The 72089-nt window shown below is 38.6% G+C and overlaps 1 protein-coding gene and 1 long non-coding RNA gene across 2 annotated transcripts; both read right to left on the reverse strand.

Annotated features, from left to right (window-relative positions):
- Positions 1-2119: 2119 nt before the first annotated feature.
- On the reverse strand, positions 2120-7495 carry LOC145764762 (uncharacterized). Its single transcript, XR_014288521.1, has 2 exons — positions 7395-7495; positions 2120-6901 (listed from the first exon to the last, which is right to left on the reverse strand). It is a non-coding gene; the product is annotated as an uncharacterized LOC145764762 (long non-coding RNA).
- Positions 7496-13412: 5917 nt separating this feature from the next.
- LOC145765491 (transcription initiation factor IIB-like) lies at positions 13413-43682 on the reverse strand. Its single transcript, XM_082577320.1, has 6 exons — positions 43584-43682; positions 32385-32500; positions 31761-31892; positions 24795-24902; positions 17065-17236; positions 13413-16756 (listed from the first exon to the last, which is right to left on the reverse strand). The coding sequence occupies exons 2-6, from the start codon at positions 32469-32471 to the stop codon at positions 16623-16625; spliced, it is 633 nt and encodes a 210-aa protein (XP_082433446.1). The 5' UTR covers positions 32472-32500; positions 43584-43682; the 3' UTR covers positions 13413-16622.
- Positions 43683-72089: the final 28407 nt, after the last annotated feature.

Below are 72089 nucleotides of genomic sequence, written 5' to 3' on the forward strand. Positions count from 1 at the left end.
TCACTTGTTTCAAACAATCAAAAATCGACGCCAAGTATGCCAATTTTGCAATCCAGAATATGTCACGAAACTTGGAAGCCCTTAATTGGGTCTCCGTGTTCAGTGTAAAATGCCCCTAATTGTTCGCGAAGTTCAAACACACGGGAAAGAACTTTCCCTCGCGATAGCCACCGTACTTCTGTTGTGACTTCCACTAACACAAATCTAAGCTGTATACCCTTCTTCAGCTGTATACCCTAGTTTTGATCTGGTATACACTTGGGTATACAGTATACCCGGTTGAAGAGCACTGCTCTAGGCAACCCATTAAATCTACTACAAATACCACCTCTGTTTGCTCGAAAAATTTACTCTGGTGACTTTCGAGTTGGACCCTTACTTCTGTCTCTTTTTAAATACACTGAATCTGAGGGTGAACAGTAACGAGGGATTTTGCTGAGGCTATCATTTTTTAAGTAACATATGACCATACCCTTTTTTCGCTAAAAACACTATAAAATGTTTTCTTCCCCGTTTTTGTGAAGATTTTTAATGAGAGGTACAATCTGAAATCATAAACACTAGCTAAAAATGTCACAAAAAACATTTTCAAGATAGAAAGAGATGAAAAACACCTAAATTAATTGCTCTCATAAAACAACTTTCCTACGTCAGTCCAGGACCGGAATGGCGGCCATTTTGAATTTTGACGTCACGGACCGCCGCTTTGAATTTTTGTTTGGTTAATTAAACTTTTGAAATCTACATGGTCTAAGGTACATATGTGCCAATTTTCATGCTTGTGTCACCGAATGAAGTATTTTACGAGAAATCTAAAGTTACGGTATCTGCTTAACTATAAAAATTTGATCCATTGTTACTTCGTGTGGGTAATCCGCATCAAATCTGGATGTGGAGCAAATGTCAAATCATACAGTAGATTCTGGAACAGCATTATAAATTTTATTCCCCCTACGTAAACAAATATAATTGAAAGAGATTTGGATTATAGCTGCCACGAGAATAACACAATTATTTAGATATGATGCAGGGATGATGGAACAAACACACGCGCAAAACATGCAAACACTAACTGCAAGAAAAAAATGAGTGGGGTTGAAGAAAAAGTGACGTGCAGTGTTTTTGCGAGTAAACTGGATGACACCTGATCCCCGGGAAGCAAGAAGCATTAAGTTGATCCTGCACTCATGGATGTAGTGCATTCTCTTACTATTCCACTTGTTTGAGTGTTATTGTAACCGGTTGCTCTATATTTGATATTGATTGGTTTATATTATTTTGTAAGCTTGGAGGTTGTTTGATGTGGTAAATGAAGTTAAAAAATGAGCGTTTATTCAGCGTCCTGTTATCTGCACTCTGCAGTTTATTGAAAGCGCAGTATCAAAGCAGTTTGTGCTCAGTTTACAACTCTTTCCTTCATAGAAGTGAATATTTTCAAAAGTCTTACGAGCTTCTGTAACATCTTCCAATTCAACTGAACGGGAAGTCACATGATTGCAATGATGAGTTTCCAATTTTTTCTTTTCGCGCTTTTTAATAGCCGCTTCCGGGTAATCAAGCAACCAATGATAATTATTTAATTGCTTTGTTTTAAAAGAAACAAACAACTCTTTCCTCTTCATCTTTCCTATAGCTCAGTGGTTCTTAACCTTTACTAACCTGCCGAACCCTTTCGCTAATCTGCAAGCTTTCGTTGAACCTCAAATTTTCGATGAGTTAGAAAAACAAAAATCTACCACATTTAATAGTAATAGCCTACAATACTGTATCAGTGTATCAATGAAACTTCTGTTGTTGTTTTTCTGAGACCAATACAGTAGTGAGATTCGAGGCTTTGTCACGGAAACAGCAATTCTCATGTCATTTTCGCATGCAAGCCGGTTTTGTCTTTTTGCTTTAACATCCACGAGAATAGAAAACGCATGCTCGCATAAATAAGTGGTTACGAATGGCATGAGAACTTCAAAGGCAACTTTTGTAATAAGAGGATATAACTTTCCATAATTATGTAGGCAATAACTTACCATCACGTAAGCCGCTATCAAGTTTCGGCTGGACAATATTTTCTAAAAATAGTCGTTGATTCAGTAGGCCTTGTGTTAATGTTTCAGAGGATCAGTTCAGTTCAGTTGTTTTTTTTATTTCTGACCATCATATCAACACAATACACATCAACATAGCAAAGGTCGAGAAAAAGGTAGAAGCGACAAAACGCGAACGTTAAAACGTGCTTGTGATCGAAGTAAGTTATTGAGTTGAAAAAAATTTGGCACGGTCGCAACACCTTCAGAAAAATTTAAGATATAAAGGGAAAATTAAAAAAATAAAAAATGTTACAAAACAAATAAACATATAGCCTATAGGCTATAACTTTATTAGCCTACATAACTTTAGCTGATATATTGAAGATTTGTATGGACAGTTGCTATGAAGATCGGCCATGGTGCGTTATCAAGAGTGCTGATGGTCGTAAGGGGAACACGTCTTGATGCGTTTAGCTCATAGCAAAGAGCAAGGCAGGCAAAGAAAACCCCACAAAGAAATCCTACCACGGGCAAAGCCATTTCAAGCGCAACGCACCAGGCCTTGCACGACTCACAAAATAGATAGGCTATAACTTGACGACATGAAACAATGACAAAAAAACAAACTAGCAAAAAACAACATCATCATCTTGCGGAAATTCAATTATACCCAGGGAAGTTATGTCTTAAAGATATCAAGCGTGCTTTGATAAAAGTTGCGTTGATAAAGCGATAATTTTAGATTCCAGTCAGCTAAACTCGCCACTTCCACACCGATCCAACGTTAGCTAACGTTGTATTAATGCAAAAATGACAGGCATCGCCAGCTGGGATGTAGTAGTGGTATGTCCCAGTAATATGATAAATTTGGGTTACCGTATGTTTTACACGTTAAACCATATTAAAGTGACAAAAAATATCCAATTTGGCATATTACGTTAAAAAAAAAAAAAAAAAAATAGATAAACAATCAGACAATAGCATGACGATCCAGTCCAAGATATTGAAATAAAACAACTCGCCACCGCTTCACCGAAAGATGGAGATTGGTCAAAAAGGATGGAAAAACTTCTGCAGACTCTGTAGAACTTCTGTGGACAAAAAAACACAAGAACCAGAAGGCCAGTAGGAGTACTTACAATCTTACTATTTTGCTAATAAATCTACACACATTGGCTTATCATTGCTGGGCAAAAAAAAAAAATATATATATATATTTATATATTAGTATGTTTGGTGCATGATGTAATACTTAGATGGGATTATTTCAAGGAAGATTTAGCTTGTTTATTTTTGATTTAAAGCCTTTTACAGTTTTACATTCATTTCTTATAGTAGGGGGAAGCTTGTTCCAAACTGTTGGCCCCATGTACCGTATTGATTGTTTGCAAGTGTTAATTCTGCAATATATCGGAATATAAGGAGAATTACTTCTTGTTGTTAGGCTACTTGATTGTTTACACATAAGTATATCATTGAATGTTGTGGGAAGCAGCTTTTTTGAATATTTAAACATAAAAGTTGCAATCTCTGTAGTTTTCATGTGGTTAATTGATTTTAAATTATTGAGTTCCATTACACCTTTTATGCTTTCTCTGCGGTCAATGTCAAATACAGTACGAATAAAGTTATTGCATGTACGTTGTAGCTTTTGCAATATAGTTTTGTTTTCATGACACCACGTTGAGATGCAATATAATATCTGACTCTCAACTAGAGAATGGTAAATGGAGAGAAGTGCTTGTTTGTTTAGGAAAGGCTTAATTTTTTTTGTCACGCAGAGTGTTGATCTTATTTTTTGAAGCAAGATTTCCATATGAGATTTCCATGACAAATGCTCGTTTACAATTATTCCCAGAAACTTTATTGAGGCAACTTGTTCTATGTTGCTTTTTCGAATATTCAAGGGTGGGTGGTATGATAGTGTCTTGCTTCCTTGACTTGAAAATAATATATGTTTGGTTTTGGTGACATTTAGAGACAATCGATTTGTTGATAGCCATTGATCTATGCATACAAGTTCTTGATTTGCCGTATCATATACCGTAGAAACGGTTTTATTTTTATATATAATGGTGGTGTCATCTGCAAACATAATTGCAGTTCCGTGTTGAAGGCAGTTAGGAAAGTCATTTACATAAATCAGGAATAGAAGAGGGCCTAAGATAGACCCTTGTGGGACACCCAAAGATATGTTGTTAACATTAGAAGATAGTGTGCCATTGAAGACCACTCTTTGTTTTCTATTACTCAGGTAACTCATGAACCAATCATAGGCCACGCCTCTTATTCCGAAATGATATAATTTAGCTAGCAATATTTTATGGTCAATGGTGTCAAATGCTTTAGATAAATCAAGAAAGATTCCTAATGCAGGGTGGTTGTCATTGAGTATACTAGTGATACTATCTATTAGCATTGAAGCAGCATGGCTTGTGGAATGATTTTTTCTGAAACCAAATTGATTGTTATAGAAAAATTTATGTCTAATTAAAAACGAGCATAATCTGTTGTACATGAGTCTTTCTAATATCTTTGAAAAAACAGGTAGTAGGCTGACTGGTCTGTAGTTGTTTGAATCTTTGCAGCTACCCTTTTTAAAGATAGGTATCACCTTCCCCAACTTAAATGAATTTATGAATTTTCCACTCGTTAAAGATAAGTTAAATATATGAGTTAAAGCATGCAGTATGTTGTTTGGGGTTGACTTTACAACTATGGATGGTATTTCATCGATGCCACTGCTAGTTTTTGCTGGCATTGCATGAATAATATTGCTTATTTCATTTAAAGTAGTTTGATAAATATAAATTGTCTCAGAGCATGGAGAATCAAGATATGTTGAAAATATTGTATTTGATTTGGGAATTTTTTTTGTAAGGGAATGGGCAACACAGGAAAAGTGATCATTGAAGTGATTTGCAATAGTTAATCTGTCAGTGACTGTACTATCATTTATTTTGATGCCATGGTTAGTCTTAGACTGGGATTTACCTAATAGATTGTTGATTGTTCGCCAAGTAGCTTTCATATTAAACTTTTGCTTTTCAAATTCGGATTTATAAAATTCCTTCTTTTTTTGCTGAACTGTATGGAAGTATAAGTTTCTTGCAGAGGTGTAGTTCTGTTTGGAGTGAATAGTTTTATTTGATATGTACTTTTTAAACAAACGCTCTTTTCTTCGTAATAGATGTAGTAGTTCTTTATCAAACCAAGAATTATTCTTTTTTAAAGGTGTTTTTTTCAAAGGAAAATGCTTATTAAATTGACTGGTATATTCTCCTATGAATGACTCATAAGCTTCATCAGCATCAGTTTGATTTAAGCAACAAGTGATGTCCATATTTTCCAGAGCATTTGAGAAATTTTGTATGTTTGAGAGATTAAATGATCTGGTATATTGATGACATGTAACTGAGGGTTTTCCAATGTTAGTACAATACATAACTGGGAAGCGGTCTGAGATTTCATTAATTAGAATTCCACAGCGAGTTTCATTACCTGTTTGCACATTGGACCATATTTGATCTAAGACTGTTGCACTGGTGTCAGTTATTCTGGTAGGTTTATTAATTAGTGGGTAAAAAGAATTTGAAAACATCAAGTCTGTAAAATTGCCTACATTGATGTTTTCATAATCCAATAGATTATAATTAAAATCTCCCATTATATAGCATTGTTTTGATGTACCTATGTTATTTATGCACTCACTAAGCAGATCAAGAAAATCCAAATTTGACTTAGCTTCCAATACAGGTGCTCGATAAATGCTACCACAGGTCACTTGTTTACCACCAACAAAAATATCAATAAAAATAGACTCAAATACTTTTTCTTTCATAATGGTTAGGTCATCACGCTTGGTATACATAATATCACTTTTTAAGTATATTCCTACTCCTCCACCGCGACTGTTTTTTCGAGCATTTGATATGAATGTATAGCCCGGTAGGTTTAAGTAAGGACCTTTTGAATTAGGCTGAATCCATGTTTCGACTACAGAAATTAAATCAGGACTGATGTTTATAGACATCAGCAGGGCCTCAAGTTTGGTGAAATTTTTTACATTAACAATAGATCGAGCATTGATGCATAATGAAGAGAACACTGGCCCCAGTGAGCAGTCCATTTTTAGTTTATTGACAGTTGTTGAGTCTACATATGTTTCAGATATGTTAGGCATAAAAAGGTCATCTATGTCATTGTTATTTGTGTAAGATGTGCTAGCAAACATATCATTCAATTGATCAGGCTTGAAGGTAAGATTTGTTGATACACTGTGGCTTTCAACCAGTGTAATTAATTCGGCGTTGGATAGATGGACAAAAGGGGGATTCCAGTCACTGCATAAGGTACATGTCCAATTTTGTATGTCATGATAATTTGCACTTTTTTTACAACATTTGACATGAACTTCAATGGGACAAGTTAAACACTTAATATATTTTTGATTTTTTCTGATTGTTTTTGAACAATAGTTACATTTTGGTTTTATTATCATGTATAAACAAGGAATTGAAAAACAAAAAGGTATAAGATAGGGTTGGTTTAAAGCTAAGCTTAAAAGATAGCTAAGCTAAGGTTTAAGAGAATGCATAAAGTAAAAAGGTTCCCGAGTTTGGTTTTATTGTCATTGGTAAATATCATATGATTTGTTTAGCTTCAAATGATAATTGAAAACTGCATAATGTTATAGCCTAACAAAATAGATTAAGATGCATGGTTAAAAATTTTTGCAATATCTGAAAAATCATCTATCACTTGCCTTTTGTTATTCCAGAAGCACCACACTGTTTCTTTGGATGTCCAGACGTCCTTGAAACCAAAAGCCTCTCTCGCTTGACGAAGTAATGACAGACGTCGTTTGGTCAAGGACTCTGTGATCGATAGTTTAGGACCATCAGAATCAGTTTTTAATTTGCTTTTTGAATAAAAAATTTTGTCCCTTGTCATCCTTCTAACAAATTTAATAATTATTGGTTTGTTGAGTTTTTTAGATGGCAAGGGGTGGCATGCGTCTATGTCACTCACAGTAAGGCAGTTAGTTGGTTTAACTACTTGATTAATCTTATTTACCACATACTTCGAGTAATCTACATTACTTCCCTTGTTTGGGGCGTCAGTACATCCATGAAGTATGAGGCAATTGCTTCGCCCATACTGCTCCAGGTCATCTACAGTAGCTTGCGCTCTGTCCTGTATACGGAGCGTTGGAGTTCCCAAACTTGCTCTTGAAGAGCATAAACTTGTTTGGATAGCTCCGTCAGCTCCAAGTGTTGGGCCTGCTGAAGTCCATCTGTAAAAGATGAAGACACAGCAACAGCAGGGGGTGCAGCAGTGGTTTGGACCATAGCATACTTTTGCTCATACCTTTTTTGACTTTTCATAATCTCTTCCATTCCTTTTAGTAACTCATCCATCTTTGCCTTGTCCTCAGTAGTCATGTTGCAGTTCAATATATTTTTGTTTTTAGCTTTGGATTATTTAGTATGATATTATCAGTAAAAATACAGGAACCTATACAATGTCTGCTACTCCAGCATTCGTCGAACTCTAGGGGTTCGATCGAACCCTGGTTAAGAACCACTGCTATAGCTGGTGAAGTTTGAGGTTGGCTTATAGTGAAATGCTTAAAAAGCAGTTCAGTGTCCAAGTGGTTATCGCCTTCGGCTCTGGAGCTGATAAATCTGAAATTGATTTCAGGTCGGGTCACAGGCCTACCATAGAATGTAAAACGGTAGCCTACTGATTGTATTCTGTTTTGCATAACGTAACGAGGATAAGTCGGGTAATAATGTGATGACATGCTAATTATGATTTAAAATTACATGTCAATCTTGCAGTTATAGATCCTATCCCTGCAATCTTGTCACCAAAAGATCCTAGCAGTTGTTAAGCGACAATACAGTAAAAGTAAATCAACCATAACATTATTAGTAGGCTATTATTATTCAGAAATGCTAACCTAAAAGCATTTAATTATGGAAAAACACAGACAAAAATAATTGGTGTTGATGACTACCATGACATGAAAACTAAGGTCAGTCTTATCCAATAAAATGCAGTGATCATTATTCTCCGTAGGCTTCGACTGTTTGCATTTCATTTTGTGCTCTACCCATTTTATACTCAAATTATCTTCTAAAAATTAAAGTAGATGCATTCAGATTAATCTGCTTGAACTAAAATAGAGACAGGAGCTCCCTTTCAAAATGTAAAAAAATTCTGTAGTAGGCCTAGTTTGTTTTTCACTATGACCTATAGGTCATTGAAGTTCATGATTTGTTTCCAATTATTATTGTTGTTCCTCAAGATGATTCCGAGAATTTTTTTGCTACTCTCTCGCGGCACTAGTAGCCTATTCCACATTCAGAAGCGGATCCAAAATAAAAACATGTCATATTTTCAACAAACCAAACCTTTTAAGAAGGAAGGGAAATGTAAGCCCAGAAGTTAAGGTTCAAAAACGCAAAGACGTCGTTTGGCGCCCAGGTGGTTTCCTCTTGAAAGTTTGCAGTAGTATCACTTACTCTGTTTTAGTGGCTTGCGCTTGCTTCGTGGCCAATACTGTTTTTCTTTAAAACGCACACTTTATTTTTCATCATAACCGTCAAACCAAAGCTAGATATTTGTTGATGCTGGATTGAAAGTTCTGTTTTCAAACTGAAGTAGAGTTTAATAATAATCTAAAAGTAAACTATAACTAATAACTAGGGCAATTTTTTGTCACTAAAGTTACTTTTTTTATAGTTGTACCAATTAACAAAAGAAATGTAGAACCAAAATTTTATGGTTGTGGGGTCAATATTTAAGAAGTTATAAAGTCATCGAAAGTCACTTTTTGTGTTTTTAGGTTACTTTTTATTTGTTAGATCACTTTTTTGCCTAATTCCCCTATTTGTTTATCTTTCATTGCTACTGGATAGATGAATTTACATTTTATGCAATGCCAAGACTTTTATTATATCTTCTACTATGGTACAGTAAGTAGCCTACAGATTTTAGGTATGCACGAGCCCATGCTTGTTCGCAGCCTATCACGTGTATTACCGACCCAACAAAACGATTCTTTTGAGCACAGAAACTATTAATTTCAATAAATAAAAATGTTATTATGTATTTTCAAGTACCATTTTTATTTATTACGACAAATGGAGCACATTTCAAACGAAGGGAAATTTTGAACGCACGACCCCGGATCTACAGTAGAAACAAAGCGAGTGATTCAGAAAGCCTATTTGGAAGCTTAATTTTGTCCGTTTTGCACACTTGTAAATGCTTTCAATCACTGACTCAGGTCCGGTCACCAACAGCGTGAAGTTTCCCTTTCCTAGGTGCTGTTGCCGTGAATTATTCAATCTATTAGGTGTCGCTTACTGGAAAACAGTTTTTGAAATTGGTTGCTCTAGCGCACACCGTAACAGTTGAACCATCCTTGCTTGATGTTAATGTTTGTTCGGACACAAATTCGGACGCTAACTAACTGAGCTATTAGTCCAGTCGTCGAAGGGTTTTACCTTGACTTAATTGGTGTAAAGCTGAAATTTTGTACATTGGTTTTTTTCATTGTGTACAATGACCAAAAAAAAATCCCCGTGAAAATTTTTTGGTGAAAAAAAGTTATCCGCTTTTTTTGAAATTCCGCCATTTTTTTCAAAATGGCGGATATACAAATACTGAATTATTCAATTTTTGTGAAATTATTGTTAGTGTTGGTGCTCATTTAAAAGTAAATTTCATACTGCAAGTATTTCACATTGGCAAAGTATTGATCCGCCGTGATTGCCGGATGAAGTTTACGGATACACGGAAAAGGAGTTCAGGGAAAATGCCTGCAAAGAAATTACGATCTGTGACAAGGAAGTTCAAGCTTCTGAAGCCTCCAGTATACTGCGTCAAAAGGGTGCTGATGGGATTAATGCTGCCAGTAGGCTACTAATAGAGGAGACAACACTGTTGCGACAGCTGGTCGAAAAGTACACATAGACTGTCGTAAACGTTAGGCTATAGGCCTACTAAGCCAATCGATGTAGCCTACAGCTTAAGAAGAACAGAGAGGAAAGTGGGTCCTGCGTCACGAGGAAACGAAGTGTTCGAATTCTTGATGGCAATTTCCACAGTAAGACTCATTGTTTGTTTTGTGGGACTCGAGTTCTCACGGATAGACCTGGCTTTAGTTTTGTTAAAACAGATGTTTTTGCAAGGACTATATTAGAGTGTTGTGAGAGACGTTCTGACGATTGGTCATGCGCCGTGAAAGGTCGTATTGAATACTACGGTAGCGATTTGCATGCTGCAGACTGTTTATACCATCATTCTTGTAGTGTTACTTTTATATATGGATCGTACCCTTGCAATGCGGCGGAGTACCTGAGGCAAAACGTCGAAAATTTGGGCAACCGAAGGATGAGGAACAGACATCTCTAAAGATGTGTTTCCACGTTGAACAGAATGATGAAGAACAGTTAACGATATCAGACCTAAGATCTAAAATGAAGGAGTTTTTAGCAAATGATGATTGCCTTCCTTATGGATCAAAATATCTGAAGACCCAATTATAGAAATAGACAAATAGTGCGGTGAATCTATTTATGTAAATGAAGGTCATGGCCTTCATTGCATTGTCACTATGAGAGAGAAGACATCCGAAATCCTCCGATCTCATTTCCTAAAAACAAGGCATGAGGATGATGAAGAGTCACAAAGGAGAGAAATAATTAAAACTGCGGCAAAGCTCATCAAAAATGGTGTTCAATCTGTTAATGATCACTATCCAAGCACAATCCTGCTCTAATGTAACCCACTTGCCTGAAACTTTGCGAACACTGTTGAGTTCCTTATTAGTAGGAAAAGACACAAAGCAAAAGGTTGCAAGTAGGCCTATTGGCCAAGTTGTCAGACCACGAGCGGTGATTGCACTATTGCAAATTGGTCTTGCTGTTCAAGGACATCATTTGTGCAGGTCGAGATTTCTTGTTGATACTTTGCAGTTTACACAGTATGGGATATTGTTCTTCTTACGCAGAAGTCCTGAGGTTTGAAAAGAATGCAGCTGATTGTGTAGCGTCAGAACCCATTGTTCTAGAGAACATAGACCTACACGAAAGTACAATGTTACTTGCAGCTGATTATGTTGATAATAATATTATCACCCTGGATGGGAAGGGGACTTTCCACGGGATGGGAATGGTTGCTGCCTTGACACTGGGTCAGAAAGCAAACCGTGTGATTCCAAGGCACAACATATCACAACTCAACATCACAAAGAAGACTAGGATTGAAATCGTGCAACTCCGCTTTGCCAATGAAGCGCAGAAGACATCACTGGCTGGTTATGTACCTTTTTCTCAGGATCAAACCCTGAGCACTATTGTGAATGGTGTGGCCGAGGATGACGTTAATGTACAAGAACATAAACAAACAAAAAAATGATCGACTTGATCAGTAAAACATTTCGGGGTAGTCTAAAGGCTGCGAAGTGATCAATGCCCCAGGGGATGCTGATGTTCCGATTGTGAAGGCTAGGCTACTGTTCTTAATGCAGTGTCACACTCGACAACGTTGATTGGAGAAGACACAGCTCTGTTGGTCCTGCTTCTTCATTATGCGCAACAAGCAAACAAAGATCTATATTTTCGTTTCGACAAGGAAAATGCTGACAAAGTGTATCTAAAATGGTGATAGGTGAAGAATTATGTTCCCAATTACTTTTTCTATATGCCTACACTGGATGTGACACAACATCAAGAATCTTTGGTGTGGGTAAGAAAATCTGTGTTTCACAAGCTGGTAAAGGGGGATGCTACTCTGAAAGACTGTGCCAATTACTTCCTTCTTCCAAAGCAGACAGCAGCATCCATTGTGAACAAAGATTGTCAAGCGATGGCTGTGATTTTGGGGGCACTCGGACGGATTCCCTCTCGTCATTGCACTACAGAGTACTAAGAAAAAAAGTAGTCCCTTCCCAATCATTTGTGACACCAGAACGCCTACCACCTACTGAGTCATCGACAAAGTTTCACCGTCTAAGGGTTTACTACCAAATAATGGTCTGGCTAGGACAGAAGAGTGATATGGAAACTTACGGGTGGGGTTGGAAACTGAAAGGCAGTCAGTTTGTGACAACAGGGTCGGACATGAATGCGGCCCCAGATTCCTTCTTATAGATTATCCACTGCAACTGCACAACTGCCTGTAGCACTGCCAGGTGTAGCTGTAGGCAGAATAATCTACCCTGTACCTCAGCATGTGGACAGTGCAACTTGATGCCTGTGACAATACGTACAATGAGTCATTACTGGATGAAGATGATGACCAGGACTTTTTAAGCAACTGAATGTAAATAACTTAATAAGTGGTCTGCGATTCTTGTAGGCCTACTGCCAGTGCTTCACTATTGGTTTTCTTTCATACAAGTCTTTCCATTAAACCAATTAGTTAATTTCATTTTGAATTGTCTTATTGAATTCCTTACTACCTTAAACCTAGGGATAGACGCCAGAATTAGAGGTCTAGCATGAATATTAAGTGAATTATTGTCATTATACTGTTTTGGCGGCCATCTTGAAAATGACAACTTTCCGGTGCTCTGATGCTCCTAGATTTTTAATATATTATTCCTGATGAAATATAGGCTACTAGAAAAAAACTTTGGAAAACCTTTTGTAGCAATTTTTTGGGGTCAAACCATATAATTACCTGACTGTAGGATAAGTGAACAAAATTATCGTTTTTGGAACTATTATACAGTATCGTACCGGCAGGCTATTATATAATATTTTGTTAATGTCACTTTGTTTAAAGTCAAATATAGATGTTATTGAGTACCTACTTGCTGATTAATTGTGACAATGATAATATCATATTTTAAAGAAGCCATAGTATGACGATACTTCGAAAAAATATTCAAATTTTGTTTATCCGCCAATTTGAGAAAAAAAAATGGCGGATTTTCAAAAAAGGCGGATAACTTTTTTTCACCAAAAGATTTTCACGGGGATTTTTTTTTGGTCAATGTACATAATCAACAGAAACAATGTGCAAAGTTTCAGCTTTACACCAATTAAGTCAAGGTTCGGCCCTTTTTTTCGCTTCAACGACTTGACTATATCTAGACAGCCAACATCCATCCAAGCCTGAATAATTCTTTAAAATATTTTGAAAACAAGTAGCCTACCGCCCTACACAATTAAATAGGTTAGGAAATATTATTCGTTCGTCTGTGTCATTTGGGTTATAATGACCGTGTCGCAGTTATTTTATCATTCTACCGTACTTAATTTTCTGTTAGTAACATAATCGGCATGTTACTCTTTCGTTCCGTATGCTTCAATCTCGTTCAAAACCACCACTTGTCGCTGCCAATATTATGGTATTATTATCTTTTTGTAAAGGGCAGCTTTATTTGACAGTCAACAGACAGCAACCTTAAGCCAAAAATAAGGACCGCATAAAGCAACAACACACCGACTTCAACATCATTCGTCATAGCACACTAGGGAACTGTGTTCCGAAAGCAAGTGTATATCGCTATTAACACAGCAAACTCGCAGCATCACGCTAAAACAGGTCATTAATGCCAGGGATGGAGGAACCACGTGGGCCTGGGCCCACCTACTTTATTTTCTGGGTGGGCCTGGCCCACACACTTTTGAAAGCCAAATACTTTAGAAAAGGTAGAGAAAGATTTGACCAAGATAGCCTGCAGTTTTTTGTGATATAGAGAAAGTAATTTTAACTGCAGCAAGGGTAGAGGATGCAGCAACTTTGTCTCGAAAAGGCACTTAAACCAGGCTAGATGGGGATATTGATGTTAATTGTTTCGAAAACGAACTAAAGCTGTTAAAATAGATAAAACATTTACATATTTCTATCAAAACTAATACAGTTTTACCTGAAAATCCGTGTGTTTAATGCTACTGCAAAAAGGTTTTTTTCTTGCCATAGACTGGTGAAAAATTACTTAAAAAGCAGATTAACCCAAGAGCACTTGAACCATAGGATGAACAGTTGAACACATTTACAAAAACTTGATCGATCAGGTTGATCTCATCTCAATTTGCCAAGAATTTATTGCTTTCAATGATCGTATTATTAACTTTTTAGAAAAAAATTTCAAGTGTAATACAGTTACAGTCACCTATATAGTGACAGTTGAAGGAACCTTGTTGTTGTTTGATACCAGTAGGCCTATTATTATATTTGTATATTGGTGGTGCAGCTGTTGTGTATGCACATAATACTGCAGGCTCTTACTCCCGGATAACTTTGCTAACTTTTAAATATGTGTATATACCAGTACCAGTACTTCTGGTATTGAAACTTTGTGGTAAATAGCTGTGCATTGTTGATGCCAGTATTATATTTGCATATTGGTGCTGCGCCTGTTACATATGCGCACAGCCTACTGTATAATGCTGCAGATTATTTATTCCAGGTGGTATTACAACTGTGTGTGTATTGTTTTTTTTTATTTGTGTGTTCATCGCCATATTTTGTACAACACTATAAAGCATAGAAAAATAAAACAGTAACTTTAGCGGGTTTAACATACTGTACTATATTACACACAAAAAATAGATTATAATATAATTAAAATGAACTCAAACGTTTTCGACACGTACGTGTGTCCTCATCAAGAATTAAATTTGCAATATACATAAAATGAAAAATCGGAAGATAAATTTGACTTTGCACTGTAACGACACTCTGGACTGAAAAGCACAAACTGAACAAATAATACGAGAATGATTACGAGTAAATAATGCGATGGGAAACAGATCACATGAGGTGTAGACTACATGCATTGGACAAACAATTAGAACACACACAAAAGGAACGATGAGCCACAGGCGAATAACTGCCGGTTGAGAGATGGATTGTTACGTTTGATTCTTAAGGCTTGCATGATCTTAGTCTGAAAATCAGATCTGCTTCGAGAGATGATTTTAAATTGGCCGATCGAGACATTGTCAAGGTGCACGTTTCACAGGAGGCAATATGCTGTTTAATTGCACTTTTAGTTGTTAGGTTTGGGTTTAAGTGCTCCCCGGCCCTTGTCAACAAATGTCTGGTTGACATACCAATGTATGTGTTGATTCCTGATGAGGACACACGTACGTGTCGAAAATGTTTGAGTTTATTTTAATTGTTATATTTTTTGTGTGTAATAAAGTATGTTAAACCCGCTAAGGTTTCTATGTTTTATTTCTCTATGGTTCAACATAGCAAACTCTCAACCAAAGCTTTATCACTATAAGGCAATTTAACAATTTGATAATTGTTTTGGCCAAATTGAGCCCAAAAATGGAAACTTTTTGCTTGTTGGTACGAAAGGCAATCACGAAAATTCAATGTATAAATGATATAAAGTATTTGGAATGCAGCAATGCTAAGAGGGGTCTGGGGGGCGAAGCCCCCCAGCAGTTGGATTGGCTTTGACTGCTGCGCCTTTGGGCCCACCTACTTTTAAAATGGTTCCTCCATTCCTGGTTAATACCTACATTGTGAAGAAGCCAATAATGATTCGTCTTTATTTACCACTACAGCTCAGTAGTATTGAATAAATATTTTGAAATAATGACCGAAATTTTGATTGTAAGGAGTGCACCAGGAAGCACAACCTTTGTGGCCTGCCCGTGAAGGGTAGGATCTATTTCACAGGCTAAATAGTAAATACAGTACATATAATATTTCAACGCACTATTTTTGAACCTTTCTAGGCAAGTAATCTGTCCGTTTCCAATTACTGTCCAACACCAGAAAGGGAAAAGGAAGGACTCTCTGATCAGGTCGGCATGCCGATTAAACCGGTTCCGGTACGCTTAACTATGACCACCTCGACAACGGAATACCACCGAATTAAAACTGGCACACTCCAAAAGTCCAAAAAATGATATATTCAATAATATCGAACGTAAAAAACAGAGTATACTGCAACACTTGTTTAAATTTCCTAGTTGAATCGCGGTACTCAAAAAAAAGAACAGTTAGTTTGCATTCAGTCAGCGAATGCTGATTCAATTACAACATATGATAAGATTCAAATGGTTTACAGGCAAATTGTTCGTAAGCAATTGTTCAAAAAGCAATTGTTCGTAAGCAATTGTTCGTAAAAGTTGGACTGAAGGAGGAAGATGCAAGGGACAGGGTGAAATGGAGAAAAGGGATTAAAACAATTGCTGCGTGGAAACAATCGGCCACCCCCACTAGTGGGGAACAAACCGACGATGGATTATGATGATGATGAATTCTTCGTAAAGCATTTCTTCGTATACATCAAATTTTAACTGCATGCACGAAAAAATGCTTTAGGAAGAATTATTTTACGAAGAATTAATTTTACGAACAATTGTTTTACGAACAATTGCTTACGAACAATTACTTTACGAACAATTGCTTACGAACAATTTGTCGGACACCGATTCAAATACATCCATACGTTCTTTCACGAATGGCAGCCTATGTCGAAAATATAGTTATTAGTTATACACAGGCCTATTGCATAGGCTTGTCAACAAACGGTTCGCGGAGGTTTAAATTTCCAATAAGTTCACACAAAGCGGTTGCATCCCAGCACAGACTAGCTCACAATCAACATTAAAATGTGGGCAAATGTACCACGGGAATGTGGAAATCGAAATCGTCGGGGAAAAGGGTTTTAGCTTGAGGATACATCAGCTTATAAGTCAGGCTAATGGCCGCTTCTGCCACGCCAGCAATTTCGCTGATTTCTGTAACAGAAATATAGCAAAAACCAGATTGAATGAGGCTATTCACCAAAAATATAGCAATTGGAAACAGTTCAACGACTAAGTAGGCCAAAAATTCGATATTTATCGAAAGCATGTGACACCGTGGAAGCGTTTTTGGAAAGTCACTAAAACTGGCGCGCTTAAAGGTGGATGTAAAGATTGACCCCCTTGCCTTCCCATCCACGTAAACTAATTTTTTTACCACTGGAAATTAGCTTGAATACGACAAAAATCACACATTTGTCATTTTACGCTGAAATAATTGTTTCCTCATAAAAGAGCCTTACCTTTTTGAGATCGCTTTTCATTTGATGCTTGTGAAGCCATGTAAATAGCAGCAGCGGCGACAGAGATGGGGCTCTTCCCGGAGACCAAGTCAGCATCCTCCGCTTCGCGGGCAATGTAAGTGGCGGCACGTTGCACGTAATTCGGCAGGGTTAGATTCGAGCAAAAACGCGACTGAAAACGTATGAAGTTTTGTTAAATGCTACTCTCGGTGATGAGGAAACACTGGAATAAAACTGGACTGCTGCCCATGAAATGGTCTATCAAGCAAGAAACTACACGTTCAGTAAAGTCTGTAATCAGAACAATATTCACATGATCGTTTGTCATTTAGAAACACTGAAAGATTTGTCTACACTAATCAGCTAAATATCTAATCAACATTGGGGATAATATATGTTACAATCATTGTGCAAAGCCTCGCGACGGGCTACTTTGTATCTTGACCGAACGTGCTGTTTTGATTGTAAAATTCTTGTGCGATGTGTTATTATCGGTTATTGACCTGAAGTAACCTTTGATTGCGATTCTTTGTTATGTAACGTACTTCCAGATCATTCTGTAACATGCAAATCTGGAATATTCTTTTGTTTTTGCCAGACGTAGTTTGTAATAACGTCATAAGGATGTTTACCAGTAGATCTTGGATTGCAAAATCTTTATTATGTGACGTATTTCTAGATCATTCTACCCTACGTGCAAATCTGGAAGCGTTTTTAACTTGCTTGTTTACGTGTAGTGCAACTTAACAGAACAATGAGTTCTTATGATGTAACATTGGTATGCATATTATGCATACCAATGTTACATCAATGTTATTATTAATTTTAATTCAATGTTATTGTTATTTACCAATGTTATTGGGTTGGTATGCAGGAAAAACAGAAAACTGATCAAAGATGTGAAAGCGATACCATGCGAACTTCAGCATAGGTTGGTGGTTATCGATTTGGACAAGAAAGGTCAAGAAACCTGTAAATAAAAAAAGGGTGATCAAAAGAAAAGTTTGGAAGTTAGAAGATGCCGACACAAGAGAAAGGTTTAAAAGGAGAGTTGAAAGTCTTGTTCACAACGATGTGACTGATGTATGGGGATCCTTCAAGAATGGAGTTCTGCAAGCTTGCGATGAAGTTTGTGGGAAAACAAAAGGCAGGATGGATCGAGGAGATACGTGGTGGTGGAATGAAGAGGTGAGGGAAGCAATTGGGGAGAAAAAAGTCGCATACAAGGCTTGGTGCAGAAATAGATCAGAAGAAACTAAGCTCAAGTACAAGCAATTGAAAAATCGGGCAAAGAAAATAGTTGCAAAAGCTATGAAGAAAGAAGCTGAGCAGGAATTGACCAAATTAAAAAACAGTCCTAACGAAGTATATAAGTTTATGAAGGTTATGAAGCGGGATGGGAAAAATGTAGATGGTGGACGATGTATTAGAGCAGTGGTTCTCAACCTTTTTGTTTTGGCGGACCCCTTTTGGTACCTTCGAAGCGGTCGCGGACCCCCAAAAAAAATTTATTTGAAATTTTGGTATATCGCTTTTCCTATAATTATAATGGAATCAAATGTTTTATGAGTTTCGAAACGACACACTTTAAAGAATTTGGTGAACTCGCGACACACTTATGACTTATATTGATGACATTAGAGAAATTATGTTATGAGCTTTATGTTGGCACATCAAAAATCAGTAGGCTATATAATCTATAATTATGTTGATTTGATGTTTTTCTATAAATTTTATCAAAAACCAATAGAATTTTGCGACCGTTACAAACAATTTCTTCCTTTTTTCGTTTCTAATCAATATTAATTCGTTATAATCTTTGTCATCGCAAAACTGTGAGTGGTGATAGACTGCTGACCAACGTTTGTATTTCTAAGTTAAGCATTGACCAATAGACTACTGTCTCAAAAAAATTAAGTTGAACATGGCCTTATTAAAAAATTAATTCATTTATGATATTTTTTTAGTTAGAAACCAAACCTTTGAACTTTCAAAGGACATCGCACCGGTTCGTTGGGAAGTACAGTTTGAAAATCACGGTAGCCTAATACACAAATAAAGCACAACCAACCAATTTTTACATTTCGTAATTTATCAATCATGCTGCAAACTCGCAAGCTTTCACGGACCCCCTGAAATCGCTTCACGGACCCCAAGGGGTCCGCGGACCCCCAGTTGAGAACCACTGTATTAGAGGAAGGGATGGAAAACTTGGTTTCAGTGAGAAAGATCGTGGAAGAATTTGGAAAGAACATAGGGAGATGATAATGAACGAGGAAAACGATTGGGATCAAAATGTTGAAGCCGACGTGGTAGCAGGTCCATTAAAGAGAGTTACTCAAGAGGAGGTGACGCAAGCAATGAAGAAAATGAAATCGGGGAAGGCTCCTGGACCATTCTGAAGTCACTGTGGAAATGATACGCGCAAGTGGAGAGACAGGATTGAAAGCAATGCAGGAAATCAGTCAACGTGTGTTAGATGGAAAAGGAATGCCAAATGAATGGAAGATGAGTGTGGTGATACCCATCTTCAAGGGAAAAAGTGATGTAATGGATTGTGGGTCATATAGGGGAATAAAACTGTTGGAGCATGCAATGAAGGTAGTGGAAAGGGTGCTGGAGAATAGAATAAGATCTGTGGTGAAGCTGGACGAGATGCAGTGTGGATTTATGCCTGGGAAGGGAACGACAGATGCTATTTTTATTTTGAGAAGGTTGCAAGAGGAATATCGAGACAAGGGTAAGAACTTGTACATGTGTTTCGTGGACATGGAAAAGGCGTTTGATAGAGTTCCAAGAAGAGTGATGGCATGGGCAATGAGAAAAAAAGACATGCCAGAAGCTCTCGTGCAAGCCGTAATGGGTCTTTACGACGGTGCAAGGACGAGAGTTCGCGTTGGATCTGCCCTCTCAGACGAGTTTTCGGTGAAGGTGGGTGTACACCAGGGTTCTGTCCTCTCTCTTCTAATCTTTGCCATTGTGATTGATGTAATTACCGAATGTGTAAGAGAAGATTCATTAATGGAAATACTGTACGCCGATGATTTGGTTTTATTGAGTGACACAATGGAAGGTCTGAGAGGGAAATTTGAGAAGTGGAAGGAATCGTTTGAATGTAAAGGTATGCGTGTGAACATCAAAAAGACAAAGGTCGTAATAAGCGGAACGGAAGGGGAAATCACAATGAGTAAAATTGACCCATGTGGCGTCTGCGGAAGAAGAGTGATGGCAAATTCTGTTACATGCACGAAATGCAAGAAATGGGTGCATGGAAGATGTGCAAAGATGAAGAGAGTGACATGCAGATCTGGAGATGGTTTTGAATGTGAAAGATGCAAGAAGATTGAGGAAGGAATGATTGGTCCTGTTGAAAAGCTGAATGACGAAGTTGAATCAGTAAATGCCTTTTGCTATCTAGGAGATAGATTGAATGCCAGTGGTGGTTGTGAAGCGGCAGTGACTGTAAGAGTAAGGTTTGGTTGGGTGAAATTTAGAGAGTGTCGAGAGTTGTTATGTGGTAGAAGATTTCCGTTGAAAATGAGAGGAAGAATTTATACTAGTTGTGTGAGATCTGCAATGCTGTACGGAAGTGAGACATGGTGCTTACGGGAAAACGAATTGGCGATTTTAAGAAGAACTGAGAGAGCGATGCTGAGAGCAATGTGTGGTGTAAAGCTGATGGACAAAAGGAATACCGAAGAACTTCTGAGCTCGCTTGGGTTGAATGAGAGTGTTGATAAGTTGGCGAAAGCGAATGGAGTGAGGTGGTATGGGCATGTTTTGAGAAGGGATGAAGATAATGTTTTGAGAAGAGCGCTGGAGTTGCGAGTGGAGGGTCGTAGAAAACAAGGAAGACCAAAGAAAACGTGGAAAAAGCAAGTTGAGGAAGAAAGTAGCAAGGTGGGCTTGACAAGAGAGGACGCGCTAGACAGATCGATGTGGAGGCAGGGTGTGAAGACGATTGGGGCACTTGGAGGTGAATCCGACCACCCTCGGTAACGGGGACATCACCGGATTAAAACTGGACTACTACTACTAACATTATGTAACCTTCTCGAAGTTACTAGACCGAACTACCTGCTATAAATAGGGGTCTGCTACTATTCGGCTAGTCCGATTGGGCTAGTCCGATTCGGCTACAGCCCGATTCGGCTAGTCCGATTTGGCTAGTCCGATTGGGCTAGTTCCCTATTTGGCTACAGTCTTTATCAGTTAGTTCCCTATTCGGAAATTTTTTGAAAATCCAACGATAATCCTTCTGTAATCCGACAAAATCCTTCTGTAAATCCAACGACGCCTTCTGTTTATTTAGAGAATTTTGTATTTTATTCCACAATAGGCTATCGTTTCTTTAGCATTCTTGCATTTTATCCAGTGTTTACCTTTGAGTGCCTTCCCAGACGGCAAAATCTGTCATTTTTACATTGATTCAACGTCTGCAGACGTTAAATCAATGTAAAAATGGCGAATTTTACTGTCTGGGTGAGCCATGTGATAAATTAAAGCCTTTGGTTGCGTCACAATGAATCGCGTGTAATTACCACCCCTTGACGGAGGAGCAAGACTACGCGCGCCGGTATTTAAAAGAGAAAAACTGAGAAAAAAGTGGGAAGCGAGGTAAAGTTGTTTACCATAGAAATGCTTGTCACAAAGCAATAACAAATTCTGGAAAACCTTTTCGAATGCGCTGATTAATGATTTTAATTGGGAAAGAAAGCCAGAAGTAGACATTTTTTTATTCAGGTTAAAGTGAAACCACTCTACGTTGGACTAAAGTTCAAAGTAACTATCAAGTTGCCTTGCAAAGCGGAAGATCAAAGTTCGCAAAACCGGTTGTAAAGTTGATTTTGCCCAAAAATTAGGTCGTTGAAATCAATGCATAATTACTCGTAACTTTCACGTGATATAGGCCCAATTTTTTTTGTAGTCAGAGTGTAAAGATGGAGGTTTGATATTATCGAATTGAATCGCCGGTTAATACTTACCGCCGGTTAATTCTCTAAATTGATGGACCGTGCATTATCGTAAAAACTGTCCGTCCGCGCATTTGCCACTTTGACTATATATGATAATGTATGACTTTGTTTTAGAGCATCAAATTTATGCTATCTCCGTAATTAATAACTCGTATGTAAGTTTTTACATGTATTTTGAACATAGGCGCCTAAGCCGTGGGGGGCTGGCCCCCACGCATATTTCTGCGTGGGGGCAACTTTTTATGCTGTATTGATACATAAAACAATAGATGAACTAGCGATCGGCAGCAGGAAAACATTTTTTGAATGCAAACCGCAACAGCTTCGCAATAAATAATCACTAGAACGAGTAGCGATGCTACAATCCCACACCAGACAACAAAATCTGTCATTTTTACATTGATTTAACGTCTGCAGACGTTGAATCAATGTAAATATGATTGATTTTGCTGCCGGGGACATGGCAAAAATCTACCATTTTGTGTCGATTCAATGTCATCAGATGTTGAATGCACCCAAAAGAAAAACATGATTTGCCACGTAGATGGAGCGTGCGTTTAGCTTTATGAGCTTGCAAACAGACTTGATGTCGCTTTCGAAAGTCGAAACCTCTGCACTGCTGTGAATTGCGCGGTGCCCAGTGAATCGCTCGCTGTGAAAATGAACTTGAAGTCTCGGCCCGAGGTAACCACTAACCAACGCAACAAGGGCTGGTACAAACCGCATTGCGCACACGCCGCATACCGTAATCAACGCAGTAACGGACTCACGCAAACTGAATGGCGCACACACGACCGTTGCCATAAAAACCCGATCAAAGGCGGAATATGTGCATCTTTTGTTTCATCTGCAACGCGAAAACGGGCGTTTTATAGCGAATTGAAAGCAGGTCAGTAATAAGTTGCAATGTTGTAGAGAAAAGGGAGCAATGTCAAGTCAAAAACTTAATTAAACGTCTCCCCGGAACTATTTTTCAAGGGCTATTTTGTGTTTACGGATGTCAGCAACTTTTAAATTTATTCAAGGTGACTGCTGTTGAATTGATGTAAACATGAATGATTTTACTTTTAACAGGTATATTTTCAAGCGTATGATCAAGTTAGTATTTGCATTCCATTTTCAAAACATTGTCATTCCGTTTACAGTGTACCTTTTAGTAAACCTTTTCGTTTTAAAGAGTCGCAGTCTTAGCTTAAAGAGTCGCAGTCCATCAACCGCTAGCTAACGCATGTCATGTGTTTGCTTAACCGAAGTGGTCGAGTTTTGTTTATAATAATTAAGGACTGAAGGAGGAAGATGCAAGGGACAGGGTGAAATGGAGAAAAGGGATTAAAACAATTGCTGCGCGGAAACAATCGGCCACCCCCACTAGTGGGGAACAAACCGACGATGGATTATGATGATGATGATGAATTAACGGTAGGTCGAACGTAGCGATAACTCCGAGTGTGGCAATAAAAGCAATCCTAGTGTGACGGCATAATTACGTCATCCATCTGCGTGACATTTGCTGAATTTACGTTGCTGCTGATGAAACACGCTTTCGCCCCCACGGCCAAAAAAACAGTTAGGCGCTTATGATTTTGAACAATAACACACTCGAACGACTAACAAAACACTTCTGTTTATCTCATTAACCTGTATTGTTAATCATGAAAAATGTTGTTTTGATGTAAAACACATATTTTGAACGAACCCAGACAACAAAAATGACGGATTTTGCCGTCTGGGAAGGCACTCAAAAGTAAACACTGGATAAAATGCAAGAATGCAAAAGAAACGATAGCCTATTGTGGAATAAAATACAAAATTCTCTAAATAAACAGGCGTCGTTGGATTTACAGAAGGATTTTGTCGAATTATCGTTGGATTTTCAAAAAATTGCCGAATAGGAAACTAACTGATAAAGACTGTAGCCAAATAGGGAACTAGCCGAATCGGGCTGTAGCCGTATCGGACTAGCCCAATCGGACTAGCCGAAACAGGCCATTCCGATAAATAGTGGTGTACTTTGCATAAACTATTTTTATGCGTTGATTATGAGAGATTATTATTGTAGTAGTGGCAGTTGGCAATAGACGCAAAGATTATTGTTGATCGAGAGTTGAAGTTATTGAATACGAGTAAAGCAAAGTTGATGCTAATATAATTTCTGATTGAAATTAGAATCGTATGAGAAGCTGCGATTGGATTACGTTAAACTCGATTAATAGTTGTAAGCGTTAAAACCTATTGCTGTTCACTGTTACTATTAGCCTACTTTGATTAGTTGCTGGAAGTGATGAACCATTCGTTAGAGTCCTTCAAGAATTTTCATTATGATTTCACTAGTAGAACTATTCGACATTTGATTGACTGCTTTTCGGTTATAACCCATTAAACTACGTCATTGAACCTTTCCAAGTCTCTTTCCTGGTAAGAGATAGAAAGAAACCATGACAACATATTATATGTAAAAAAACAATCGTGTTTTTGAAATCGGTCTCTCATCCCCAATCAGGACGACTTACATTAGAATTTGTCTATTTCGTCACCTTATTAGAAAAAAGTGACGAATAAGGCAAACAAGTCAAAATTGTAACCACTTCTGTCAGGACCAAAAAATATGACGGATAAGGCGAACTGACGAATTTTACTGTGTAAGATATATGAGGATTAGGCTGCTACAGCATAGTAGATATTCGAATGTTATTGAGTAGTATAAAACTAAAAACTTGAGATAAAATGCGCCAGTTACATCTTAAAATAACTCACCATAAAATCTCCAGGTGTAATTACATCAACATTGGTTTTTAAGTTTTTGACAATCAGCTTGAAAGAGCGACCGATTTTTCTCTTCGAGATTCTTGAAATAGCGGAAATCTAACAAAGGAGACAACAGATATAATTAGCTACAAACTGATCTTTCATCAAGCAAGTGGATGTATAAGAAATAAGAGTGCTTGTGATATTCCATATATTATCCCAACTTTGGGTAAAGTTGGCAAAGATGACTTCTCAATAAACAATCAACCTGCATTGGACCAGCATGGAGGTTTATGGCCGAGCACTCCCATACAATAAGGAAACCCCAACTTCTTTGTTTTCTATTTGTGCGTATGTTCTACTGTAAGTTTTTTTTTCTTCGTTTGAGCTTCTGGGGCTAAGCCGAGGGTCATCTTTTTCTGTCCCAGCTTGACAATGTTTTCAGGACAACAGTAAAAGGCTATGAGAGCAGCAAGTCTCTGGTTTCATCATCCAAGCAATGCAAACCTTCCGATATGTTAGGTGGGGTAAAAATAGTGCAAACGTTAATGATGTGGTCTGCGTTTTCTCTTTAGTACCGCATTTGCAAAAGGACGATGCTACTCTCTACTTGTGCATGGTTGAGCAAAAACCTTTACACCTGTACGAAGACGGTTAAGATGAACTCATGCCTGTTACGGCAGGGATGTGCCAATGGGGCGGGTGTCGGTGATGAAAGAACGGAGTCTGGTGATATTTGACTTTCATTCAGATTTCCATGATGATCCGCCCAATTAGCTGCAGAGATGTTTTGCTTGTCAGCTACGTCAAGCAAAAGCTAAGCTGTTGGCACGAATAAGTATCTTGACAGCAGTAACCAGAGGTGCTCTTTGAAACAGTAGAGTTTAAGTCTAAAGTTGATTTGTCAAAATGTAAAGATTTTGCTTTGGATGCCAAATAGGCTACTTGGATCAATAGCAGTGGGCCATGACCAAGCATAATAAAAACTATGTAACTAGCAATAAATCCTTCATCTTACAGATAGTTTTACTTTTAAAGACATTAATTGAAGTGTGTGGAATACTCTACCAATATGTATGATAATTTACTTATTCTCTACTATACACTACTACAGGGTGCGGACAAAGTCCTTGGACTAAAATTAAATTTTAATTTACTATGTCCTTAAATAGATTTAGTAAGTGTTTGATAGAGCATATTTATTGTATCAAACCTTATCTTTCAGAATGTGTCATCAGTTTATCATAATTTAGCTTTATTTTCAAGTATGAGTGATAAACGTGCAGCTATCATTGAGCTTCATCGAGCAGACAAGACCAATTCAGAGATAATAAAGCTTCCTGAAGCACCGAAATCAACGGTTTATCACACTGTTAGCAGGTTTAAACAACTGAACAGTGCCAAAGGTCGCCCTCGAAGTGGGAGACCACGAACTTCTCGTACCCCATGAGATCCATGAGGAAAATGGCTCGCAAAATGGATGTGAACGAAAAGACGATCAGGAAGATCGTTAAAACCGATCTGGTTGTCCCCCATCAAAACGCAAACTTGCCAACACCTCACAGACCTTCAAAAAGAAAAGAGACTTGCACGAGCTAAAATTCTTCTGAACAAAATGAAGTCAGGTATGGACACGGGAGAGATCATTTTCTCGGATAAAAAAATGTTCAATGTTGAAGCAATGTGTAACCGACAAAATGATTGTATCCTTGCTAAGTGTTCTGCAGACATTCCTGACTCCATGAAAAAAGTTTTCAGGCGCAAGAAACCGTCTTCTGTCATGGTGTGGGCCGCTGTCTCCAAAACCTGGAAATGTCCCCTCAGTTTTGTTTCACAAGGCGCTAAAGTAAACACCAATTCGTACATTAAGACAAGTTTGACTCCTTCCCTTGCAGAGGCTAAGAAACACTTCAAAAGGAAGCCATTCACATTCCAACAAGACGGTGCGCCATCCCACACGTCCAAGAAAACCCAGGAATGGTGTCAGAACCATATTCCTCATTTCTGGAGCAAGAAAGTTTGCCGCCCTCATCACCAGACCTGAATCCAATGGACTTTTGTGTTTGGTCCATATTGGAGGCAGATGCCGGTGCTTCATCCTATGACTCAGTTGAGGCGTCAAAGTGCTCTCTCAAAAAAGCATGGGGCAAAATATCTCAAGAAACCCTACGTAAAGCGGTAGGGAGTTCAGAAGTAGACTTGAGCGTGTTATTCAGGCCAGAGAGGGACATATTGAATAAAACTTTGTACAATTGTTAGTTACTGTCTTGAAGGGTCTGCTACTATTCGGCTAGTCCGATTCGGCAAGTCCAATTCGGCTAGTCCGATTCGGCTAGTTCCCTACTCGGCTATAGTCCTATTCGGCTAGTCCGATTCGGCTACAGTTTTGAATTGTATTTTATTCCACAATATCACTTCTTTTGCATTCCGACAAAGAAAAATAAATTGAAATGAAATTTAGCGCAAAATGTTTGAACTATTAAATTGAAATGTTTGCTCACATAAAATCGACATGTATCCTATGTCACCGTCTGTATGCAAACTTAGAATTAGAATCTTCAACTATTACAAAATTCCAAATCCAACGACGCCTTCTGTTTATTTAGAGAATGTTGTATTTTATTCCACAATATCGTTTCTTTTATAGTTGAAATTATCGAAGCTTTAGATGAGTGGGGTTTAGACCTAACTACTGAGATCTTAAATCATATTTATGACACCGAAAACATCCCTAGTGATATGGTACGTTCCCTATTCATAGCTTTACCAAAGAAAACCGTAGCAACAGAATGCTCACTCCACAGAACAATTAGCCTTGTGAATCATCTAACAAAGATCTTACTCCGAATCATGATGATGAGATGGAGACCAAAACTAAAATTCCAGGTCATGTAACGCCGAAACCCAGGTTTATTCTAAACTGCCACTTAGGTTTTAACTTCATCTTTTATGTCAAACGCTATTTGGCAACTGTCTTTTTTTCGTTGACACGTTTTCGCTGAGACTTTATCTCATTAACCTCTATTGTTAATCATGAAAAATGTTGTTTTGACGTAAAACACTTATTTCGAACGAACCCAGACAACAAAATTTGTCATTTTTAGATTGATTCAACGTCTGCAGACGTAAAAATGATGGAATTTGCCGTCTGGGAAGGCACTCAAAGGTAAACACTGGATAAAATGCAAGAAGGCAAAAGAAACGATATTGTGGAATAAAATACAAAATTCTCTATTAACAGAAGAATCGGACATACATCTCTCTGTTATGATTTTTTATGTAAAAATTCAAACTGTGCTGTTGAAATTCCGATTTTAGTTTTGGTTTGCATACAGATGGTGACGTAGGATACATGTCGCTTTTATGTGAGCAAACATTTCAATTGAATAGTTCAAACATTTTGCGCTAAATTTCATTTCAATTTATTTTTCGTTGTTGGAATGCAAAAGAAACGGTATTGTGGAATAAAATACAAAATACAATTCAAAACTGTAGCCGAATAGGGAACTAGCCAAATCGGGCTGTAGCCGAATAGTGAACTAGCCGAATCGGACTAGCCGAATTGGACTTGCCAAATCGGACTAGCCGAAACGGGCCATTCCGTTCTTGGAAGTACACCGTTAAAATATTTTGCGATTTTATTCACTCTTTACAGAAATATTACACTTTAAAGCAGTCCAAGGACTTTGTCCGTACCCTGTACACTTGCCCAGGGCTTCCCAAACTTTTTTGCTCGTGACCCATTTTAATCTCCTAAACGTTTTCGCGACCCTTCACGGTTAAAATGATAAACAGTGCAAAATATAGCCTACATTTGTGGTATTGATGGAAAGGTTTTCAAATGAAAACTTAAAACAAGCTAACGGTACTCAAAGACTGCTACTTTACAGTTGACACGTAGCCTACTGGAAACAAAACAAAGAACCAAACACATTTATTCAGATGGATGTGACTAGGGGTGTTCAATTTCGATTATTTGAATATTCGAAATTCAATTTATTTTCGATTTTCGATTTCGAATATCACAACTATTCACCAAACTGCAAAATGTGATTTTATTGAAAGAAACGACATGAAAATTCGCTAGAAAACGCGAAAAAAAGCCATGAAAAATTGCGAAAAAATAACACAAAATAACGTCTACAGCTCCAGGCCCATGTTGGTGTTTATGAACACAAGCTGATCGACATGGTCACCCGTCAGTCGGGATCTCAGCTTCGTGACGATCAGGCCAGCTTTTGAAAACGATCGCTCCGCTGGAGCCGAGGTTGCTGGGATCCCAAACACTTCAAGTTCATTTTCACAGCGAGCGATTCACTGCCGCAACATTTCACTGCAGAATGCAGAGGTTTCGACTCGAAAGCGACATTGAGTATGTTTGCAAGCGCATCAAGCTAAACGCACGCTCCGTCTACGTAAGCAAATTATGTTGTTTTTGGGTGCATTCGACATCTGATGACATTGAATCGACGCAAAATGGTAGATTTTTGCTATGTCCCAGGAAGCAAAATTAGTCATTTTTACATTGATTCAACGTCTGCAGACATTAAATCAATGTAAAAATGACAGATTTTGTTGTCTGGTGTTGAATTGTAGCATCGCAACTCGTTCTAGTGATTATTTATCGCGAAGCTGTTGCGGTTTGCATACAAAAAATGTTTTCCTGTTGCCGATCGCTAGTTCATCTATTGTTTTATGTATCAATACAGCATAAAAAGTTGCCCACACACAGAAATATGCGCAGGCCCGTAGCCAGCCGGGGTAGCCAGACCGCAGAGCAGGGGGCACCTTTTTTCAGGGGGCCTCGCCCCCCCTGAAAAAAATTTCTCCCCCCTTGGCATAATCTCAATCTTCTCGGGCAAAAGCTACAATTATAATGATTTTGCATATTTAAATTTGTTCGCCCCCCCCTAAAAAAGTTGTCCCCCTTGCTCTGCGGTCTGGCTACCCCTTGCTCTGCGGTCTGGCTACGGCTCTGCCCCCACGGCTTAGGCGCCTATGGATTCGGTAAAAAATGGATAAAACTGCGACAAAGCTCAGCCTACACTTTCTGCTATTGCACAACCTAGCTATCTTTATTCTTGAGAAATTTGTGAAATTTGGCAATAAAAATGCCAACCTGGCATCCCTGGTGCAGGACTGGCCGTTGGACCCGCGAGAGCGTGTGATAGTCACGTGATCGACGATGCGCATGCGTCGAAGTCTTTTTTCGCTTGCAAAATGCGACAAGACAGATTTCGCGCCACTTGCGTTACTTTCAACCGCGTTCAGCCGAAAGGGCGGCTATAATTTCGAATATGTCCGACACGAATAACGAATTTCGAATATCACCATAATCGAAATCGAATCGAATCGAAAATCGAAGTTGAACACCCCTAGATGTGACATCTTTTTGCTGCAAAGCAAGTCTAGGCGTGGCTCAATGTTAGTTAATGCTGCTTCCAAGGCGGTTTCAAAGCTGTTTACAGTAGTGTTGATGGCTGTTCGTCAACGTTGAAATCGTTGACTCGCATAAAATGTCGTCGTTGGCTTCAGCTCGTGTCCGAGCATTGGTTTTATTTTCCAGTCGGATGTGACTTTGGAGGCCTAGTCAATAGTGGAACAGCCGTGGACAAAAGTCACATTGTGTGGAGAGTTGGGAACGTGGTTGTATCAGCTTTTTTTCTAATGTTTTATTTTTTCTGAACCTTTGCATCCTGTTTTTTTTTCAAAAAAATCTGTACCTTCCATCGTTCTGTTCCTCCAGATTGACCTATCACTGGCAAACTGTTTCCACGATTCTAGATCAATGTTTTCAGGGTCGAGAGAGACATAACTGATCTTTGTAACTGCGTCTTTTGTGAGACGATCCTCTCAACGAGTAACTTACCCAGCATTTGCCTCAGTTTCCTCTGCTGGGAATTTTCAACACAAATACGTCAAAAAAACGACAGGAGTGCGGTTAGGCCTAGTGCTGAATCAGGTAATGGTAGATATTCCGCTTTAACATTAAGCCAAAAAGTGTAAAGGTGTTTTGCATAACGTTTATAAATTTCCACAAAATTTTAATTTCAAGTCAGAATGTTGAATGTTGATGAGTAAATTCTTTCTGAGAGAAGTGCCCGGTAGGCTAGCTGTAGCCTACTTTGTTTTAGCGTGCAAATAGGTTTTGGATTTAATATAATTTAGTATTGTCCAATTCTGGAAGAAAATACTTTTGTTTGTTTGTTTTATCTTTATCCTGCATTGCGAAAAGCAGACTTGAGCGCCATGTATCGGTGTACGCCTTCCGACGTACACCTGACCCACGCTGCAGCTGACGGCAATGTCTGTTTCCGGTTGTCTACTCTACTTATGACTTAAATTTGGTACTACCCATTACTCGAAATCGATCACTGGGTAGAGGCAATTATCGTAAAGTTTCTTGCCCAGATAAACAACAGCAAGTGCGGGTGGCTGGAGTCGAACATGCAGGCTCTCGACTGCGAGCCCAACGCGCTAACCACTCGGCCACTGCTGCCGACAAACTGTTAACAGATTTGACAAACGTTTAATAACCAAGGACTTTAGCATTTGATTTTACATCATTGTTAACCAACTTTGTGTAAAATTGGTACACTCTCTGCGACCCCTGAAGTTCGTAAGGGAACGTTCAAATATTACGTAACGCCTTCAAGGGGGAGGGGGGGGTTTATGCAAAGCGTTACGTTAGCGTCACATCGGGGGGGGGAGGGGGTTCAAGCAAAACGTTACGTAACGCTTTCGAGTACGGAATGGTAGTTTTTTGTGCTAAATTTGTAGTGAAAAAGCGTTACATGGGGGAGGGGGGGATTGAAAAAAGCGTTACGTTGGCGTTACATGGGAGAGGGGGGGGTCAAAAATTCGGAAAAAAAGCGTTACGTAATATTTGAACGTTCCCTAACGTGACACCTTGCGGGGTCGAGATCCCCAGTTTGGGAAGCCCTGCACTAGCCTACACATACAGTATATTCAAACCTCCTTGAAAGTCCTGGGAACACCTTCCTGACGACAAGCAATGTAGAGACATGCAGCGGATATTGCATCATTGGATCGCCCTGTCCAACTTTTCGACTCGTATACTTGCTTGAACAGTTTATTTGATCTGTCCTGAAAAAATAAAAAATATTCATTACTCAGCCCTCATTCCACTATTGAAATGTGGACATCAGAAATGAATTTAAAACAATAATTGCATTTGGTGTTTTCTTGGGTCACAACTACTAATTTAAAAAAATGGTCAATAGACATAAAAAAGTATGAAGTTTTTCTCATGTCTAATTACTAATGCACAAAAAAATCCGAAACCCCTAATATTGAAGCAATAAAATTAATCCTATGTGGGTAATGCATGTATGATATCGCAGCTTCCTGCAATATCTATTAAGCTAAACATTAAGTAGGTTATATATGTCATGACAATTGAACTATACCCTGGTTGAAATATATTTTATTATGTTAAATTCTTAGATTTGGGTTTCAACTACCAGTCCATGTGTTACCGCAGGAGCTAATGCAATTGATTGAAAACTTCACCAAATATTCTAAAGTTGCACACCAGAAAAATGGTTGTCACAAAAGAAAACAACAAATCATTCTTACCACTAAGTTTTTTGGTAAATTAATGCGGTCAGCCATGGACGAAATTTCTCTGAAGGCACGAATTAACACTCTATCACTGTTTGACATTGTCTTTCTATTGGAGAACTGGGCATAAGCTAAACGTAATAAAAACTTAATATGTTAAAGACATCCCAATAATAGTATGGGGAAATCACAAATCTTTGGTTGAATAGCTCGGTATAATACAAAATATATACATGTTTTGATACACTTATTTCAAATCACATTTTCCACTGGTTGACAAAGTAAGTGAAATATATCATTCAGATGATTTGTTTTTACATGGCAGCAAGTTTTCTTCTTTAATCTGATGCAATTTTACATCATATCTCAACATTTTCATGAAACGTTTCGGATCTTAAGCTGATACGTATCAACATTTATGACAAAAGAAATTGTGAATAAAAACAATTAAGAAAAAAGTTAGATAAAATTTGTAAATGTTGGATGAAAACAACATCTAAGTGAACATAAAACTCCAAAAGTTTTTACTCGAAGTCAATCTTTATACCATCGATGACTAGCTATCTCCCACACAGCATTACAATTTTTTCAATAACATCCAGGGCTGGATTTCAGCCGGAGCGGTCCGGAGCGCCGCTCCGGAAGCTCGATCAAAAAATTGACTTCTCCGGAACGGCGTTCCGGAAGCTCAAATATTTTCTACTTTTATTATGCTTTGCCCTGTTCAGTAAAAGTATATCCATAATTCTTGATGAGTCGAACACGTTAAATCGGGTATTCACTCTGATAATATATCTTCGTACCAGTCTTGACGGAAGCGAACCTGTGAATGTATTTGTCTTGTTGAGCTCGCTATTCTTACGGCGAATGGCATCTATGATTCCCTGAAGAGCTGCCTAAAATCATATGGCATGTCTACAACATTTTTATCTTCTTGTTTGATTGGTGTTGTAGCCTATGTGATGGCGCGGCTGTGATGATAGGTCGCAAAAATGGTGTAGCAAAATGGCTTCGTGATTAATTTCCAGGCATTGTAGTGTGGTATTGTGCAACTATAGATTGGAACTATCGGTTCGTCATGCGTAAAATCAGTCAGTAATTTGAATCGATTTCGATCTTTTATGGACAAACGCTATAGCCTTTGCCACGCTTCTCCTAACAATAGCAGGGAATTGGGTGAATGTGCAGCGGCTGTTGAAGTGCAGTTGTTGAAAATCGGAAGGGTAGGCCTACTGGACACACGTTGGGTAGCCTCGAGTTTCCGCACAGTTAGTGCCGTTTGGATTTTCAAATTTTTGGAGTTCAAATTTTTCAAAAAGGGGGCTAATGGCGACACAAGAGATTCTCGGGAACTTGCGAAATATCAAGGACTCTTGTCGAAGATATAACATCCACGGATTTCTTGTTGGACTTGGCTTTGATGTACGAATACTCGCAAGAATTATCCGAAGTAGCCTAAGCCTTGAACTGTAAAACAGAGCATGTAGGTACTACAGACGAAATCGGTTAATAGTATACTGCTTAAACGTATCAATCGTTTATTTGAATCAAAACCTGAAATCCCAAACCAAATCCAATCAAATGTTAAGTAAAAACATCGGTTAAGCGTATACCGCTTAAAAGAATAAGTCGGATAAAAGCATCAGGATTTGCTTCTAGTTTGCATACTTCATTCATTTAATCGTATAATTGTACCCGTTAGCGAAAAGAGAATGTCACTTTTTTGCTTTGCATAATTGTCTGCAATGTTCAAAGGCGAAACAGACGCATGCAATCGAAACAAAGGCAAGTGTCTGTAATCCCAGGCCATAATCTTATGAGCTAGACATCGCACTACAAAGAACCAATTTTCGCACAGCTGGGCTTCATTAAAACAGAAGAGCACACAAAAGGAATAATCACACTTCCCAATAAAGAAGTTTAAATGCTTTTGCTGTCATGTGTCGGCGACTGGTCTTCCAAGGAAAGGACATGGACAAATTATTTCGGCTTGAGAGAGAAGTGTTGGAAAGCATGTCTAAAAGTTTAAACCAGAAAACTTTGGAGCATTTTTTTTAAATTGCTGAAACAATGTAGCCTACTGTTGTGAAATGCAGTGCGTAATTTCATTTGTGCAGTTGGAGAACATTGCAAATTAATTATTTTACCAGACAGCGCAAAAGACTTGACAAAATAACCTTTGCGATTTCAAAACAAACAATGAGTGTGAGCCGTGTTTTTCTACCATACCACAATTTTCGTAGGTCACGTTCCATACTCGAAACTACACAGCTGGTACTGATCTAAAAATAGCACGCTTGAATCAAAAACTTCAACGTCGAAGTTCGCGTTGTTACGTCACAGAGATCGGTGATATGAAAGATTGCCGATTTGCAGTCCGATTGCTGCAGTTTGCAGAAAAATGCTTTGATCGTACATGCTCTCCCAGTCAGCAAAGCTGATCTTTTTTACATTGTTTCAACGTCTGCAGACGATAAATCAATGTAAAAAGGACCAGTTTTGATGGCTGGGACATACAGCATAGTGGCATGTAACACAGAACTAGGAAACTCTTTAAAGTTTAACCAGAATTGTAAACAGTTGTAGGAAGTATCAGTTGTAATGTGCGTTGCAGCCTAGTCAGCACAGACATCTTCTCAACAATTACGCCCATTCACAATAAACCTTTTTTTAGTAAATTGGTTAAACGAATAGGGCGTGTTGATTTGGGAAAAAAAAATTTTTTTTGCAAATTTCTCCAATGACGGGGTCTAAAAATATGTGTTTGGATCTGAAAAACACGAATCTGCTAATATTTTCGCATTTGCAAAACGTTTAGCTTGGTAAATCTGCGTTTCAAAAAATAGCAACAATTGCTATGGGAAAAAGCATTGGTTTTTCACGATAATAAGCATGAAAACAACAGTTTCATTTCTTAACATGAAACAATCTTATTCAGGCAATTTCCAGAGTTTTATCAACATTGTTCTTGCTTAGGACCTACAAGATTTTGTCCATTGTTGTTTTTATTGTATAATGTGAGGCCACCATAGGTTGTAGGCATTCTGAATTCTATATGTAATTTGTGCAGCATTACAGAGATTATACGGTAGTTATTCTGTTAAGCTGGTCAAGGATTAACATTTGTCTAACTTCAATTTAATTTGTTCTAGAACTTGCAATGACAGATAAATATGTTGGCACTTCGGAAACATTATTTATTGTATAGTGTATATACCTGTGGATAACACATCGGAAATTACTACAAGCATGAAAGATGCTAAGAAACTGAAGAGAACATTAAATTTGTTTGTAGCAATTAAAACATTTACACAACAAGTTTCATCAAGTCTTGCTTTGACTCGTTCTTTGACATCAGCCGCCGACTTGCCTCTTGCCCTCTGATATAGCCTTCACGTTTCTCGTGAGTATACACTTTGGCTGCTGCCTCTGTGACTTGCTTCACACACCTTTCTATTGACTGGGTATGGCAGGGCCAATTTGGAACTTGCATGGGCTCATCAATAAACTGCCTTACTTCAGCTGTTGTTAATTTGCAGGTCAAAGGTGGTTCATACACCCCCACAGACCAGTCTATTAACTCCAACAGAGAAGAAGCATCGGGGTTGATTGAAGGTGTCTTTCTGGGACGAACGGAAAGATCACCCAATGTACAGCCATCTCTACCCCTAATGTCAGCAATCTTTTGTACTCCAACTTTCCTCTCTTCAATATCTTTTGAGCACAAGAGTGTTTGAATCACCATTTCACTAAACGCGTACCATGCTGAACGCTTGATTGATGGCATGACAGCGTCCACCACAACTTCCTTCTGCAGCCTTAGCAGTTGCAGCTGAAACATGATATGACGAAGACCTTCTGTCCAAGTGTGCTTTATCTTGATGCTGAACCAGCACGGAAAGTAAACTCCAACAACGTATTCCACTATTAGTCTTAAGTTGTTGAGGGTTTCACCTTTTAAACCATGTTTTGAAACCCATATGCGACACAGTCTGTTTGCTGTTGTCAGCCACCTGGAATGGTTCACGGGACCTATTTCAAGAAGTGCAAGATTTGTGGGAAGTTGCCCTGTCCTTATGGCCTTTGCGATCCTATATCCATACATTTGATCAGTAGAGAGATCCCTTATGACATCGTCATGCAGTGAAATAAGAGGCTCTCCAATGGAGATTTTGGTAAATGAAGGATCCAGTTCAAGTTCAGTAGCAGTGTCTAGCATTTTTCCAATCTTGCCTGTCCACTTGTTATGAGACAATGTCTTCCCATCCAGTTTTGTGATCAAGTGACGTAAGGGTAGCTCATTAGTGTGTAGAGAACAAACCAACCAGACCAGCTTACGACCAAGTTTCACCTCTACCCAGTGCATGCAACCACCCCCCCAACCAGTATTAGCGTTCGTTGAATCACCTCCAATGGCTTGCAGATTGTTATCAATACCCTTCTTCTTAATGAAATCAACGAGATTGTCTGCAATAACTTCTGCTGGTTTTTTCTGTAAGCTTTTCTCAGGAGTGAAATGGTACAAATATCTTCCACCTGGCTCACTACATACACAATAGGGTCATTCCAGCTCAATTCACCCAATGCTGTTAACACCACCATCACCGATTTACATCAAATTTGGTTTGTGGTTAGGTTTTGAGCAAAAACGCATAAATTTTAAATTTTATCACAATCCGGCCAGTGGTTTAGGAGATATGGCCCTGTGAAATTTCGTATTTTGGGGGAAAATGGGGGTACCCGGCTTATTTCAAAAAGCCATTTCTCAGCAACCACTGGGTGTATTTTAATGAAATTGGTGTCATTTTGCAGGAAATTGGTCAAGGATTTCATTTCTGTGGTTAATTTTCAAAAATAAGCATGTTTGGGGGTAATGACCTTTTGACCTTTGCTTTGACCTTGACTTTGACCCTGTGGATCACGTGATACAAAAAACTTGTCTACATGAAAAATATTCCTTGATACCATCTCTATAACATATGAAAAAATGGGAGAGGTAATATTTTTAGTTTAGCCATAGTTTTCATTCAAAGAGGACGATATCTGTGAAATTTTAATAAAATCCGGTTAGCTTAAACCTTATATTGTAGAATAAGTCTTGCTGCTCTTGCAACAACAGTGTACCAGCTTCATTTTTAATAATCAGAAATCGATTTCGCCATACTGTTATAGCATGGTCAGTCTGATAAGGTATGTCGTTATCCATAGGCACCGAGTTTTCAAAATAAACGCATCACGATGCGTCGTATGATGCGTATTTGCCTCGCGTAATTTAAACGCCATGTGATGTGACTTTCTCCTTTGCTCTGCCGTTTTATTTTATGCATTTCGTTTTTCAATTCAGTGTTTAGATCAGTTATTCATTTTCATTGTAAATATGATAAGCAGTTATTTTTTTGTTACTTGATAAGGGCTAACATGTGTATGGCCGAAAACGTTTGTAGCTTATAGTTTATGTTCAATTTTAATGGATTATGTTAATTGCCGGGGTCTGCTACAATTCGGTGAGTCCGATTCGGTGAGTCTGATTCAGTGAGTTCCTAACCTCTAACTCCTAACCCTAAAACGGCAATGATAATTAAGGCTAAGGTAACCGATAATTAAAAAAAAAATTGAAAAAATCCCCCATTAAGAGATCGGACTCACCGAATCGGACTCACCGAAACGGGCCATTCCGTAAATGCCGTGTGGTTGCTTGGTTGTATATGTCTGTGGTTGAAGAAAGTGACCTCTTGACCAAAATTGTACTAACATACAAGGAATTCAATTTTTCAATGTCAAGCCTGACCGGATTTTGAAGCTTGCAAAGAAAAATTGAAAAAAAGATTCTCGTTGGCAAAGACAATAAAAGGAACACTAAAATTCCATAGATTTGTTCCGATTTCTGAAACAAAGTTATTCGCGTACAAACTCAGTGCTCAAAAAAAAATCTGCCTGAAATAGTGTGACAGGAGGGAGAGATGAAGACCTTGCACTTGAAGCATTAAATGAACCTATCAACATCGCAACACAGACATATGTGTGCTGTATATATGATTATAAACCGTGGAGAAGTTTGGTGTAAGACACTTCTGATGAGTTTGGAGACTATCATGTAAACTTTATGCATCCTCATGGTCCTGCCAGAATCTTCTACTGGCCTTCCTCTGCTGATAAATGCTGGATCGATATTAATAACATTGTTTGTATCATTGAAACTCCTTCCATGATTGCATCTGGCAGATGTCGTTACACTATTTCCAAAAACGATACAATTAAACTTCACAGGTTGTGTAAAAACTGGTCAGCTCAGTGATTGCTGTCTATGGAAAACTTTCAGAACCTAACGTTTTGTCTGTTGTGTCTTGACTAAACTGTGTCATTTAACTCATTTTTATGCAGTATTAATTGGGAGCGTTTATGTATTACATCATCAGAATTTGAGATATTTTACCCCCTCCCCCATTTGCTATCATTTCCCAATGTTATAAGCAGGCCTCGAAATTCCGGCGGTCATGGCGGACATGACTTCCGAAATGACCTCGAATGTCTGCCGAAGCCGACTCATTGGTCGGTCATAAATGACCACCGCAAAATTCTTGACAAAAATAGAGCTAATGCAGCAAAAATATATTTTAAATTTGAATTGTTACAATTGTTTGTTTAACGCGAACAAATACGGAGCTGAAACAATAATAGTACAGGCAATCGCTTTAAAGATCACATTAGAGTGGCGTGGTTAACGAGCTGATGGCAAAAGTAGCCATTTTTACATCATTTCAACGCCTTGCAATGTTGCTTTGAAATAAAGTTGTCTGAATTTTTCGGCAGGATATGTATTCTAATTTTAACAATGAGGATTATTGCGTTACATTGATCGTTTGTTAAAAAGAAACGTCACAGAGAAGCAAGTCTCAGCTGGGTTCCGCACGTGCTTAGGCGAATGTGGCGACCTTATTCACGCTGATACTGATAGAAATAGAATTTCTGCACATAAGGGAGGGTGTTAGACTAACACTATTGTGTTAGTTAGTTAACACTAACACTATTGAGGGCTTACACTACTGAGTCACTAATGCGCGTTTGTCTGGACAGTCCTGACATGGAGATTTACGACCCCGCGCCGGCAGTGATCGCTTGGCACAACGATTATATAACGCGAAAACCACCGAATAAATGATCGGAGTTGCTTTTGTAATAAGGAAATTTGGATTGTTGTTTTCAATTGTGTTTATTGCGTCATTACACGACTGTCATTAACGGATTGATTTATTTGCAAGCAAAAAATATGTCCGGTTGAGATATTAAATGTCCGCTGGAAAAGGGCCAGTCCGGTAGGACATGCTTGACCGCCGGAAATAAGTACAAATTTCGAGGCCTGGTTATAAGCTTATTTTACAAAAAAAACAAACACCCCTCATCATCATTTTGGACCCATTCTTTCTGATGATGCAATGTGCATATCGTTCCATTTGTACATACCATATAATACTATTTTTGAGTGATTTTAAGAAAATTTGTTGAAAAATCATGAGACATGCAAACTTTGAGTGAAAACTATGGTTAAAATAGAAATATTACCTCTCCCATTTTTTCATATGTTATAGAGATAGTGTCAAGGAATATTTTTCATGTAGACAAGTTTTTTGTATCACGTGATCCACAGGGTCAAAGTCAAGGTCAAAGCAAAGGTCAAAAGGTCATTACCCCCAAACATGCTTACTTTTGAAAATTAACCACAGAAATGAAATCCTTGACCAATTCCCTGCAAAATGACACCAATTTCATTAAAATACACCCAGTGGTTGCTGAGAAATGGCATTTTGAAATAAGCCGGGTACCCCCATTTTCCCCCAAAATACGAAATTTCACAGGGCCATATCTCCAAAACCACTGGCCGGATTTTGATAAAATTTGAAATTCATGCTTTTTTACCTAGAACTCACACACAAACCAAATTTGAAGAAAATCGGAGGTGGTGGTGTTAAAAATTTCATTTTTTTTGGGTGATTTGATGTGGAATGACCCAATAATGCTCTTCTTTAATGACGCTGGGGAACTGACGATCGGAATTATCTGCTTTCAGCATAACTTTAGTCATATCTTGACGACCATCAAAGAAAATACAGTCAATTTCACCCCTGCTACAACGATCATCAAACTCTTGATCTAGAAACTTCATAACTTTTTCTTGGGCCCTCTTGACTTTACTATGATCAATTACAAGACTCTTGTCTTCTTCACTGATCAAACCAACATCTATTAAGGCAGCGGTGGAGATGGCAGCTGCGGCACGTAGGCCAACACCATATCTGATACTTTGCATGGCAACATTACGTATCTTTAACGTGTTGTAGAACTGCTTGTTGCTATAAGCGGAAGATGCCGATGTACTTGGCATTTGAACTGTGACTTCCTCATCTTGAGTTTGAGCACTGTCACTTTCATCATCTGAGAAAGTAAACGAAACATCTGACTGACAGTTTTGCCTGTATTTATCTATCCTTCTTTTCTCATCTTCTTCCCTTTTCTGCCTTTTAACTTGCCTCTTATGCTCTGGAAGATCTGGTAATGCAATCTGATGTGGTCCAATTGAACCAGTCTTTTCCCTCTGACCTTTGATGAATGTTAGTTCTATCAGAGGGATCTTCATTTGGTTAGGGCAAATACAAATAACATGAGTTTCTTGTTTACATCCACCATCTTTTGGGCAACCAAATTCAAAACAGCTAACAATTTTACATTTGCAGTTAAGAATGTCGAAGAGTTTGTCAAGTTTTGCAGTAAACTCTTCTTTGATCATCAGTTTTCCTCTCCCAAGAGAAATGTTTTTTGCCTGCTCCCAGCTCTCTCGAATCTTTCTGAGAACAGTAGCTTGCGAATTTAGCACAGGACTTTCAAATAACCTGTTTGCTCGTTGCCATTTTTCTATAACTTGTGGGTAAATATCTTTAGCAAGAGCAGCTGTCGGATAATTTCTGACATCTTCGCAACTTTGTTCTCTTACCAGTAAACCAAATCGCAAAACATCTCGAAGAGTTGGAAGCTCTGACGGCAACAACTCCCTACTTGTACCAATGAAGTTACTCATATGTGTGAATGCACTTAGCCTCGTCCTCTTGGAAGCCATTCAAACAGTAACAGAAATCTTTGAACTCGAAAACTTTAAGAAGCACAGCAGCAAAATGCCTTCGTTCTCTTCGGTAAACTCAGCTGTATATAACACTCAATCCAACATAAATCTACTCCTGAAAGTAGTTTTAACTTAACTCGAAGTAATTCACGTCCTACCAAAAAATTCATAAAAGGACATGACACTTTTTGGATTATGCATTGTTTAATTAAAGCTAAGAAAATGGTGTTTCACCCTCACCACTTCAAAGTTTATTGTAACAGTAACGCTACCGCAAACCTGTAAGTCTTAATTGCAAAGATAAACTTACCTTGCCAACAATAGTAAAACTTCTCACACGCTTATAATAGTAAAACTCTCACAAAACGTCATAACGCTTGCTAACTACTTTTATTTTTGCTACAACCAGCCCCCAACAGATGCAAATAATGCATCATTATTACGCAGTAAGGTTAGCATTGATGTAGATATAGTTGTTGTAAAAACATTCTGTGTTACGTCACAATTGGAAAAGAAAACTTACTAATTCCTATCAGCAGGAGGAAAACTTGAAGAAGCAAGATTTCGATAAGCTATTTACCGAGCTAAACTGCTTTATTTTTCGTTTAAAAGGGTATTTTTAGAAGTTTTACACCAAGCCACAACTTTTTAGCACCAGTCATTGTTGGGATTTGGCAATTGAAAAAATCAACACGCCCTAACGAATCAATCGTATAATCGTATCAAAACGTCTGGCAAATAGGTGATTCGATTAACCGACTTCGTCTGTATTTGAGATGCAGATAACAAAATCAATAATCTTGCAAAATTATTTGAAACACGAAGGAACGAACCCGGACGACATTATGGCATTGCTAAGGATGCTGAAGAAAACTTAGAGTTCAAAGGTGTAGAATTACATGTAAACAATTGCAGAAATAGCCCGCTAATCAATCCCCGCATCTTCTACACTGTAAATCAAAAAGTGTAGTTTTAACCACTTCTAGGGGTGGTCTAAAAATTCCACTTCTACTTTTTCATTCCCACCCCATAGCCTATTGGGAAAGATGGTCATTTCCACCCTACCAAAGAGTGGTATTTTCCACCCAACAGAGAAGGGTGTATAACTGTATAATCCCTTAGGAAATTCCATCCAAGATCGCTTGTTGAATTCAACAGACTTGTCATTTATTAACAGCTGAAAAATACTTGATTCAACTATTTTGCAAGAGGACACAGTAGGCTAATGACACAAGGAGAAAACGAAATCATTGAAGTGGCAAAGAGATTGCGCTTAGATGAACGCGAAGCTGCTGTGAGAGGACTTCGTGAATATATAACTACGAAAAGAAGATCCCAGAGTCTTCAAAATTTGATAACGTCACTATAATCTCTTACAATTTCATCGAGCGAGTGTGAGCGCGGATTTTCACAAATGAACCTCATACTTACATCTGACCATGCTTCTCTACACACTGTAACTGTTTCAAGTTTACTCTTTATACGAATGATCCGTCTTCCACTGAGAAATTTTTAACCAGCAAAGTATGTTGGATCCTGATTACCCCATGGACGTAACCCGGCAATTGAGACCCGAAGTCGCCAGAGGTTTTATGATTTTGAATACGATAAGTGTCATGAAAATTGTAGGCTATAGGCTAACTTGAAAAATCAAAAGTGGAAAAAACTAAAAACAAACTTTTTTTTTTTTTCTAGGCTATAACTTGTATTTTTTTGTATTATTGTTTCACTAAAATATGAATATTTGCATTGAACAACGCTATACCATCTATAGATCATGATAATTACTTTAGCAACGTTTTAGGTACATCAAGTGTGTTGTTTCAAAGTCTTATGAAGACATATTTCTGAATTTTTTCTAGGGCACCTAGCGCATTTGGAAAGTAAAAAACTAGCGCTCCGGAAGCTAATCTTCTGAAAATCCACCACTGATAACATCTAAGTGAAATCGTAAAAATAAAGCAAAATAAAAAGTAGCAGACTGTATTGATTCTGATTAGAAATCTGTTGAAGACTTAGAGAAATATCAACCGACTCAATTGCCCATGCAAAGTTATGTCACAAAATATTTCTAACATGACAAAGATCTTTATTGAGTTTACCACTGTCACCCACTCCTGCTGGACCAACTGGTCTTTCAATGACGGTAGAAAGATCACTGCCAGATAACAGATGATTTTGCGAATATCCAACACGAAACATATCCTAAAAATAAAATTGCTCAAAACAAAAAGCAACACAAGCTTGTACTACAGGCCTCGAAATTCGTTTTTTGTTGACGGCAGACAAACGCGTCCAGTCTAAGCAGCTATCTCGACAGACATATTAAGTCTCACGGCGGACACACCAAGTTTTAACGTCGATCGTCATGCTTAATCACTTTATCTGGGTCTGCTACTATTCGGTGAGTCCGATTCGGTGAGTCTGATTCGGTGAGTTTCTAACCTCTAACCCTAAAACAGCAATGATAATTAGGCTACGGTACTCGATAATTAAAAAAAAAAATGAAAAAATCCCCGGTTAAGGGATCGGACTCACCGAAACGGGCCATTCCGCTTTATCTTGATAATTCTTCGCCATTTGAGAACTATAGCTACGATTTAGAAGGCTATTTTGAAAGACTTTCATCAGACCAACGACGTGCGCTTGAAGAGTCAAAGCGCCGTGTAGCTGCTTAAAATACGTCGCATTACTGATTAACTTCCATCTAACGAGGTCGTGTGGCTTCTTGCATCACAATGCTCTGGGCACGAGTTCGAAAACTTCTATACCAACGCTACTATTTTCTGCTGTGCAAAGTTTCACTAAGCTTTTTCTAGGTTTATTTTTGTGTGTCATGTGAGCGAAAATGAATTTTCCCTGGGCCTTTTCTTAAAACAAATTAGATAATATTTACCCAGTTTCTATTGTTCTACATGTTATATGTTAATGAAGAATTATTGCTTAGTAAGATTCCTGAAAAAATGCAATCCATAAAATACAAACATATAGGTATGGAAACAATTACAATACAACTAAAATATGTTTATAAAATTAGGCTAAGCATCATCTTGTAGACTAAAAAGCCATTAACGTCCACCATAGAGACCCTGCTTGACTAGAGAGCAGAGGAAAAAGGAGTTAATATTGCCATCTCACTTAATGCAATATGAAATAGCATATAGGCTATATAAGTTACAATAGTTATGCCCAATACAATTACTTGTAGGCTACATTAAACACCCAACACTGCAAAATCAAAGAAATCAATTGCATTTATGTCCAACATCCTTCCACAATGAACACCCCTTATTCTAGCAATGCTAGCGCCTCTGCCATTTTGTTACTGCTAGTTTCACCATAAACAGTATCAGATGTGAAACGCTTTATCATTATGGCACTGGCATCAAAGTTTGTGCAACATTTTCCATTCAGCTGCATGTCTGTTCGTATTCACAAAATCGATTCCAAAAGATTCAAAAAGCAAACCTCGCAAACCTTGCAAACCACAAGGTTGCCAGATGGTATTTTTTAAAATTGTGATTTTTTTTGAATTTCTTGGCGTTTTATTTATCGGGTGCATGTTTTTTAAAACCCTTTTGAATATGTTACTTGTTTAGTGTTGATGTTTTATTTTTATCAATAAAAAGATATCAAAATCTCTGCTTTGTTGGTTATGGTTAGTTTTGATATGAAAACGTTTAAAGCAATGCCTTTGCGATCAACATTTGTGAGCTGTTGAAAGGTAATATTAACCCAATATTTGGTAGTCAGACATTCGGGAATCAGTACTCAATCCCTTAGACCATGGCTGGGTGAGTTCAGTAATCAGTGGTTCTCTAAAAACTGAGCTGCAGACGATAAACAAAACTTAACTTTTGCAAGCGACCGTAATTCCTGGGCTACGCCATGTGACCATAGTTGTGACACAAAAGGAAGAAGTTCCTAATGACAAGTTTTTGTGTATGTTTACAATGTAGGTTAAGGAATATTTTGTAAACGAAACTGGTTTTTCCAAAAGTTTTGGTCATTTGAAGTGTGTTTAAAATACCTATATGCTTTGGCTCCTTTTTGGGCTACTTGCAAAAAAATTGGTTTGAAACGTGTTATAGATAGGCCTTGACTACAGACAACCTTAGGCTACCATTATTTGCTGCTAGTCTAAATCTATCTTCTTTAGGGAGACTATAAAAACCTGTTGGGGTAGGCTTTCAAATGCAGAAACCTTCTCAAGCTTTGCGAGGAATTCGGAGTTTGCGACATTTAAAGACGCCCGCTGAGAAAACCTCATAACTATCAATTGACAAATGCACAAACCTTGTTAAAAGTCATAGCCTAGATCAGTAGTTCTCAAACTGTGCGTCGCGACGCCCTGGTGCGTCGTTTCAATTTTCCAAGGGCGTCGCAGAAGGGTGGCCGGTCGATTGGTCGAAAGACATTTGGTCGACAGTCAATTGGTCGACAGACATTTGGTCGACAGGACGTTTGGTCGACAGACAATTGGTCGACAGACATTTGGTCGACAGGACATTTGGTCGACAAGACATTTGGTCGACAAGACATTTGGTCGACAGACATTTGGTCGACAAGACATTTGGTCGACAGACATTTGGTCGACAAGACATTTGGTCGACAAGACATTTGGTCGACAGGACATTTGGGTTAGAGTTAGGGTTAGGTTAGGGTTAAGGTTAGGTTAGGGTTAGTTAACCCTAAAATAAATCGTTCTTTCGACCAAATGTCCTGTCGACCAAATGTCTTGTCGACCAAATGTCTTGTCGACCAAATGTCTGTCGACCAAACGTCCTGTCGACCAAATGTCTGTCGACCAAATGTCTTGTCGACCAAATGTCTGTCGACCAAATGTCCTGTCGACCAAATGTCTTGTCGACCAATTGTCTGTCGACCAAACGTCCTGTCGACCAAATGTCTGTCGACCAAATGACTGTCGACCAAATGTCTTTCGACCAATTGACCGGGTACCCGCAGAAGAGTTTTGTTTCGTAGCTGAATTCAGTTTATCTTATAAAGATGAGGTTAATCCTTTGATTAGCAGTTTCAGTTGTCATCAAAGTTGTTAACTTCATTAAAACACGCCCACTGAAGTCAAGAGTTTTCAAAAAACTTTGTGGAGAAATGAATGCAGCGCATCGGAGTTTGCTCTTTTAATTTTCATCCAAGTGGCTTTCGCTTAGAAAATTCTTTGAACGCTTCTACGAATTGGTGGATGAACTTCAGGCTTTTTTGCAGCAAGAAAATAATCCACTTGCAGATTGTTTAGCTCAGAACAATTTCTTATTGAAATTGGCTTACTTTACTTGTGTGATATCTTCGCCAAACTGAACATTTATATGCAAGGGCCGAATAAAAATGACATTTCAGATAAAATTGCAGCATTCGTTAAAAAGCTGCCATTGTGGAAGGAAGATATAGCAAACCTGTCTGGAAGCTCTCGATACTTCACTTTCTTGTCCAATTTGCTTGAAAGGAAAAGTATGACGCTGCCTTTAAATTTGTGAAGCATATTTGGGCAACATTTGTCCAAGCTCGAGTCGAAATTTGCAAAATACTTCCCGAAAAATTTATCAAACTACGAATGGATTCGTGATCCTTTCGTCCAACCTACTCCACTGTCTTTTACTGCACAAGAAAAAGAAGCCTACATTGACTTTTCTTGTGACAATTCCCTGAAAAGGATGTTTAATTCAGGAAATCCGGCAAATTTCTGGATTTCAATGAATGGCGATTATCCAGCTTTGGTGAAGAAAGCACTACGAATTATTATCCCATATTAGACCGGGAGCCCGCGACGTTCACCCTAGGTGAAAAAGTTACCAATTTCTATTCATACAGCGATGTCCGGTGGTATGTGGGTACTCATAATCTGGAAGTCTGCCGGGCCGCCGGTGGTGGGTATGGGAATGGGGGACATTTTTCATGGCCCAAAAAATGCGCTAGGTCAGCTGAAATAGTTACCGCTTGAAACTTAGTTGGTTGTAAAGTAAATTGTTTCTAGATGATTGTCTGGTATGTGACAGACATTTTTTGTGGTGGGGGGGCTCTGACAGACAAGTTTTATACCCCCCAAAATTTGCGCTAGGTCAGCTGAAAAAGTTACCGGATAAAACCAACTGATTATTAATCTGTGAGTGTTAAGCTTCACAAAAATATATGTGACAGACAAATTTGGTGGTGGGTGTCCTCTGACAGACGACCTAAAGTAGGTGACCCCCCTAACTGAGCTAGGTCAGCTAAAATAGTTACCGGATAAAATTAATTGAAAATTAATGTGTGAGTGTTAAGCTTCACAAAAATATATGTGACAGACAAATTTGGTGGTGGGTGTCCCCTGACAGACGACCTAAAGTAGGTGACCCCCCTGACTTGAGCTAGGTCAGCTGAAATAGTTACCGGATAAAACCAATTGAAAATTAATGTGTGAGTGTTAAGCTTCACAAAAATATATGTGACAGACAAATTTGGTGGTGGGTGTTCCCTGACAGACGACCTGAAATAGGCCTAGGTAACCCCCAGGTTTGCACTAAGTCAATTGATAGGAGGGATTTGTTAGCTGTGCTTTTGAAGTACGGTATACTAAGTAACAGAACGTGATTTATCTACTATTCTACTTCATTTGTCTACACAAATAAAAATAGTTTCAGTGCAAGGAACTATATCAAGTGTTTTTGCATGTGCTTGGCTCACTACAATCTCAGCCAGTAAATCAACTGTTTTCTACATTGGTTTAACGTCTCCAGACGTTGAATCAATTTAAAAAATGGTTGATTTGCTGTCTGAGATCCGGTTGTCTTACTTTCAAATCTTGTAAGAAATCCGGCTGTCTTACTTTTAGCGAGTTTGGTGATTGGAATTTTACAGTCCTAGTGCAAGCTGTTAAATTAGTTTGAAAGGGATTATTTGCCTTTGTGTTACAGTGGGCAACGACACATTACTAACAATTCACTCCTTAAAGCGCTTGATCATCTGACTATAGCATTATACCCTAACCATTTAGCTATGTGATACACTTTTAACATGAATGAACACTTTTTTCGAAACTCCCTACAATAAGCTACTATATGACATCACAAAAATAAATAATTAAGTACTCTACGTTTTTTATTCCTCCAAACCGTTATTCTATGAACAAGACTTTTCAAACAGGCAGCCAGTGACAATTCAGTTTAAGCTACGCAACAAATTGGCGATCTAACGAGTATGGATAAATATTAGTAGGCTAAGTTGAAGAATATGATATAAAAACAGTGTAAAAAGCAACCTTTCGAAAAAACATTGACAGCAAATCAAACATTTTTTACATTAATTCAACATCTGCAGACGTTGAATCAATGAAAAAAAAAACGGTCATGGAAAAACATTGCAAGCATTCGACTACAATTATTATCATCCGATTGCTTTTCTGTCACCACACGTAAAATCATCCAGACAAGTTCCTCTGCATTACCCATAGGTGTCTTTCATCAGCCATGTCACAAAACGTTTACCTGTACAGCAGTTAAAAGAACATTTCAACCTAAGGCAGTTGCTTTATCTTCTGCTAAAGTCGAGATGCAGAAGCTCGCTCCCTAACAAGATGCAGAAGCTCGCTCCCTTAGTCGGACAAAATAGGTTTATTGAAATGATGCTGCATATTTTGCTGTCCCAAGCAAAAAAAACGCAAAATTAAAGAAGAAAATACCGTTAAGGTCTCAACGATGGATGGATGCGAATCATTAAGTCAAGAGCAGTGTTTTCTAAAAACGAAACGATTAAATCACTAATTCGTAGTGGTGTGGACTTAATTGCCAAAGAAGCATAGTATCACAAGTCTTGCCGGGTTCATTTTGATAGAGAGACTAAAAGCAATCCCCAAACCACCACAAACTGGAATATTTCATTTTGCCAAACTCACAACCTTCCTTTCCTAATAATATGCGAATTTGTTGAGGAAGAGATGCAAAAGCAAAGGCCAATGCTATTTTCAATATTATTTGATCTTTACAAAGATGAGTATTTGGTAAATGGAGGAAATGATGTTGAGCTATGGTCTAACACCACACAGAACCTTGTGAGGAAAAGTTCTCATAAGTTTGGTAAAGCACTAACAATAAGTAGGCAATTTTATTTACACCTCACTTCTCTCCGCCCAAGAAGAAAAATATGCTCTGATAGGTGATTGTAGTGCCAATCAAGATGATCAGATTCGTGCAGTGGCACTTCTCTTACGAGGTGAAATATTGACTTACTTACGAGCTACTCAAAACCAAAACCCCAAATCCAACAATCGTAGAGAGCTTGAAGGATATGGCCCCAAAACTTCCTGAATGATTGCAACTCTTCTATAGCCTACCACACGATTATGTGGGTTGAAATCCAAATTCAGTGATTCTCACACAGACACAATGGAAAGAAAAGTTGAATCAATGTAGTCAGATGCTGTGTATAACGTCAGTCGAGGTCATGTAAAGCCATGGAAGCACACAATACTTGGTTTAGAAGCAATGACAGGTTCCAAGTTAACTTTGCAGATACCTAACAGGGAAGGCCACACAATTAACTACAATGATGTGAAAAGTTTAGAGCCGGAATTTGCATACTCCGCTTTAGCACAGGAAGAAAGTAAAAATCACGTTCCGTGGGAGAAGCATCTGATTATATTCAGGAAATAATGGAGAAAGAGTCCATCTTGACATGCAAAATGAAGCCGCTAGATATGTATTGGTTCAGCAAAAATAGAGATGTTGCAACTCCACTCTATGCTGGTTTCATGAGCAATAATAGAGTGGATTGTCTACCGCTACAGCGAATATGTTACATGGACCCAATAACAAGATTACCAACCAACAATAACGTTGTTAAAGAAAGACTGGTTACTGGTTAGAACCATGAAGGTTGCAACTGAAACTCACCAACAATACGCCGTGGTGACGCACGACGTAGCTCTTGCACAATGCACACTAGGGTGGCCAAAAAAAATTGAAATTTTTTATTTTTGTTTGCACACCCTCTCATTTGAGGAGGATTCATGAAAAAATAACACTGTGAAAATTTGAAGTGAATCCGACAAGAGGAAGTGCTCTCCCACCGACCTCAAAGTTTGCTTTTATTGGCATAATTCGTCAAAATTCCTTGAATATGTGACGTAATTCTTTTTTGACTTATGTACATTGCAGTTGCAGCATTTTTGTTTTAACCATTGTTTTACTCTGAATTTATGATACAATAAGTGTTTCCACATGCAGAAAAACATAAATAATGCACAAAATAGATCACATTAACAAGCGTTTGGTATGAAATTAAATGCACTAAACTTTAGCGAAAACCGCATAAAAGTACGTTCACCAGTCACGATCGCAATGCTTTAGGTGACAACACATTGCCCAGAAAAAGCAAACGAAACGTTTGTAAAGAGTCAAGCCATCGATTTTATTTAATGGAGCTGTTGGCATGTTGGCTTTTACTTGCACTTGTTGGAAGCAGCTCTCTGTGGTGCTCGATCACCTGATAGAGGAGCTGGCGCTGTTGTTCATTTTCCGTAAGGACTTCATTGAGGTCAGTAGCTAATTTGACTGCCCAGTGCCCGCTCTGCACAATCATTGACGACTTTGAGATCATGGCATGCAAGAAATAGCAGCCTTCGATTAAATGCCTGCTGCCAGTGATAGCTCCAGTGTGGATTCCCGTATTGCTTGATGTCGTGTCAAAACAAAGTGCAGCTAAGTGCTCTGCTACAACTCGTGTATGAATTCCACTACTTTTTGGCCCATTGGTGATCCCGTTCCAATAGGCAGCTTCGGAATGCCAAGCGGTATCTCAACATGCATACCAGAAACTACAATGGCCAAAGATTCGGACTTTGTGCCATTGGCATTAGTCAAATGTTTACCATGAAAATGAACAAGTGGAACTGTAGCTGTTAGTTTAAATTTTTGCAGCACTGCAGCTGCCAGGCTTTCACATGAGGTGTTTCGAGCATTCATGACAGAGGAATGTGACATTGTCAATTCATTTATATATATCAATTCCAGCTGCAGCAAGAGCAGGAGTGACGATCATCATTGCTTGACGACTTGATGTTATAGTTCTGTTCAGTGCTGCATTAAACAGTGGATTATCGATAATGCAGCGTTTTGGTAATGGCTGCTCCTACTGGGTTTTCTTTTGTTTTGGTGTTATTTGGATTTACGGTGCAAACAGTGGGTCACTGGAAGAATCTTCATCATCTGCTAATCATTTTCAGATGAGAAAGCAGCAGCACTTGATGGTACTGGATCAATGCGATTTCTGTTGCGTCTCTGTTCATCATCTTGCGATGCATTGGGTCCTCTGTTGTCATCAGTATCTGTCATGCACCACCTTGGTCTATCAGAAACTGGCAGTCTTTTGGTATTGTTATGCGGCATTCCCAGTTAGCATGTGCAATATCAAATAATGCACTTAAGCTCTGGGTGAAGTCAGCTTCTGAGGTCAGCTGGGAAGCTGAATTTCGCCTCCCATTGTGCTTTGATTCTCCTATATGCTCTTGATGGATGCGTTTTAGTTTGGTAACAACGTGAGTCTTTGCAGTGGTAGCGATATTAGCTTTCACTCACAAGAACTGTACTGCAAGCAAGTGGCAGTGTAACCTTATTGATCTTCATCTCGTAGAACCACACCCCATACAGGCAGCTGACATAGCCCCTCAAGGGAGTCAACACTAGAGAGTGGGTGTCCATTTGTTGACTCTCTTGAGGGCCATGCCAGCTGCCTGTATGGGGTGTGGTTCTTCGCCGTCTACTACGAGATGAAGGTCAATAAGATTACACTGCCACTTGCATGCAGTACAGTTGTAGATGAAGTAATATTAACTACTACCATCTATGCCACTTTTTGGTTTGCAGCACCATCAATATCTGCCCCTACAAATGACCTAGCAATGTTACAGCTCACAGAGGATTATAAAGAGGTTGACAATGCAATTTCTCAAGTGGCAGAAAAAAGTTGAGGTTGCGCTTGTGGTACATCAGTGAGGATCTTGCTGCACTGCCTTTATTCAGTGATAATAACACAGATGATGAAAAGAAGGCAATCGTTAATGCTCTTAAGAAAGACCCATTTCCCGAAGATGTTCGTCGTGTTGCCCCAAACAAAACTGTCAAGTTTTAACGTCTCTCTTTGGCACAGTTTGTAACACAGCGTTCACTTAACCTTTTCGAGTCACTGCTTCTGTTGACACATGGCGTGATCGTGATGATTATAAAGAAGCATGCAAAGTTTGGCGTCATCTCAAAGCCGTCAATCATTGTGCAGAGCGGGCAGTCAAATTAGCTACTGACTTCAATGAAGTCCATACAAAAAATGAACAACAGCGCCAGCTCCTCTAGCAAGTGGTCAAGCACCACAGAAAGCTGCTTCCAACAAGTGCAATAAAGTCAACCAATGGCTTGACTCTTTACAAACATTTCTTTTGCAATTTCTGGGCAATGTGTTGTCACCTGAAGCGTTGCGATCGTGACTGGTGAACGTACTTTTATGCGGTTTTAGCTAAAGTTTAGTGCATTTTATTTCATACCAAACGCTTGTTAATGTGATCTATTTTGTGTATTATTTATGTTTTTCTGCATGTGGAAACACTTATTGTATCATAAATTCAGAGTAAAACAATGTTTTACACAAAAATGCTGCAACTGCAATGTAGATAAGTCAAAAAAGAATTACGTCACATATTCAAGGAATTTTGACGAATTATGCCAAAGAAAGCAAACTTTGAGGTCGGTGGGAGAGCACTTCTTCTTGTCGGATTCACTTCAAATTTTCACAGTGTCATTTTTTTAAGAATCCTCCTCAAATGAGAGGGTGTGCAAACAAAAATAAAAAATTTCCATTTTTTTTGGCCACCCTAATGCACACCCCTGGTTACACAAAAAGCCTACTCCATTCAAGCAATTGAAGCCCCTCTTTTTGACAATCTCCTCATTATGCTTGGGAATTTCCACATGGATCTTGCATTTTTCGGAGCAGAAGGAACCTTCATAAATGATTGCGGGATAGAGTCCATATTACAATTTGGGTAGAGAGGTAACTCTTTTAAACCATAAACAGACATAACTCAGCAACAACACTACATTTAACATTATAAAAACAAAAAACAAAAAGCGAACGTTTTCGGCTAGTCATATAGCCCTTTTCAAGCCTATAAGAAAATACATTATTAAAAGAAATGCTAAAGAATCATATAGTATCACAGCAAAAATATGGTCAAAGCTAAACATTTGAGAAACTGCCTCGCTCACACAAAATGATATCTGAAAATTACACAGCACAACGGGTCAAGTATTTCAGAGGTAAAATTAATTGATTGTTCAGACAAGGACTCAGGCAAATTACGCAAGAAAGACAGAAGCACAAGAGATAGTGGCACAAAACAAAGTAAATGCGAGAAACACAAGACGTGATAATTCAATCAAAAAACTGCTAAAAGGTAAGAAGCTCCGCAAGCAAATAATTGCCTGTTGAGCCCTGGGTTTAAAGATTTGATGATCAATGCCTCGTGAATCTTGGTGTCGAATTCGGACAAACACTTACGAACAATTTTGAAAGACTGCAAAGACGGTTTATTGTTAGAGCACGATTGGCAGTTTCTAATATGGTCTTTAATTGCACTGTTTTTATTAAAATTAGCTAAATTCAAATGCTCTCCCACTCTCGTCACCAAATGTCGTGTGGTCATACCAACGTATGACGATCTCGCATCATGCGAGCAAGTGAACTTATACACGACGTTAGAACATAAGCGGAAAGGAGTTTTAGACTTCAACTGAAAATAATAACCAGCTTTAAATGTTGTATAAACGGGAAAAATCTTAACGTTAAACTTCAAGGCAATAAATCTGGACAAACTTGTGGCAAAACGTTTGGATTCCTTGCCAACAAACGGGATTGTTAGAAAGTTTTTGAAATCAGGTTCCTCAACTGGAGACGTAGTGGAAACCGAATTCAAAAATCCTCTAAGAACCTTGTTAAAAAACCAAGTCGGATAATGATTAGCACCAAAGTATGAGCGTAATTTATTAATTTCATTGTTGAAACAGTCATTGTTCGAGCAAATGTTGCGAGCTCGCGAGATAAGGCACTTGATCAAAGCAGATTTGTAATTAGACGGGCAAACAGCGCTGAAATTAAGGAAAAGATTAGTGTTTGTAGGTTTACGCCAGACCCAAGTATCAAATCCATTACCATTTATCTTGATTTCTACATCCAAAAAAGGTATAGTCTCCGTTGCTTTTTCTACAGTAAAATTTATGTTTTGATGTTGCGTATTGAGTACTTACGTTGGTATGTACGAGATCGTCATACGTTGGTATGACCACACGACATTTGGTGACGAGAGTGGGAGAGCATTTGAATTTAGCTAATTTTAATAAAAACAGTGCAATTAAAGACCATATTAGAAACTGCCAATCGTGCTCTAACAATAAACCGTCTTTGCAGTCTTTCAAAATTGTTCGTAAGTGTTTGTCCGAATTCGACACCAAGATTCACGAGGCATTGATCATCAAATCTTTAAACCCAGGGCTCAACAGGCAATTATTTGCTTGCGGAGCTTCTTACCTTTTAGCAGTTTTTTGATTGAATTATCACGTCTTGTGTTTCTCGCATTTACTTTGTTTTGTGCCACTATCTCTTGTGCTTCTGTCTTTCTTGCGTAATTTGCCTGAGTCCTTGTCTGAACAATCAATTAATTTTACCTCTGAAATACTTGACCTGTTGTGCTGTGTAATTTTCAGATATCATTTTGTGTGAGCGAGGCAGTTTCTCAAATGTTTAGCTTTGACCATATTTTTGCTGTGATACTATATGATTCTTTAGCATTTCTTTTAATAATGTATTTTCTTATAGGCTTGAAAAGGGCTATATGACTAGCCGAAAACGTTCGCTTTTTGTTTTTATAATGTTAAATGTAGTGTTGTTGCTGAGTTATGTCTGTTTATGGTTTAAAAGAGTCCATATTGTCGGAGTCAAAGATCCTTGCCGAGGGATCATTACAAGGGTTCATTACAGGAAATTTTACAACAGGTGTAGGCTACTGTACTCGTGTGCACGAAATTACAGCCAACGTCATGGAAAGAAAGCTATACGATCGATTCTTAACAACTTTAGATGCAGATGAAATTGACAACTTCCAGCAAGTCATGTCCACTATTCTAACTGACCCTGATAAAGTAGAAGTATGCTTGGCCAATCCAGTCGTCACCGAACATCGGGAAAAGTATAAAGAATGCTTTAATAGGTCTATGAATGAAGTGTTTAGTGACACCTATCAGTTCTGGACACTATAGGTTCTACGTGATTGGTCCTACGTGTTCTTAATAAACCGACTCTATCGAGAAGTGCAGAGATGCGTCAGGATGAACGACGCAAGTGGTTACATGGTTATATATTTCGCTCTGAATTGTCTAAATTATGCAAGATGGGGATCGTTGTTCTACAACAAACTAAAAAACGCGGATCCGAAACTGAGAGCTATACTGTATAATGGTGCTTTCTCAGTTCGGCGTACCAAAAAGGATTACTCTAGGACGGCAGTCCATCTGTCTTTAGAGCAAACTGCGAATAGGGACGCTGCGTCGCAGGTAAAAGGAATAATTGGCTTTCGGAACTCAAAAAGTACCATAAAAAGATGTTGTGTCACAGTTACACAGAGACCTGCTTCTGTAACAGAGTTAAGATATCTTGCAGGCTTAGAACAAGTCGAAGATGCCGGCATGCCGCGAAACAATTACGCAACCACAGAATTGTTAAAGAAAACGAGCAAATGTCACTATTATGGCTGGTCAAAAACAAATGAAGTTATCATTCCAGGCTGGTTTGAAGGCGCAGCTATACCATCTGAGCTAGCCTATTTAGTAAATCGGAGAAAAGAAGTGATGAGGATGACATTGAGAGTGGTGATGAACAGTGGAACGGAGATTCCGACTCGGAAGATGAATCTGACTTGGAATTATTTTTTTAGTCAATGACTCACCACCATTGCCAAACATTTTTTCTTATATAGGCTAGACTGTTCAGTGTTGACGAAAAATTCAGACAAAAACTTTTCAAGTATTAATAGGCTATCCTTAACAGTGATTGTTATTATAGATCTAACTAACCCTAACCCAAGTTGGGTGATTGCTCAATTTGCATCATTTTTATTCCGGTATTCCATTAGTAGTTAAATGGCCTGTTATACGTAATACTAATACTTATTTTCTGTTGTGCACACATAAAACAAAACACTTCTTCAAGTTTTTTTTTTAGCGGGAACTCCTGTCATTGATTTAGTGCAAAAAGGAAAGGGGTTAGGCTACCTAGACCTATTTCAGGTCGTCTGTCAGGGGACATCCACCACCAAATTTGTCTGTCACATACATTTTTGTGAAGCTTATCACTCACACATCAATTTTCAATTGGTTTTATCCGGTAACTATTTCAGCTGACCAGCTTGCACTAGGACTGTAAAATTCCAATCACCAAACTCGCTAAAAGTAAGACAGCCGGATTTCTTACAAGATTTGAAAGTAAGACAACCGGATCTCAGACAGCAAATCAACCATTTTTTAAATTGATTCAACGTCTGGAGACGTTAAACCTATGTAGAAAACAGTTGATTTACTGGCTGAGATTGTAGTGAGCCAAGCACATGCAAAAACACTTGATATAGTTCCTTGCACTGAAACTATTTTTATTTGTGTAGACAAATGAAGTAGAATAGTAGATAAATCACGTTCTGTTACTTAGTATACCGTACTTCAAAAGGGGTGCCAGATGTTTCGTCCCTGAGATCATTCGTCCCGACGTTTCGGCCCTACAAGACATCGGCTACTTTGTTGAAAAGTGCGAGATTAACAGCGGCAAAACACCGCGGCCGAAAAAAAGTTTTATTCGAAGTCGGCAAGGGGCCGAAACATCTCTTGAGCTGGCAAACACCGCGGCCGAAAAAAAGTTTAATTCCGCGGGCGATAAAAAGTTTAATTCGAAGTCGGCAAGAGGCCGAAACATCTCTTAAGTTTTCAATTTAACAACCTTTGGGCTACGCCGTGTGAAACACGATGAAGAAAATCAATAACTATTGCCTTATATGCCTAGCCTACAATACAGCCACTGCCGGATTCAACATAACAGCATTTGATTATATTCGTCAGAGATAGATGAAGACATGACCTTTAATTTCAACTGTCAGATAGTGGAAACGAACTAATAGTAGGCCTATCTGAGTATCTGAATACAATTGTGATTAAAAAAGCTATAGGCTAGCCTAATTATCATGTCATATATTCATTGATTTAGACTAGAAAAAGAAACGCATGTCGTTTTTTTTGGTTATTCACCAACGTATTGTAGCCTATAGAACATTGTTTGAAAAAGTAGGCTAAAACAGCCGCAGTAGGCTACATCATGTCTATTCGTCTTTCCATTGATCCTGAAGTTGGCCAGAACAATCAAGCAGCGACGATCGCTCCCCGCGGAGAAGCTGGATAGTGCAATCATTTGTAGGTACCGCGGTAACCTAGCCTACTGTGTAATTTTTTCAAAACGACTTTGTAGGATAGAATAAATATGCCAATGGTGTGTTTAGGAAAAAAAGACAATTGTTACGGTAGGCTATTTCAAAATATTTATTTTACAATTTTTTTCCCATCATCAAAACAAGAATTCGAACGCTCAAAATTACTAGGCTACATGGACGTAGATTTCTTTATGAGGTCACTCAGAACAAATAAGTTAAACGTAAGTTTTGAAAATGAATAAATGCAAAACATAGGCTAATATATCTATTCGATCATGTGCATGTTTAGTTTTCTTAAATGTGTGACAAGCCATTTACAAGCTAAGTTATGAGTCTGAGTTATTAATCAAGATGGGCTTTAAAACTCTCGCCTCTTATTTTCTAAGCAGTCGAGGAAGAAGTAGGCCAGATTATAATGGGGAGGATTACTTGAAGAAAAAAATGTTTTTGAATGTAGCTTCATGGACGGGTGGATGAGCTGAGGGATAGACATATAGCTGGTACAACTTCTTAGCTTTTCACAACTTCTTAGAGATGAACGTATCAGAAAAAAGCTCCTGCTCTTACTGCAGAATAGTGGTTCGAAAACGACAAGAAGCGATACAGTGTGATAAATGCGCAGGTTGGCAGCATCGCATCTGCAATACAGGCTTATCGCGAACATTGTACAGAAAAATGGTCAAGCATGAGTGGGAACTGGAGAATTGGCTCTGTTTCCAATGTTCGTCTGAACAAGTAAGTTTATAGCCTACACTCCTACAGTGATATTTTATTAACATACTAGCCTTCATCTATCTCGAACCAGCCGATTTTGGATAGGCTAATAACATGCGGTAATTGCAAATCCTGAGGCTATTGCCAATTTTTATGAATACCTAGTCTTTAGAAATGTGCAACGAGGTCAAGTGGTGGGATTAACCTTTGTAGCCTAATGCTTTTTGCTAAAGCAGGGATGCTCAAAGCGCGGCCCGCGTGAACAATAGCCTATCTGCGCATATAATTTGATAATATCCGGCCCCAGTCTGGGCTTGTCAGTTCAGTTTGTTTTTATTTGTGACCATCACAACGAAAAACAATATATGCCAAACATAGCAGAAGTCAAGAAAAGGGTAGAAGCGACAAAACGCGAACGTTATAACGTGATTGATACTAAAACAGTACAATAAGTTTAAAATATGGCATGATCGCAAGACCTTAGTAGAATTTTAAAATCAAAAAAAAAGTGATTTTCAACATTTGTATGAGTAAAAAAAAAAAAAGACAAGACAAAAAAATAGACAGTTGCAAGGTTGATCATCAAAAGTGCTGATGGTCTTGAAGAGCAATATAATTTCCCTAAGTTATAGCTTACAGTCAGCCACGCTTAATCGGGACCAAGCCAAACTGGTCTGATTAAGCGGGGAGAGCAAATTTCAATGTTTTTGCGTGTTATAACGTCGTCGCTTTGCTGTCATTTTTCCTGTCCCGTGTTTCTCTGTGTTATTTATTCCGCACAAGATAAAGTAAAATAAACACAAAACTAAATTTAAAATTTTTTACCAGTAGGGAAAACTTTGCAATTAAAGGTTGTGCGGTGGTTGATTTCTTTGTTTTATTTCAAACCAAAGTTCACAAAATAAATATAATTTTTAGCCAAAAATTTCGTTCTTGACTTTAACAATTTGTGTAAACTTTCAAGTTGTTGTCTACTTTTGGGCTTGTTTCAACTTGTAAATGCTTGCAAATTGCACCGAGTTGATAAGATGAAAACAAATTCAACATTTGAAACATGATGGTTTATGTTTTTGCAGTCTACCCTACTTTAAGTTTTCTGTCTTTAAATGCTCAGTAATATATTTTCTAAACCTGAAAACTCTTTTCAATTTAAGATTTTAAAATAAATTTGCAACAACACTGCAAGATAACATAATTGTAAATTGCTTGAAATCAATTTTGTGTAACTTGAAGCTAGGTTTAAGCGGGCAAGATTTGGGCGACCACTGCTCTAAAAATCAAAATAAAAGATAAAAAAAAAACTATTTGTTTCGTATGACGCTATAAGTCAAAGCAGTTTTTATTCAGCCAATCCATGAGGACGTTGTTACATTGGTGGGTGGTGAGGTATCCTTGAAGCTGGGTTACTGGGCATTCCAATATATGATGATCTGTGGTCTGGTTTGGGAAGTTGCAATTTGGTGAAGTTGTTAGAAATTTAGTAGCACTGTTGTACGCAGTGTAGTTGATCATCCCATAGTGTTATGGATCCCGGGAGTATGGATAAGCCTACGTTCTATTATTTTGTTTGCAGAAAAGTATACTTTCTAATGTTTGTCTTTTCAGACAGAAGAAACAAGTTTACCGCACACTATCAGCACCTCATCACAAACTGCGGATGAACAAACTTTCCAAGGTTTCGATGCAACTTCCAGTTTGGTTGCCACAACAGGAAGCGAGTCAGAGGTAAAACATAAACTGATTTCATGCGCACCTATAAGGCTGGTGTTTGGAATTCAGGATTTGTGTCAATCTGAAAATTAGGCGATGGTAGTTTACGTAGCATAATGTTAATTAAGCATGGTTTAAGTTTCGGTTCACGTCTTCAGCCTAAGTATGAAATTATCTTATTTCAATACACTTTACTGCCTCCAAAAATAAAACGTCGGCCTCTTTCATTGGCTACTTGGCAGAACTTCTGATTGTTGACCTTTGTATTTTAACTTTCGAGGTTTTTTGCTGTCAATAACCTCATACGAAGGCTATAGACAAGGCACCGTAACCTCCTCATTTAAAAAGGTGGTCACTGCATTTGAAATACAATTTGCATGCTAAATTTTCGAAACAGCTCGGAACGTCTTAGTAGACTACAGATGTAGGTTTCAACAAAGTTGCAAACATTGCCCTCATATGCCTACTTAAATTTTATTTTTATTTGTTTTATTTTCAGCTGGTACAAACGAGTACACCGAGAAACAGCATTGAAGCAACGCAAGGCGAACCACCAATACTTGATGGTGTATCAGTAATTGATGATAATGCATCCCCACTCGAAACATCCTCTGTTGCACCTCTTCACACCAAAATGCGTGTAGGCGCATCCTATTTGGACGAGTCATCTTTGTCTTACTCGAATCCTGAATATGAGGAGGTACTTGAATGTGAACAAGTGATGTACAATGTGATTCAAGGAGGATCTAAAAGAGCTAAAGTTAAATTGTTTGATTCATTCGGATTCAGTTATACATTGAAGAGAGAAACTGCTTCCACAAAGCAGTGGCGCTGTTCAATCAGAAGCAGTAATATAACATGCTGTGCAACAGTGGTAGAAAAAAACGGCAAGTTTGAACGTGGAGCAGCCTGTCACAACCATCCACCAAAACACGGCGCTGAGAAGGTCACCACAATAACATTAGCTGCAAAACGAAAGGCAACCGCTAAACCATTTGAACCAGCGACTAAAATTATACGAGAAGAAATTCGAAAAGAAATTTCAAATCCTTCGGATTTGGAAGGACTACCTCCGATAGACAACATGTCCCGATACGTGAACAAGTTTCGGCAGCAGCAACGCCCCCAAGAACCAACAACTAAGGATTTCGAATTGGATTACTTGAATGTGCCCCATGACTTCATATTTGAAGATATCTGTAGCGTCCCTGAAGCTGGTAGGAGCATAGTCTTTGCCACTAAATTGCAACTGAAAATTTTAGCGCAAGCTAAAACGTGGTTTATGGACGGTACATTTAAAATAGTCCATAAACCTTTTCAGCAATTGTACACAATTCACGCATTTGTTAAAAAAAATGAACAGTTTTTCCAAGTTCCACTTGTTTACGTGTTTATGACTGGAAAGAAGACAGAAGACTATACGGCTGTATTTGAAGCTCTTACGACCGGCTTCGTCACACCGCCTGCAGTTACACGCGTGATCTTGGATTTCGAAGCGGCTGTGTGGAAGGCGATCACAAACGTTTTCCGTGCTATTGAAATTAGAGGTTGTTCGTTTCATTTTACCCAAGCCATTTACAGACACGTGCAATCTTTGGGATTATCGGCATCCTATCGCAATAATATCGACATAAGAAATTTTATCAAAAAGCTAATGGCGTTATGCTATCTTCCTTCCCTTCATATTGGACGAATGTTCGAAGCTCTGGAGCAAGAAGCAAATGCCTTTGCTTCCCTGTCTGAACTGACAAACTATGTGCAATCAACTTGGATGGAAAATTGTGTGTGGAAAAAAGAAAATTGGAGCGTTTACGACCTTTCCTTTCGTACAAACAACGACGTTGAAGGATGGCATCACAAAATAAACAAGAAGGCCCGTCCAAACACTCCATTTTATTTGTTAGTAACTCTACTTCGTGAAGAAGCTGGCGACATTCCAATAAATGTCCAGCTCCTTGATATGGGATGCTTGAAGCGTCGCCAAAGAAATGTGTTGCACTCCATAAGAGGGTATTTCGTTATTGGTGTCACTGTCAGTATGAAAATGGCGAAAGAAGTGCGAACAAACTGTTAAACGCCTTTGCAAAACTAGTCAGCCCGGTGGTTGAATAGCCCATCTTATCTATTGAACAGTAGACAAACTGCTTTACCCTTATTTGGAATCATCAGAAGATCATGAAAAATATGGAAAAATAATAAATCGGTAATATACGGTAGCCTACTTGAAAAGGTATTTAACATTATAACCTTAAAACTGCATGCAAAAAAACTCAGAGTTATTGAAGGACCACAACCAGCGTTTTTCGCACAAGACTCCGATAAAAGACGTGAACTGATGTTAAATAACAACGTTTATGACGTCATACAGAAGCAAAATGCGATGCACGCTGACGTAACCTGTAGAAATGAGAATAAATTTATGTTTAAAATGAATGAATGAAAACGTCCCATTTCAATTATGTTATTTTAAAGTAGCCTATTTGAGTTTAAATTTATTGCGGTGACGACGTTTACTCACCAATTCAGAACGATTGTTCCGAAGGTAGTTACAATCGGCCTTCAGAATAGCAAGCTCCTCAGCAAAACAAAGACCACAATTGTTACGACCACCCCCACTATTAGGACGAGAATAACTGTGGACCATGATATGATATTGATGGGACCATGATATTTTATGATCCACACCCTTGTCTTTGAACAATCGTTCTGAATTGGTGAGTAGGCTAAATGTCGTCACCGCAATAAATTTAAACTCAAATACTTTAAAATAACATAATTGAAATGGGACGTTTTCATTCATTCATTTTAAACATAAATTTATTTTCATTTCTACAGGTTACGTCAGCGTGTATCGCATTTTGCTTCTGTATGACGTCATAAACGTTGTTATTTAACATCAGTTCACGTTTTTATCGGAGTCTTGTGCGAAAAACGCTGGTTGTGGTCCTTCAATAACTCTGAGTTTTTTTTGCAAGCAGGTTTAAGGTTGTAGCCTAATGTTTAATACCTTTTCAAGTAGGCTACCGTATATTACCGATTTATTATTTTTCCATATTTTTCATGATCTTCAGTGATCCCACATAAAGGTGAAACAGTTTGTGGAGGTTTTTAGAGAATCTCTTCAAACAGATTGATCATGTTAGATCAGCTGTGATCTCTCATACGAACTGTCTCCATTTTGTTTTGTCTTTTGCTTTTATTAGTAGCCTACTTCCGGCATGCTTTTTTTCCCGTAATTTGCTTGATATTGTCAAAATATTTTATTTTTGTCGTCTTTTTGTTCGTTTGCCTTGTACCATCCCAGTCAACATTGCATTTTCCAGCGCGTTTCTTGTAATATGTCCGAAGTATCTCAGTTTTCTGAGCCTGATGTTGTTAATCAGACTCCATTTATCGTCTATTTGATGGGAAACCAATTCTTTGTTTTTCTTTAGAGAATAGTAATTGTATTTGATGTAATTCGCTCTGCTTGGCCTTTTGCTTGGCATTGAGCACTTTTTGTAGTAGGTTACGAGCATTTATTGTTGAACAGTAGACAAATGTAGATCTGCAAACCAGTGCCAAACGATTACTATGAAACAGACTAATAAAAGGATGCATTTAAAAAGTTATTAATAAGCATTGCATTTGAATACATCTGTGAATCACTGCAGGCTATAAACTTCAAGCTTTCGGAAATAAATATTTTTGACTTAGACCAAGCTAGCTATTTTTTTAAACGTATCGTAGTCTAGTTTATTTTGCAATTTGCATGTGTGTCACCCAAGTAGCCCATGCTTGTGTTTATTGTAAATCAATACACACGCTTTACGCTACAAGAGTCTGCATGGTTGTCAACTTTACTAACCCAGCTATTGGTTTCTTACCATGTGGGCGTCACTTTTTGCTCAAGCTAATAAACTGGCTTGTCATCCCCCATTTTGTCACATTGGCTTACTTTACTTATTAGGACCTCCCTGGCAACATCCACTATGTTTCTTACAGAAGAATATTAGTGACTCAAAAAAGAACCCTTTAACCTACAGTGGGTCATGCTAAATTCTTTGATGTGGTTCCAAGCTAGGTTACCTTTCTTGCACTGGAATGGGTATGAAATAATAAAATAACACGATCGTTTTTCATACAACATATTGTACCCTATCGGACACTGGGCAGGATCGTCTTGCATAGAAGAAAAGCAGCTTTATGGCGTTACACAAGCCCACGGTTAACAGGCACACCCGCTTATTAAAGTCAATTCCAAGGTAGATTAGCCTACACTTGAAATTGCCCGCAACAGCTTGACAGGAAGCCAGAAACAAAACCATTACGAGTCACTGCCATAGACATGGTCACTGCCCAAGATGTTTCGGTCCTTGCCGACTTCGAATAAAACTTGTTTTCGGTCGCGGTGTTTTGCCGCTCTCAATCTTGCACTTTCCACCAAAGTAACCGATGTCTTGTAGGGCCGAAACGTCGGGACGAAAGATCTCAGGGACGAAACATCTGGCAAGCCTTCAAAAGCACAGCTAACAAATCCCTCCTATCAATTGACTTAGTGCAAACCTGGGGGTTACCTAGGCCTATTTCAGGTCGTCTGTCAGGGAACACCCACCACCAAATTTGTCTGTCACATATATTTTTGTGAAGCTTAACACTCACACATTAATTTTCAATTGGTTTTATCCGGTAACTATTTCAGCTGACCTAGCTCAAGTTAGGGGGGTCACCTACTTTAGGTCGTCTGTCAGGGGACACCCACCACCAAATTTGTCTGTCACATATATTTTTGTGAAGCTTAACACTCATACATTAATTTTCAATTGATTTTATCCGGTAACTATTTTAGCTGACCTAGCTCAGTTAGGGGGGTTACCTACATTAGGTCGTCTGTCAGGGGACACCCACCACCAAATTTGTCTGTCACATATATTTTTGTGAAGCTTAACACTCACAGATTAATAATCAGTTGGTTTTATCCGGTAACTTTTTCAGCTGACCTAGCGCAAATTTTGGGGGGTATAAAACTTGTCTGTCAGAGCCCCCCCACCACAAAAAATGTCTGTCACATACCAGACAATCATCTAGAAACAATTTACTTTACAACCAACTAAGTTTCAAGCGGTAACTATTTCAGCTGACCTAGCGCATTTTTTGGGCCATGAAAAATGCCCCCCATTCCCATACCCACCACCGGCGGCCCGGCAGACTTCCAGATTATGAGTACCCACATACCACCGGACATCGCTGCATGAATAGAAATTGGTAACTTTTTCACCTAGGTTGGACGTCGCGGGCTCCCGGTCTATATGTCACGTCATATTTATGTGAAGCAGGACTTTCTGCCTTGGCGGTGATAAAAAGCAAATTTCGATCACCAATAAACACTGAAAGAAAAATGCGGGTGGCAATTTCAAAAATTCTCCCAAGATTTAATGAACTTTGTAAAAACAAACAAGCCCACACGTCACATTAGATAGCCTAATATGCATTGCTTTTTGTTGTTGTATCAACAAACAAAACTTTAATAATAAGTTTCCTCATTAACTTTTATTTGCTGGTGCGTCGCAAGTCCAGAAAACTTTTCCAGAGGCGTCGCAACAAAAAAAAGTTTGAGAACCACTGGCCTAGATAGTAGTTACCATCAGAGTTGCCAGATTTTGAAAAAAAAAGTAGCCAAAAAAGTAGCAAATTTGCTCCCAAAGTAGCCCAATTTATAGCAGGGGGCGCGGGAATTAAGTTTTCCAACTTCTGGGGGGCTTCGCCCCCCAGACCCCCCGTGAGGCGTTCTAACACTGCCACGGCCACAATCTTTTGGATATCTCTGTTAGGCATACTTCATAACAGAACTGCTTAGCCTCAGTTTTGTCATGTGTTGGGTTTTTTTTTCACTGAAGGACAAGGTGTACAATCATCATTACACAAATTCAACAAACATACATTTTCATCAAGCCATTCATTCTTATTCCAATTATTACTACATTGATTAGTAAACTATGTAAAAACTGCATGCCAGTCAGTGGAAGAACCAGGAAAAAAAATGTTAATTAATAACATACAAGCCGTCAAACGCTCTTGAATGTACAGCTAAAAAACACACATATGAAAAATGAGCTTAACAAACCCAGTGAAATTGCACAAATTATTCTGCTAAATAGCAACAGAGTTACCTTACAGTAAGGCACGTTCACATCAGGCTTTATCGGGTACAGATTAGATTCTCACTACTTTTTCAGCACACTACTTTTCAAGCACTTCTGCGTTCTGACTTCTACAGTAAGAGTAAACTGTAAAGACATAGAACGGTGATAACGTAACGCTAGAATAGACTAGAAACTCACTCAACCATGTCCCTTGCTACGTCTTGGAAACATGAGAATGCGCTGTAAAATTTGTAAACTACAAATAAACTGTCAGTAGACTGCAAGCGAAACTTACTTTAGTAAGAAATTTCCGATGTAAAAAAGTCGCAATCTTGTTATATTGTCGCCAATCTAAATTTAAAAGTAGCCCAAAAAGTCGCAAGTCGCCAAGCTCAATTTTTGTCGCAAATCACATATGGAAAGTAGCCCAATTTGCGATAAGTAGCCCAATCTGGCAACACAGGTTACCATCACTAGGCAATTGTACAAACCTTGTGAGGTTTGCTACATTTAAAGAAGCAAACCTTGCAGAGTTGCCAGATTCCACAAAATTACCCAGCCAAAAACACGTTTCAAACCAATACCAAAAACAAACCAATTTTTTGCAAGTAGCCCGAAAAAGAGCCAAAGCATATAGCCTAGGTATTTTAAACACACTTCAAATAACCAAACTTTGGAAAGACCGGTTTCTTTCACAAAATATCCCTTACATTCTATTCTAAACACACACAAAAACTTGTCATTAGCAGAGGTGGGCAGTAGCGCGCTACTTTTGTAGCGGCGCTACTAGCGGCGCTACATTTTTGGTAAAAGTAGCGGTAGCGGCGCTACTTTTTAGCTGGAGTAGCGGCTGCAGTAGCGGCGCTATTCTTTTTTCAAAGTAGCGGTAGCGGAGAGGCGCTACTTTTTTTCAGTCGCACTCCCGCTACCGCTACTTTTTAATTTAAATTGAAAAAAATGCTTGTTTTTTTTGCAATAATCGCGTGGTCAAGCAGCTATATAATCGGCTTGGTTACAAAGTTTCGGTCTTTTCTAGCTGATGTCAACTTCTTCGGCGAATATCTCCGTGTGATGAAGCCTATCTGCCAGGCTTTAGACGTTCTTCAGGGCGAGTCCAAGACATATTACGGAGTCTTGCTTCCAACCATCACAATTTGCGAGAAGAAGTCTACTGAGATCAGTGATCTTGTGACCTGTGAGGAGTTGAAAGTGAAAGTCCTTGAAGGGGTGAAGAAACGATTCAACAAGTGCTTCAACAACATGAAATGCGTTATGGCATCATATCTTCATCCCTCCTTCAAGACGACGTGGCTACAATTTCTGCACTACGTTTCCACGGATGATGCTGACGCACTGCGAGAAAAAGTCAAGACAGATGCAATTCGACTGTTGCGGGAGACATCAAGCCAGGTTGATACCCAGAAGAGTGACACCAACACCAGTCATGACTCCGAGGATGTATTTTTTGGAGTGTTTGCGCTATCCCGTAAAACATCGGTGCAGAAAGAAGCAGCAATTGTGGACGAATTTTTTTCGGACAAGAGCAAGTCCTTGAGCTTTTGGAATACCGAATTAAAACATATCTGTTCATTAAATACTACAACACCCCCATTTCTTCCAGTGCTGCGGTGGAGAGACTTTTCTCTGTTGGAAAAGATGTGCTTAAGCGAAAGTGCGGGCAGTACTTAGTGACTCTCATTTTGAAATGCTCGTGTTTTTGAAAGATGCGTAACAATAAATTTCCCTTAGAATGTGTTTTCTATAACGACGTTAAAATGACAGCGTAAACGAATGATAACATTCGTTTTCAAGGTCATTTTTGCGTCACTAGAGACTTGCGTGTTTCCTAGTGTCATTTTAGACAAAAGTAGCGGAAGAAGTAGCGGTAGCGCGCGCTACTTTGGCCCGAGTAGCGGTAGCGGGTAGCGCGCTACTTTTGTAAATTGGTAGCGGGTAGCGGTAGCGCGCGCTACTTTGGCCCAAGTAGCGGTAGCGGGTAGCGCGCTACTTTAAAAGTAGCGGGTGCCCACCTCTGGTCATTAGGAACTTCTTCGTTGTGTGTCACACGGCGTAGCCCAGGGCAGGAACTACGGTCGCCTGCAAAAGTTAAGTTTTATTTATTGTCTGCAGCTCGGTTTTTAGAAAACCACTGATTAGTGAACTCACCCAACCATGGTCTAACTATGGTTGGGTGTGAGTTCACTACAGTGTTGCCAGATTTAAAAAAAAAAAAGAGCCCAAAAATGCGCCAAAGCAACTTAAAAGTAGCCCAATTTGCCGTCGCGACGTCGACGGTTGAGCAACGAAGGCGCAGGCTTTCTAGGGGGTTTTTGGGCATGCCCCCAAGAGTCATGGACAAAGCAACATCTTTGTCCATCATGCTGATTGTGTAGATACAAAATACATACATTAATACAACATACAATAAGTACAATGTTCAATATTGAATCAAGCATTGTTCAATAGAAAAAAACCTAGACGAGCCAATGCTATACAAACTTCATACAAATTCCTATTTTCAAATTCAAGATACAAATGGTTCCATAGTAGATGCTAATGCATAGCATAAGCCCGTCAACTCAGATGAACTACCAAGAACCAACACCGAACAAAATTCTATCATCAACTGCTGAAGCTTCATTTTAATATATAGAGCTGTCATGCTTCCGCATTGATGACCGGGGATCAAACAGCATTTTTCCAATTGTTGCAGCAAAGTTCTGATCCTCACTAGTGTTGGGCGATATTGAAAAAAACAAAACGATACGATATTTGAAAAAATACTCGATATTTCGATACTTTTCGATATTTTTGTTCTAATTAAGAAAAGAGTTTCTCAGTCTTCGAAATTAGTGCCGGCGTTTGCCGACGCAGATGCATGAATGGCGCATTAAAAATGCCGAGGCCAAACGAGCGCTGGTAAAGGTTAGGATTAGTTAGACATTCCTCCCAGTGGTTATGACACAGCCATAGATTTGCTCCTTGGTCAACACCGTGATGGAGCTCTGCGAAGGAGGCGTGTGGATGGGTATCAAAGCCCGAAAGCCGCAAAACGTGGATGCTTCATTGCGAACGGCGAAGACAGTGTAGATTTACAGCCAAGCGATGAGCCTCTTGTTGTTTCTGATTCCAGTGCTGACGTGACAACCTCATCTTCCGATGCCGCATCTGATGATTCCGATTCTGACAGCTAGTTCTTTATCAAACAAACTTTGTGTTGCTCGCAGTATCCCAATTGCGCCGGCCGAAATGATGTTAGTGCATACATAAATCGAGGCAATCATCTCGCAGGGAGCTATTAATTTGTTGCTGGTGCTTGGTTGAGCAATTAACGTTATTTTATGATAATTCAACGTCGCTAGATGTCGAATTAATGTAAAACAAACGTAAATTTCTTATTGGGTTTTGTTACGCAATATAACCCGCCGGAAAAATTAAACCGATTTGTGTTGACTCGAACGTTGAATCAACACAAAATTAACCTACTTTTCCTCCCCGTGAGTTATTCAACGTGAATTACCGCAACAGCGTGCGTATCGCGTTGTTCGCTTTATCGCTACTTTTGGTATTATTACATCACAACAAATCAAACAGTGCGGTCGTGATAGACTACTCAAGTATATTTTTCGCTTCTCGTTTTACATGTTTTGGTACAATTTTTTTCGTAATAAACGTTCACAGCAATTGCCGAGGCAATTTCAACTTTTGCCGTTTGGCCTGGCAACGTTTTTGTTGGGGTTTGCAGTTACGAGTTAGGGCTGTAATAGTTAAAATATCGAACGATATTGAAATAAATATCGATATTGAAAAGATATCGTATCGTATCGAAAATTCGATATATCGCCCAACACTAATCCTCACAATCGCTGACAAAAGTTGAAGTCCGATACGATTTCGCAGTTTGGTTTTGATTGCAGAAACTCTCGAAAAGGCTCGCTCAACTACCGTAATGCATTGCTGATTGGTATAGGCTACATTGTTAGTGCCAATTGAGCAACTTCTCTAAATTTATACTCCCCTGCAGCATTTCTAAACTCGTACACCTTGGTACAAAAAATACAAGAATCTATCATTGTTTTTCAATCATACAAGGAAGACCAGTTTACATTCAGTAAGTTTCTCCACTGACATTCAATTTTTTCCACTTTAATTTATAGCTTAGACACCAATAAAAGCTTCAAAAATTATGGTACGGTACCGTACTAAACCAAGATCATAACTACCCTATAATTTCCGATATTCGATACAAGTGCAAAATTTCGCTTTCGCCACTCGCCAGTCAGTCCTTCCATTCTCCCGGATGAAAATGAATACAGCATTGCTGTAACAACAGTCAAAGCTGCTAATGGTCAGCAGTAAAATCAATCCTCATGCCGAATCAAAAAAATAACGTCATTTTTTCCGTAATAAACCGAAACTTTACCCACATTTTCAAAGGCTGGTCGGATTCTACCAATTATTCAGTACTGCCAACTCAAAATTCACTGTCAAACAACTTAAAATTCTGCCAAATTTAGGCGCCGTCTCGCGCCAAATCAGAGACTAAAAGTAGCCCAAAAAAGCGCAAGTCGCAAACCAACATTTTTTGGCGCCAAGCCCAACTAAAAGTAGCCCAATTGCAGATAAATCGCCCAATCTGACAACACTGGTTCACTAAATGGAAAGATGGAAAGGGATGGAGTACTGATTCCCGAATGTCTGACTACCAAATATTGCGTTATATCTCACAAATGTTGATCGCATAGGCATTGCTTTAAATGTATTTATATCAAAAACTAACCATAACCAACAAAGCAAAGACTTTGGTATCTTTTTATAGATGAGAATAGAACATCTGCAACATCAACACTAAACAAATAACATATTCAAAAGGGTTTTGAAAAACATGCACCCGATAAATAAAACGCCAAGAAGTTTAAAAAATACAATAAAAAATACCATCTGGCAACCTTGTGGTTTGCGACATTCGCAAGGTTTGCTAGGTTTGTTACATTTAAAGACGGCCCATTGTGTTTTGATTAGTTGTGCATCTTTTTCGCAGTAGCCAATAAACATCTATTAAGAAAAAAAGAAAAAAAAATATTGATAGCTTCAGCTGACAACGTAAGGGTAGCAAAGTGATGACCCCTAGCCGGAGTAAAAAGACGCACAAAAATCACGAACGATTGCTTCGGATCAAAACCACAACGCTTTGCAGAGCGGTGCCTGCACGTCTGTATAGGCCTAAAATAAGAGTGGGACGGGGTGTCCTGCAATCTGGTCATGCCGACCTATGCTATTTGCACGTAGGTTAAGGCAAAATAAAAGGAATATTAAAATGAGCTAAAAAGTCAAGTCGCATTTGGCACTGCGATTTTTCAACAAAAATTACACTGTTATGTTTCCCTGAAAAGGCAACTTGTTGGCCATTAGTGAATCTAATGTGAACGTTTAAAAGTATTAAAAGTGGCAAATGGCGGTTTGGTATGTAAATAAAATTTTCGACATTGGTGGCTAAAATAAGCGGTCTGCCGCTGAACAATTCAATGTCTGTTTCCGGTTGTCTACTCTGCTTA

This window comes from Aplidium turbinatum, chromosome 2, assembly GCF_918807975.1.
Source record: "Aplidium turbinatum chromosome 2, kaAplTurb1.1, whole genome shotgun sequence".
Classification (NCBI taxonomy): Eukaryota; Metazoa; Chordata; class Ascidiacea; order Aplousobranchia; family Polyclinidae; genus Aplidium; species Aplidium turbinatum.

Excerpts from the sequence above, each read along its gene's own strand:
- LOC145765491 (XM_082577320.1), bottom strand. The coding sequence starts at position 32,471 with ATGTCAAACAGTGATAGAGTGTTAATTCGTGCCTTCAGAGAAATTTCG. Across the intron at positions 24,903-31,760 it reads TTCCCAGGACTTTCAAGGAG|ATTTCCGCTATTTCAAGAAT; the intron begins GTTTGAATATAC and ends CTCCTTTGTTAG. Across the intron at positions 16,757-17,064 it reads TGAAAAGCGATCTCAAAAAG|AAATCAGCGAAATTGCTGGC; the intron begins GTAAGGCTCTTT and ends TTTCTGTTACAG.